Source organism: Nuphar pumila, chromosome 5 (genome assembly GCF_984573655.1).
Source record: "Nuphar pumila chromosome 5, dmNupPumi1.hap1.1, whole genome shotgun sequence".
NCBI classification, from domain to species: Eukaryota; Viridiplantae; Streptophyta; class Magnoliopsida; order Nymphaeales; family Nymphaeaceae; genus Nuphar; species Nuphar pumila.
In genome coordinates, this window is record NC_143253.1 from 37746830 (window position 1) to 37818918 (window position 72089).

General features: G+C 35.3%; 2 protein-coding genes and 1 long non-coding RNA gene across 4 annotated transcripts; 1 reads left to right on the forward strand and 2 right to left on the reverse strand.

Annotated features, from left to right (window-relative positions):
• The first annotated feature begins 11628 nt into the window (after positions 1-11628).
• LOC149837380 (Sas10/Utp3/C1D family) lies at positions 11629-13580 on the forward strand. Its single transcript, XM_090007355.1, has 5 exons — positions 11629-11881; positions 11968-12023; positions 12557-12611; positions 12828-12908; positions 13008-13580. The coding sequence occupies exons 1-5, from the start codon at positions 11689-11691 to the stop codon at positions 13241-13243; spliced, it is 621 nt and encodes a 206-aa protein (XP_089863481.1). The 5' UTR covers positions 11629-11688; the 3' UTR covers positions 13244-13580.
• Positions 13581-27882: 14302 nt separating this feature from the next.
• LOC149837381 (uncharacterized) lies at positions 27883-52193 on the reverse strand. 2 transcript variants are annotated; one of them, XR_016432106.1, is made up of 3 exons: positions 51683-52193; positions 51470-51525; positions 27883-27973 (listed from the first exon to the last, which is right to left on the reverse strand). It is a non-coding gene; the product is annotated as an uncharacterized LOC149837381 (long non-coding RNA). The 2 variants fall into 2 exon arrangements; XR_016432105.1 differs by having other exon boundaries at positions 27891-27984; positions 51474-51525.
• Positions 52194-59797: 7604 nt separating this feature from the next.
• Positions 59798-62551, reverse strand: LOC149837382 (Tetratricopeptide repeat (TPR)-like superfamily protein). The gene is made up of 2 exons (XM_090008025.1): positions 61935-62551; positions 59798-61230 (listed from the first exon to the last, which is right to left on the reverse strand). Exons 1-2 carry the CDS (start codon positions 62549-62551, stop codon positions 60063-60065), a joined length of 1785 nt encoding a protein of 594 aa, XP_089864151.1. The 3' UTR covers positions 59798-60062.
• Positions 62552-72089: the final 9538 nt, after the last annotated feature.

Here is a 72089-nt window from a genome sequence, read left to right on the forward strand (position 1 = left end):
GAATCGACTTCTGGAGTCCATATAGTAGAAGTTTTGTTCAATTCAATAGAAAATCCAAAATTCTACCATGGTAACGCTGTCCAAAATTTTATAAATAAGGTTAGTACTCCAAATTTTTACAAATAAGGTTAGTACTCGTATTCATTATCTAGACCCTAGCATGTGCTCGTAGGACCTCCTATTCCTTTTCTAAACCCTTCAGCTTTTTTTTATTTAAATTGAGGCAATTTTGCCAAAATTTAATCCAACTCCGCCCCTACATAGGGGAGTTTCAGTTAATTTTTTTATAAATATTTTTAAACATTCAGAACTATTATAGCAGTAGTTCTGGCAAAATTTTTATACAGATTTTTTAAAAATAGAACTAATATAGCAATAGTTCTAGAAAAATTTTTATAAAGATTTTTTACAAATAGAACTATTATAGCAGTAGTTTGGGCAAAATATTTATAAATATTTTTAAAATTTTGAATTATTATAACCAAAGTTCTCACAAAAACTTTTACACATATTTTAGAAATTTCAAATTATTTTTGCAGGAATCATGTCAAAAGTTTTATAAATATTTCAAAAACTTTGAATTTCTATAATGGGAATTCTGTAAAAAACATCAGAATCTTTTTTGGATATTTGAATCATTTTTTTAAACCTTGATTAAAATTTTTATGATGCAAAGTCATGTCAGAATTTTTATAACTCGAATTCAAGTTTGAGACAGTTTTCAAATATTTGAGTTATTACAAAGGAAACTCTGTAAAAAATTTATAAAAAAAATCTTAAGATCATTTTAAAATAGCTTTTAGGTTTTTTTGAGGTTCTTAAAAAGGATCTTCTTTAGTTTTTATAGAGTAGATACTGCCCAAAATTTAGTAGAAAAACATAATCTAATATAATAAAAATTTTACCAGAATAAATCGAAGAATGCAATGGTCATTTTGTTCTATTCTGATATACCAGTTACTACATAAAAATCAAAGTAAGTTTTTTTATCAAAGACTTATAATTTTTATATTAGACATGTTTCTGATGCATGCATAATTAGTTAAAATTTTATTCATGCTCATATACATAAATTTTATATCGGTTGGGTTACATCAAGGATCTGCTTTAAGCCCTTTCCTATTTGCTATAGTGATGGATGAGCTTACGAGATCAATTCAAGAAAATGTGTCGTGGTGTATGTTGTTTGCTGATGATATTGTTTTGATTGATGAGTCTAGAGTTGGGTTAGTAAGCAACAAAGTAGTGATGGGAGTGTAGTGAAGCTTGGTGAGCACGAAATACCGGTGGATGATTCTTTCAAATATTTGGGATCTATCATTCAAAAGTATGGAGAAATTGATGGAGATGTAAATCATAGGATAAAGGTTGGGTGGATGAAATGGAAGAGTGCAATTGGAGTGTTATGCGATCGTAGAATGCCATTGCGGTTGAAGGGAAAGTTTTATAGGACGACTATTAGGCCCGCTTTACTATATAGTACGGAATGTTGGGCTGCCAAGAGACATCATATTCAAAAAATTTGTGTAGCTGAGATGCGTATGCTGAGATGGATGTGTGGAAATACAATAAAAGATAAGATTCAGAACGAGGAGATACGTAAGAAGGTAGGCGTTGCACCCATTGAAAATAAGATGAGAGAGAATTGTTTACGGTGGTTTGGACATATTCGACGAAGGCCTAATGATGCTCTAGTTAGAAGGATGGAGAAATGGGAAAATATATTAGTTAAAAGAGGTCGGGGTAGGCCTAGGAAGACATGGATGGAGGTCATAAGAAAGGATATGAATGCTTTGAACCTCACCGAGAACATGGCATTGGATAGAAATGAATGGAGGAGAAGGATTCATGTGGAAGACCCATAATGATTTTCTTTGTTGGTTCATATCGCCGACCCCAATTGTTTTGGGATGAAGGCGTAGTTGTTGTTGTTGTTGTTCATATACATAAATTTTATCATCTGCATAAATAAATGCCTGTTCAAAATAATAAGATTAAAGGTTAGTCGAACCGTGTGGATTTTTAATTAAAACATCCAAAATTTTTATAAAGTGTTATGGCCAAGCAGTGGCCAAGGTTTAAACTATTTTCAAATCTTGTTAAACAAAGAAATTATTGTGTAGCATATTATTTCTTGCAAAATTTTGTTATACGGTTTTCTAAACCCAAGAGGTACAAATAGGTCACCTATTTGCTTCATGAGTTATGTTTATACACAAACTTATATAGTTCCACCTTCATAGACGAGTGCTCATTTTTACAGAGCAACACTGAATGGGTTGGCTACATATAACCTTAGTATTTACCATGAACGAGTATTTGTGTTATTGAGCCCTAGTTTTGTCTATAGATATGGGGCTCAAAAAAATGTTAAATCCTATAAAAGAACCTTTCAGGCCCATTCAGGACTATATCTACCTTGAAAAGGGTGGATGATACAGTCAGGAGTGACATTGTTTTATTGATTGTGGGAGTAATAGATTCTTAGTGGGTTTCTTATCACTCGAGTTAGGAGGCTAAAGCTATCGACATGTCCTAGGTGATAGACCTCGGATTGCCGCAATCAGTGGATGCATTGCTTTGGGGTTCGGTTCAGTCAGATATCCGAATAAAATACACTATAATAATATACCCCTGAAATACTTCGTTTAAATACTAATGTCATCCCCTACGTACCAGAGTGGATGGTAAATATCCAAACAAAGACTTTATCTGTCACATAAATTGATATGAAAATATGCTCTATTAATATATCACATAATCATGGTTTAAGTTGCATAATTGTTTACTGATGCATGCATTTTTATTTGTTACATAAATTTGAATTACTGAATTCATGCTTAATATTTAAATTGTTTGAATTTGATAATACTTACCACGCTGTCATAAGTTTGACCACATTTTATGGAGAATATAGGTTCAGGTATAGAGAACTTTATACAATAGTAGATACTGGACTGGAGCGGCATCAAAGAATTTGGATTTTCAAGGTCCCGGGATTACATTAGAATTTGTAATTTTTAATCTTAAATGTTTGAATGTCTAGACTTTGTGTAAATGACTGTATGTATAATGCATGGTTGAATTTAATTATGTCCTTATTTATATTGTGGTTTATAAAATATAATCTAAAGTTCTGAGGTTGAGGTTTTTTTCATATTCAAATACAAATAGTTGTAGAATAATTTCATCATACCACCAAAATTGGTGAATACCAAGATAAAATTTTGCATGAATCATAGTTGCATGCAATACTCCATATTGAACCAAGTCAAATGTAGTAAAATAAAATATACAAATACAAAAAAAAAGACACTAACAAAAAGTATTTACCAAAAATATTAATATTGCATTATTAACTTGTTAAAATGATAACATTTTTTAGATACAAAAAATTAAAAAATATCATGATTTATTTGGGATTTATCAGATTTGAGAAGATGGATATTGAACGAACGATAATTTCAACATACCGCCCATATTGGTAAGTTATAAATAACTCTAATGTGCAAAAGAGTCATCATTTCCTTGTCCTCTACCTCAATTCTTATAAGATCTAGAATTTTTCAGTAAAATTCTAAATAAAAATAAGATATATTTTTATATAAATTTTTTGCATTAACCTGAAATCCAAAATGAAGAAATTTTGCAGAGCCAATTATACTTATGATGTATATATCCTCAAAGATATACACTCAAATAGTTAGAGAGTCATATCTTACTCACTGGGCAAAATTAGAGAATTTTGTAGAGCCAATCCACTTCGTCTCATCAAGACGAAGAGAATGGCATACTCACTTTTTTCGTAAAAATATTGATGAAACCCTGAAAATACACTAGCCCCACAAAAATATCTGATAGGCCTCACATAAATATCTCACAAAAATATCAGGCCCTACATAAATATCTCACAAAAATATCTTGTGGGCCCCACAAATATATAGATGTCATTATGTTACTTTAACCTTAAGTTTGAATCTCGATCGGATGGTCGGGATGGATCATATCTAGTTCATACCCATATCCAAGATCCAAACTCAAGGCCATAAATAAGAGGAGACCCTCTTTTAAAAAAATGATCTCACTTCCCTTCTCTCTCTACTTTCTCTCTCCCCTCTCTCCTCTTTCTCTCTCTTGGTTCTACATGAGCTTGGACTTGACTGACCTAGCTTGATCCCACGTAGGTCAAGTCCACTTGACCTACTAGGTTATCTTTTCTCTCTCTGTCTTGGTTCTTGGTCGTAGCCTGGGTCAAGCCCACTTACTTAAATCGAGTTCACTTGAGGTGAGCTTGGACCCACCTAACCTAGACTGAACTCAGTTGGGTCAAGACTCCTTGGCCTACTTAAAGTAGGTTCAAACCCAGTTGGACCTAAACTAGGTCCAATATGGTTTTAGCCTATACCTCTTCAGTTCACTGTGCCGACAAGTTCTGCACGAGACACTCTTGATTATGATCGTACCAGATGTAAGAACATGCCAACCACGACTTAGAAGTGCTTCTATATTGCATTGAGCCATTGCTGCCAGATTTTTGATAGGTTTGCATGTTGTTCTCTCTCTTTCAAGTTATTTATTGGATTAACTGTTGTATACAGTAGAAGTTTTCTTACCGTACACCTTTCAAAAATAATATATAGTCCTAGTCCTTGGTTCATGCCTTCTAGAGCACCACAAACTTGCTTCAGTGTTTACACGCGTACCCTTGCGACTATCTCTCAATATTTATGATAAAATATGTGTCATATGGTCTTAGTCTTTGGTTTACGCCCTCTAGGGCACCACAAGCTTGCTTTAGTGTCCACACGTGTATCCTTACGACTATTTTTTTATTTACTATATATATGTAAAAAATATATATATACGTTGCTTTACACATTTTACTTAACCCGATATGTGGTTTTATTCATCGAGTGTTGCTTTATACACTTTTACTTTGTAAGTGTGTTGTTATATATAAGGCTCCTGCTTTATGCAATTTACTTAACCCGATGCATAGTTTCATTCACTGGACATTGCTTACACACTTTACTTAGCCCGATGCATGGTTTTATTCATCGGGCCTTGCTTTACACACTTTACTTTATCGTCACATTGTTATATGAACAAGCTCCTACTTTTACTAAATATAATTATGCTATAATAAGTGTACAAATGGTGATTGATCACTATCGCCCAAAGAGATTCCAAAAGCCTTGTCTCATTCAAAAGATTGTTTGGCAAAGAAAAAGGTTTTGGATTTGTGCAAAACCACTTTTATATAAACATCTAAGTCACCAGCGTAAGGCTTCACTAAGGCCTAGGTTTTTAATAAACTATGAAAGATGCAAAGTACACACAATGGTGAACATCTATTCAAAAATGAACATAGCGATTTCTTTGTTAAATAGGAGAGACGCTACCAAAATTTCTGACAAGATTCTCTCTGAGATAAAAGGAATGTCGCATCTTTTTGTTAAACAGGAGCGATGTTGCCAAAATTTCTAACAAAATACTCACCTAAGCTAGTATGGATGGTACGATGATGCCTTTATTGTGAGAACCCTGCCTGGATGACTCATTTTATTTCTGCCTTCAAAGGCACGGTACTTGTAAGGGCTATTGTGCTAGAGTAGTCATTGTACCTTATTAGGTTAGTGATCGTTATAGCCAAATACACCAAGCAATTGATCTGAAGTGATCCTTGATTATGCATGTCTCTGTAAAACATTGTACACAAATAATACTTGTAAGCGTTGTTGTGCAAAAGATGGTTATATACCTTGAAATAGCAAAACACTCGTGAAGGTCGTATACGCCAAGAGCGATGGTTGCACGCATATAAACAAAACATAAAGGTAGTCCTTGTCCACCCGAGAATTGACCCGTGTTTTGGAAAACTGATTGGAGTTGGGTTCATATTCCCTTTGTATAGAATGCACTGGATTGCCTATGTGACACTTGACGTTCTAATAAGAAAGATTATATCGTCGAACCCCTTTAAAACTTTATGCTCATTAAGGCAGACGATGATGGTACCACCTCGAGTGACATACATTATCTTATGAACCAAAGAGTTCAGACAGTCTCTCGATCACTTGAAGGTTAGGAGGCTAGGTTATCCTTAAGATCTAATGATTCAACCTTTCAACTACAGTAGAAGGATGCATCCTAAACAACCTAGTGGGATTTATCCTGACATGAAAATTATTGGGCCACTATGAATAGGGTCATTCAAACCTCTGAAAATACAAAAATACATAGCATAATAAACACACAGATAACTTTGTTTGACGCCAAAGTTAAGTTCTCCCACATACTAAGGGGTGAACTCATAATTATCGGAATAATGCATTAACTATAGGTACATCGATGAATGAATGAATGTTCGTTAGTGTTACTTATGCATTACCTTATGTAAGATATTGATCTCGATACACTATTGGACCAATCGAGCAAATGATCCAAATTGTATCTGCATGGCTAAGCTAGGTTCAATGAGCTCTTGCTTCAATTCATGGGATAATGATATGCTAAGTCGTGGAGACTTAAGCTATGATGTTTTAACTATGGCCCTGAAGTGGCTTTTTATGTCTTCAATGTATTGTACTTGTTAGAATTGAAATGCTTTTCTACCAGATCATGAATGGTTATGACCCCATTTTATAGGAGATATAGGTACTAAACATGTGATGCGATATGCGGAGTAGGACGACATCAAGATTCATGGTTTATCCAGACTGTGTTGGACATTTCGTTTACAAACCCAGTTTTATCTAGTAATGCTTTATCATATAATATTGTTTGTAATAAATAACTTATTTTTGTTTGCCTAAATGAAATATTTTGGTGGACAATGAGTGATTGGCCATATACCTGTGACTTGCCTGACATCTTCTAAAATCAACGATTAACTATCGTCTATTTCTGCTGCAAAGGAAAAAAAAGAAATCCATGAAATTTGGACAAAGTTTTGTTTTGGAAATCCGGAGTGTTACAGTTCCTCTTTATTGTTTGGTCTATTACAAGTATATATGCAACATCTTTCATGATCTCTATTTGGTCCTTGGGTGATTTTTTCATACTGGCACCTTGAACACATCTGCCTCCTAAAAGTTATCTTTTAAAAAATAAATAAGATACATTGTATCACTCAACTGACTCAAGGTTATGCCTCTAACTTGATTTATGATATGATAAATTTGTAATATATTTAAGGTTCTGAGGTTGAGATTTTTTTCATGTCCAAATATATACTATTTGTTTTAGTTGTCGTATGAGCTCTTCCTATAACCAAAATTGTTGAATGCCAAGATAAAATTTTGCTTGAATCATAGTTGCATACAATACTCCATCTAGGGCAAAGCCAAATGTAGTAAAATAAAATATACAAATAAAAAAAGACATTAATAAAATATTTACCAAAAAATTTAATATTGCATTATTATTGTTAAAACGATAATGTTTTTTAGATAGGTGAAATTAGAAAATATCATCATTTATTTGAGATTGTATCGGATTTGAGAAGATAGATACTGAAATAATGATAATTTCAATGTATCACCAATATTTGTAGTTGTAAATAACTCTAATGAGCAAAAGGGTCTTTATTTTCCTATCCTTTTCCTCAATCCCTCTCTATCTTTGAACCTAAAAAAATGTTGGATCTATTACAAGAATATGTGCAACATGTTTTATGATATATGTTAGGTCATTAGGTGATTTTTTTATATTGGCACCCTGAATAGATCTGCCTCCTAAAGGTTTCATATTTAAAAAAATAAATAAGATACACTCCATCACTCAACTCACTCAAGCTTATGCCTCTAACTTGATTTGTGATGGAACAAATTTGTTGTATATCTAAAGTTTTGAGGCTGAGATTTTTTTCATGTTCAAATAAATACTATTTGTCTCAATTCTCATGTGAGTTCATCCAACAACCAAAATTGGCGAATACCAACATAAAATTTTGCACGAATCATAGTAGCATGCAATAGTTCATCTTGGGCCAAGCCAAATGTAGTAAAATAAAATATACAAATTAAAAAAAAAGACAAATTAATAAAAAGTATTTTCCAAAAATGTGAAAATCACATTATTAACTTGTTCTTCTTTGAAAAAACTTGTTAAAATGGTATAGTTTTTTAGAGAGGCGAAATTAGAAAATATCATGATTTATTTATGATTGTATCAGATTCGAGAAGATGGATAATGAAATAACAATAATTTCAACATATCACCAATATTTGTAAGTTATAAATAACCCTAACGAGCAAAATGGCCCTCCTTTCTCCGTCCTTTGCCTCAGTCCCCCTCTACCTATGAACCTCAAACAATTTTGGGTCTTTTACAAGCATATGTGCAACATGTTTCATGATCTGGGTAAGATCCTTTGGTGATTTTCTCATTCCGGCACCTTGAATAGATCTGCCTCTTAAAGGTTTCATCTTTTAATAAATAAATAAGATACATCTCATTACTTAGCTCACTCAAATTTATGCTTCTAACTTGATTTGTGATACAACAATTTTATATTATCTAAAGTTTTGAGGCTAAGTTTTTTTTTTTTATGTTCAAATAAATACTATTTATCTCAATTATTGTATGAGATCATCCTATAACCAAAATTGGTGAATACCAAGATAAATTTTGAGTGAATCATAGTTGTATGCAATGCTCCATCTTGGGCTTGTATAGTAAAATAAAATATACAAATAAAAAAAGATACATTAATAAAAAGTATTTACCAAAAATGTTAATATTGCATTATTAACTTATTAAAACGATAACGTTTTTTAGATAGGCAAAATTAGAAAATATCGTGATGTTACGGATTGACTTGGATCCCATTCTTTTTGTTTGGATCGATCAAATCCATTTTTTTCTCATTTGGACCCAAGTGTATTTGGGTTATTTGATTTGGCTAGTTTTTGGATTTGTTGCCTTGGTTTGGTTTGTTTGAGATTAGATCAATGTTGCGTCTATACATGATATGATTCACCCTAAGACTATATATTCGGGACTTAGCCCCAAAATGAAGCATCTTGGACATTTTTAATGTCAGCCTCTAAGAGTACTTTTTTTTTCTACATCTTTCATGTTTTTCAAAAGTACAATTATCCAGATTAAGGATCTCATTTTGATTGAAATCACCTCATCTAATCATTGAAAATGATTTTAGCAAGACTTTTGATCTTGTCACGATATTATGAAGTTCCCGAAGTGATTTGAAGGAAGCCCGTAAAACACACATGAACTGCACGATAACTTCTTTGTGTGAGCTAAAAAGATAAAAGGACAATGTGATTCAAGAGCTTGTTTTGATAACGAAGATGGTTGAAAGAATGGTTAAAAGATCTGCTTTGTTAGAAAAAAAAGTTCATGGAGTTTATCTCCATGCAGTGTTCGTATGAAAAATAAGAGGCAAAATCATTCTCTAGTGATACGTGGGGTTCGTTTGAACCAAGCTGGTGGATCCACAACATCCGTGTTCATTGATATGCAGCCACCACCACCTAGCCTCAAATTTGCAACTCCCAGCCTCATTTCAGCGTCAATGCACGAGCATGAGGACAACCCGAAGCAGCCTCGTCTGCCCCCATCAGTGGTACACCCAACCAACAGTCCTTATTTCACAGAGGCTATAGACAATGGTTCCACCAACCATTGGTCATTCGATGACTTACTCCCAGATGGCATAGGACAATGGGTAACCAAGTTGCAGGCGTTTCTGCTAGCTACCATCACAACAAGCAATTCCAACCCACCGCCGATGACTAAGGTAGGGGAGAGGAAAGGTCCTTGCTGTTCCTCCCCTCCCTTATCTCTACTTTTTCGAGCAGGGTAGGGGCCGACCGTCGGCACTGTCCTATCTGCCCACCGGTCATTGGGCGCTACGGATGGGCGGAGGCCAGGCCCACTGGTGGTGAGCCTTGCTCTGGTGTCTCCCACTTTCCCAATTTCTCCATCGCCCTCATCGTTTCCCTGTATCCCTGCCACCCATGGTGGACCGCCAACCGATGGAGAACCGACCAGCTTGTGACTGCCGACTAATTCAAGCCAGCAAAAAACCTTATCACCTGCAGGTGGTGCCACTGGCGGCTCCCCAAAGTGGGCTAGTGAGGGAGGGGGTTTAAACCCTAACCCCTCTCCTCCACTTCCTCCCCTTTCCATCGTGGGTGGTGGTAGGGTTGAACAAATCGGGTTCTTTAAAACCCAGTTTGGTTCATCTCACACACCTCTCATACTCTTTGACCCTCGAAATTCAGAACTGGTTTCATCCCAATCCAAACCCATATAACACTCATTTGGACCTATTTTCGACATACAACCCATTAAATAAGACTCATTTAAGCCCAGTTACCATACTAAACCCTCTTAGGTCCATTCAACCGAAACTATCTATAAAACTGACCCACATTCAAAGTTTAACCTTCCCATTTGACCCAGGTCCTACTTTAAAACCCATTAAAGACTTAGTTCTAATTATAGAAAATTTAGATCTACTTAAACCTAATTGGATCCAAAAGCATTTTTAAATGAAATTTTCTTACTTGACCCAAATATATATCATGTTTGGATCCATTTGATAATTTTTTATACCCAGCAAAAAATAATATGATCCATTTAATTCTCCTATTGGGTTCTCGAGCGGAGTGGATCTTGCCTCTGATCGGTGCCTCCCTTCAAACAGGTGATAGTTCGTCAGACTCAACACCACAAGCTCGCCCACTGGTTCTATGTGCCATACTCACTGCTGGAGCATATCAATCAGGTAGCGTAACGGCTCGACCTGCTAGAGGGGACGCGTGTTCACCTAGTCTTTCACGTTGCTAGGTTGAAGTCGTACCGCAGGATGCCTCTATTACAGATACCAGACCTTCTTGACTTGGAGGTCGCCGGAGGAGACGCAAATGAGTAGACAGATGACTTTTAACGGAAGTATTGATAGAGTGGATCAGGAGCGAATTTGATGAGGTGACCTATGAGGTTGAGGACGAATTGTTGTAGTATTACACATACTTCGTGCCTTGACAAGACATGTTTTCAGGGGTGGAGAATTGTTACTGATCGACATGGATCCCGTTCTTTTTTGTTTGGATCGATCAAATCTATTTTTTCTCTTTTAGACCCATGTGTATTTGGATTGGGTTTTGGATTTTTTGCTTTGGTTTGATTTGTTTGCAATCAGATTCATCTTGAACCAATCCGTATTTATTTAGGTTTGTATCAATTTATACTGGATTGAATTCACACTAGACTCGATCCGTTTGAGGATTATATAATGAGGACTTAGCCCCAAAATAGAGCATTTTGAACTTTTTGGAGAATTCCTCTTCTTGATCACTCTTTACTTTTCTGCATTTTTGCTATTTTTCCATGAGACAATTATCAGGATTAAGGATATTCCTCTGATTGAATCGACTCTCTCTTTTATAATAAAAACTTATTCCTTGATATCAAGCTTCACGAACTCATCAACAAGAGCCCAAGACCTTCACGGTTTTCGAAAAATATGATAGGGCATTGGATCCAAGTTTGAAGCTGTAATGCGTACTAAATAACGATAATTTCAACGTATCGTAAGTTAAAAATAACCCTAATAAGCAAAAGTGCCCTCTTTTTCTCGTCCTCTGCCTCAGTCCCTCTCTATCTCTGCCTCCGAGCCTCTCATCCTGTACATCGAAGGGGAGGAACAACGGAGCGATGGCGGACGCACCCGTGCCCGAATCGGTGATGGAATCGGTCTACAGGGCGCGAACCCACCTGGAGGAGCTGAGGGCGAGCGTGACCCAGTTCTTGGGCACCTGCGAAGCCGACGTTCTCGCCGACCTAACCCCTCTCCAGCGCGCCAACGCCTTCCTTGCGCTCGCCAAGTCCATCACCACCCTCCTATCCCGTATCGATTCCTCCCTTACTCTTCGATTTTACCGTATTTGCTGCTTCCCTTATGCACTCAGTCCCGTTTTTTGGTCTAATTTTCAGTTAATTTGAGGTGCAATGGCGTGAATCCGGACGACCACCCTATGAAAACAGAGCTAGTATGAAGTTTCTGAGCTTTTTGTAGGCATAATTGGGTTTTTTACCTTGTGGGGTTCTCTTTTTTTTTTTCGTTTAGGATGCTCTTAATTGTCTAGAAAGAACGGGATAAGTTGGGAAATTGCATCGTGCTCCATATTTACATGTACCAACTTATCCTGCTTTTCTGGTTTCTAGTAGCATGCAAACACTGCCCTTCTTATATTGGGATTCATGATCTATAATTTCTTGTGATCTTTCCCGTGTTGAGTTTGGTTGGTTATTTTGTTCTTTTAATAAGTGATTTTTTTTTCTAGTCTTGTGGGGTTGTCTTGTTTTGCTTAGGGTGCTCCCAATTATCTATAGAAAACATGTTAAGTTGGGAGATTGCATTGTGTTCCATATTTCCATACCCCAACTTGTCCTGTTTTTCTGGTTTCCCAAGAGAGCTTAGACACTGTCTGTGTTTCTTATATCAGGATTCATGGTCTATAATCTCTTATGATTTTCACGTGTTAAGTTTGGTTGGTTTATTTTCTTCTTTGAATGAGCGTAGGAGAGAGTAAGCCTGTATGAGGATAAACTGGAAAGACTTGTGGAATATAATAAAGGTAAATCGTGCTCACTTTACTTGGTTGAAATATGGGCTAATTTTCATGCCTCTTTTCTAATCCAGTGATTCTTGTGATAAATTTGAAATTTACCATTAATCAAGTGATTCTTGTGTGCTGAATTTGCACCGAAGAATTTAGTATATGATCTTCATGGTACCTTTTTTTTAATAGACCTATTTCTATAAATTTTCACTTGGCTTTGTTCATTTTTAGGACCATCACATCCATCTACTACCATTAATTACCAAGCTGCAACTCGAGTTATTGGGCACTCTCTACCTGATCTTACGCCAGGTTAGCATTCAGCAAGTGGTGTCTTTTGAACTGTCATGTGTTTTCATGTGATTTTAAAAGGTTTACTTGGCTCTTTTCCTTCTTTTTTTAATAAACCAGTCCAGAAGCAAAGCCTACGTGAAATTAGTCGAGCAGAGGGACATAAAAGTAGATATGACGAAAATAGGAGAGCTCATAAGAAGAGGAAGCATCACTCATCTGAAAAGCCCTCAATCAGAGCTGCTGCACAAGAGTTCCTTGAAAAGGCAACCAAGGAACTTCTAGGAGAGGAGCATGGCTGGAAGGGACCCTTGCGAGATTCAAGTTCAGAGGAAGAAGATGGGAAAAAGAGCTGATGCTATTATTTATCAGAATCAATGTAAGACTAATGTTTTCTCAAGGAAATAATCAGATGATGTAGTCATTGCCTAGCCAAAAGCAGATTGCATAATCACTAAAATCGTTTGAGTTGTCCCATTCGTTTATCCTTGAAAAAATATCGATTGTCCTTTCGTAAGGGAGCAGTACATTTCATACCTCATATTAAAAAACAATGCTTGTTAAGGCATTGTAGGCATGGCGATGATATGTATTAGGCTTCATACCAGGAACTCTGATTAATCTTAAGCATAAAGTCAAACTTTTAGATTTGACATTGGCATTTATGTAAAGAAAAGCTTTTTTCCTTCTAAATACATGCTTTCATGGAATTGATCTTGTTACTTATGTTCTAATTCATGTATTAATCACTACATTCAAACATTCACATATATGATCATGGATGAGAGGCACCAGAAGTTAGAGTTATTTGGACCAAGGTTGTCTACAGCGTACTATATCGTATGATACATATCCTTACTATATAGAAAAATACTATAATATGCACCCGTTGTACCATTAAAGAGGTATTCACGCATCCTAGGACTCATGAGAGTGATTTGGTGGCTGATCCATGCGCAAGAAAAAAGGATTTTGTGATTTCATCAATTTAGAGTGCATTTCACTATTTTTTCACTAAAGGAAGTGGGTTGAGGTAAAAAAAGCTATTCTTTGCTTTTTATTGAGCTTTATTGGGAGAAGATGGCATCAAATGTTTGGCATGACAATGCGGTACTCGAATAATGAGTGAAAACTGGTTGAAAATCAAGTGCAACTATTGCCATGTTGTTATTTTGGGTGATCTCTCTCAGTTGAAGCATCATTTAGCTGAGACATATTTTAATGGTGCGACTTGCACGTCAAGAAAATTGTCGGATGTCGTGAAATGACATTGCTAAAAATTAATTACTAGTTTGAGAGAAAAAAAATAAGAAAAAAAGATGAGTAAGGCAAAAATGAAGTATGCAAAGCCATATGGGAGGAAGAAGATGAACTCCCTACTTTTGATCATACAACCCTTAGTTTAGCATCAGAAGTAGAAAGTTCTACAACGAAGAAAAAATATATGGTTGATGCTAATAGTAGTTCCACGGGCACAAAAAGAAAAGGAGAAAGAGTAAGAGAGAGTTCTTCGAGAGGAGGTAGAGCTAGAAGATCTCTTAAAAGTTTTTTCTCTCTCCTAGATGCAATTTGATATTTGTACTGCTATGACTCTTTAGTATTTAGTCTAGCAGGCGAATGTCATAGTTGAAATATAATTTTATGATGCTTGCATTCCTTTTAATGCTACAAATTCATTTCATTTTCAGGCCATGATAGATGTCATAACCAGTTGGGCCTGAATACAAGATGCCTTGATATCATGCTTTGAGAGAAAAATTTTTAGATGCCAACGTGAATGAAGTGAAGGCTTATTGTGATGAGATGAGGCTCTCATGGAGAGAAACTAGGTATAACATCACGGCAAATGAGGGGACAAATAGAAAGTCGAAGACTTTGATAAATTTTTTTGTCTATTGCCCCAAAGAAACTGTATTTTTAAAATCAATTAATTGTTTGATATGCACAAGACAACCTATGTATTGCTTAAGGTTTTTGAACAGGTTGTGAAAGATGTTCAACCTCAAAACATTGTACAATTCATTACTGATAATGCAACGAATTATATGAAAACAGGTAAAAAATATATGTCATTATTTTGGACTCTGTGCGCTGCCTATTGCATAGACCTCATGCTTGAGGACATTGGCAGCATAGATGAGATATAACATACAGTTGAATGCTGCCAAAAAATTATAAAATTTATTTATAATCATGCATGAGTTTTGAATTTAATGAGAAAGTATACTAATGGCGTTGAGTTGATTCGTAGTGCAATTACTAGATTTGCTACGATTTTTTTCACAGTGCAGAGTCTTGTAAAGAATAGAAGTGCACTTAAAAAGATGTTTTCTTTACAACAACAACAACAACTACGCCTTCATCCCAAAACAATTGGGGTCGGCGATATGAACCAACAAAGAAAATCATTCTGGGTCTTCCACATGAATCCTTCTCCTCCATTCATTTCTATCCAATGCCATGTCCTCAGTGAGGTTCAAAGCATTCATATCCTTTCCTATCACCTCCATCCATGTCTTCGTAGGCCTACCCCGACCTCTTTTAACTAATATATTTTCCCATTTCTCCATCCTTCTAACTGGAGCATCATTAGGCCTTCATCGAATATGTCCAAACCATCGTAAACGATTCTCTCTCATCTTATTTTCAATGGGTGCAACGCCTACCTTCTTACGTATCTCCTCATTCTGAAACTTATCTTTTATTGTATTTCCACACATCCATCTCAACATACGCATCTCAGCTACACTCATTTTTTGAATATGATGTCTCTTGGCAGCCCAACATTCCGTACTATATAGTAAAGCGGGCCTAATAGTCGTCCTATAAAATTTTTCCTTCAACCGCAATGGCATTCTACGATTGCACAACACTCCAGTTGCACTCTTCCATTTCATCCACCCAACCTTTATCCTATGATTTACATCTCCATCAATTTCTCTGTACTTTTGAATGATAGATCCCAAATATTTGAAAGAATCATCCACCGGTATTTTTTGCTCACCAAGCTTCACTACACTCTCATCACTACTTCGTTGCTTACTAAATCGACATTCCATGTATTTTGTCTTACTCTTACTCAACTTAAAACCTCTTGCTTCCAATGTCTGTCTCCATAATTCTAACTTAGCATTAACCCCAGCTCTAGACTCATCAATCAAAACAATATCATCAGCAAACAACATACACCACGACACATTTTCTTGAATTGATCTCGTAAGCTCATCCATCACTATAGCAAATAGGAAAGGGCTTAAAGCAGATCCTTGATGTAACCCAACCGTTATAGGAAAATTGGTTGTCACCCCTCCACAAGTGCGGACATTGGTTACTACTCCTTCATACATATCTTTAATTATACTAATGTACTTGAGAGAAACACCTTTCTTCATCATTGTCCACCAGAGAACGTCCCTAGGTACTCTATCGTAAGCCTTCTCCAAATCAATAAAAACCATATGCAAATCTTTGTTCCTCCTTCTATTTCTCTCAATAAGTTGTCTAAGAAGATGTATAGCTTCCATAGTTGATCTTTCAGGCATAAAACCAAATTGATTCTCCGATATCATGACAACCTTCCTCAACCTAGACTCAATCACCCTCTCTCAAAGTTTCATAGTATGACTCATGAGTTTTATACCACGATAGTTTGTGCAATCTTGTATATCACCCTTATTCTTATATAGAGGCACCAAAGTACTCTTCCTCCACTCATTAGGCATCTTATTTGTCCGCCAAATCTTGTTAAAAAGATTTGTCAACCATTCTAAACCTTTCTCTCCCAAGCATTTCCAAGCCTCGATAGGTATACCATATGGGCCAACTGCCCTTCTTGATTTCATTTTCTTCAAAGACTCTGTAATTTCTTTATTTTAAATCATACGCATGAAGTCACGATTCATCTCATGAAAAGGAATGGAAAAGTCTCCAAGATCTTGAGCATGACTTTCATTAAATAGCTTATCAAAATAATATTTTCATCTCTCCTTAATCTCCTCATCTTTGACTAAAACCCTTTCTGTTTCATCTTTGATACATCTAACCATACCCAGATCCCTCGATTTCCTATCTCTCATCTTTGCAAGCCTATAAATATCCTTCTCGCCCTCTTTGGTATCCAACTTGTCATAAACCTCCCTCGCGTTCCGAACTACTTTTTTAGCTTCCTTTTTTGCTATCATATACTTCTCCAAATTCTCATTATCACGACTTTTACTTAGATTTCTATAACACTCTCTTTTAACCTTAATAGCTAATTTGACATCCTTGTTCCACCACGATGTATCCTTACCTAGCGGTGCACCACCTTTAGACTCACCCAATACCTCCTTAGCTACCTTTCTCATGCCACCCGCTATCTTATTCCACATAGATTTTGAATCCTCCTCGAGACACCAATCAACTTCCTTAACTACCCGCTCTACAAACATTCATTGTTTAGCTCCTTTTAGTGCCCACCACTTAATTCTAGGATCTATTTTATGTCTATCTCTTTTGAGGCATTGTCTAATTCTAAGATCTAAAATTAAGACTCTATGTTGTGTAGCTACACTTTCTCCCGGTATAACCTTACAATCGATGCAACAACCCCTATCTCTCTTTCTAAGTAGGAAAAAATCTATCTGACTCGTATTAGCCCCACTTTTAAATGTTACTAGGTGAGACTCCCTCTTCCTAAACCAAGTGTTTGCTAAGATCATATCATAGGACAAACAAAAATCTAAAATCCTTTTTCCACTTTCGTTTCTTTCTCCTATACCATAGCCTCCATGGATACTCTCAAATCCATCCCTACTAATGCCTACATGCCCATTAAGGTCACCGCCGATGAAAAGCCTTTCTCCATAAGATATCCCTTGTACTACTCCATCTAAATCTTTCCAAAATTGACGCTTAATGGAATCATCTAAACCTACTTGAGGTGCATAAACACTAATAATATTAATAATATCCATACCTAATACTAATTTAATAAGTAAAATCCTATCACCCTTCCTACGGACCTCAACTACATTATTTATAAACTCATGTCTCATAACAATCCCTACTCCATTCTTATTCCTATTTATTCTTGTATACCAAATCTTATATCCCCAAGGTTCTATCACTTTTGCTTTCTCACCTATCCATTTGGTCTCTTGTAGACATAAAATATCAATCTTTCTCCTACACATAACATCTACTAACTCTACCAACTTACTAGTTAAAGATCCTATGTTCCAAGTGGCTAACCTAATTTTATGGTCTTGGACTAACTTCTTTACCCCCACCCGTCCAACAAAGTGAGGGAACCCTTGCATATTTATCACTGCCTTGACACCACACCCGGGCGCCGGTGTGACGCGTCGCTTCCGGGCGACGACCTAGCAACCCTTGCCCATTTATCACTGCCTCCGGGCCTATAGAGTACAGCGCGTCGCTTAGTAGGGAACGCCCCAACGAAATTCTCATATTGGTTCATATTCATAGGGTATGACTAAGTTTTTATGTTGGTTGTCACAGGCCTACCGCAACCCTCCTCCTTTATCCAGGCTTGGGACCGGTAGCGTATAACTAAACAGTTATACACAGGCGGAGTTTTCTTTAGATGAGTAAAATGCATACGTCTATTCCCAAAAAAGAAAGCCAAAATAAATTATAGATATTGTATTCAGAAGTAAATTCTGATATTCATGTATGAAGTTGTTGAGAATCACTATATCTTTGGTAAATGAGCTTCAATTGGTTGATACCAAAGACATACCAGCTATGAGTTATCTCTATGAGGTCATGAATAAGGCAACAGAGGTCATTAAAGATAATTTAAATATATATATATATATATATATATATATATATATATATATATATATATATTTGCTTATATGGAACATCATTAACCATAGGTGGACCGGGTAAGTCCATCAATCTCTTCATGTTGCAGCATATTATTAAATCTTGCATTTAGATACTTCTTTACATTTAAGATGGACATGGAAGTCAACAAGTGTCTCTTAGATTGCATTGAAAGGTTAAACCCTGATTATTACATTCAAGAGCATATTTATAAGGAAATAAAAATTGATGACAATACATCGTATGATATGGGAAGACATGTAGCAATGCAAAACCATACTACGATACGCCAAGATAATTTATTTGTCTATTTTAATTTTAATTTCATATTGCTATTTAGTTATGATGTTTTGTATTATTGTATGATTTATATCTGTTATTATCTTATATTGATTTTTCATTTTCTTGTTTTTTTATACATGTGGTGGGTTAGATTTATAAGTGATATTTCAAACCTAAGCGCTTTTGCTATTCACATCCTAAGTCAAACATGCATGCAAGTGGATGCAAAAGAAATTGGTGTGTCTTTGAGCATATTCATTTAAAGCGAAGATATAGATTAGAGCAAAAAATGCTCAATGACCTCGTATACCTTCGCTACAACCTATGACTGAGACCAATGTAATTTTAAAATTATAAAGTTTATTTATCATATTCATGTGTTATTTAATATTTTGTATATATACAAAACTCAATTAATTTTAAATTTTCATGTTATCTTTTTAGGCAAATACAAAAGTTGTCATGAAAGAGACACAAATAACAATTTGATCCCATTAGTTTAGAGAACTTCGAATGTATTAAATGAATGAGTTCAAGAAGAAGCAAACCTCTTGAATGAAGATGACATTCAATGGATAAACGCGAAGGGAGCTTTGGACTTAAATGACGAAGACCCATGTATATTGAAGATGATTTGAATATTGAAGGAGGAGAAGATGAAGATGAAGATGAAGATGAAGATGAAAATGAAGATGAAGATGAAGAACAAGAAGAAAATGGTGATAATGATTATTGATTGTATACTTCTTAAAAACTTGGTTATGTGTTATAATTTGTAACTGTTACTTATTCACAAACTTGTTTTTTTTTCTTTTTGATGAATCTTATGGCTTAATTAAAGATATTACTATTTTGCATTGTTTGATGTGTTATGTTACATGTAGCTCATAGAAACATAAATGCTTCACATGTGATTTTATGGTTGCATTTTATGCATTTCATCAATGTTTTGTGTTACTAATTTTTTAGAATTTTTGCTATTTTTTTATTTTTTATGAGTTTTTAGAATTTTCAAGTTTTTTTTTCAAAATTTATGATTTTTTAGGATATGATATATATCTTATTTTGGACCCAAACGATACGGGTTATGATATGATACATACAATCTTGATTTGGACATGGTATGCACTGGAAGTTTAAAGCACTTAGTTAAGTCCCTGAGTTTAGCATTTTATATGGAGTGTTGAGCAATATAACATGGAGATGTGCCATTTTCTGAAGGATCATTAAAGACTTACCATGAAGCATACTAATACATGGCAAGAACCCATTCCTCACCTCATTGATTTTGTAACCTTATGTTGTGCTAATTAGGTAACAAAGCACTGTCCATGCCACAATAAGAGTTGAAGCAAATAACTAATTTGTAACATTCTTGCATCATTTGCAGTTAGCTTTCTTTTGTTCTTTTGTTTAAAATATTTGGGTATCTTATTGGTTTCTGTTGTTGTTGTTTATGTCCATCAGTTTGGTTTTTAACTCTCTCTCTCTCTCTCTCTCTCTCTCTCTCTCTCTCTCTCTCTCTCTCTCTCATATTTATGATCTCTGTTCTGAAATCACCAAATCTGTTTCATTTTTCTTTTCTGGCATGAAAGTGCCAAGCTATGTCACATGGGTGCGGGTGCGGGTGCGGGTGCGGGGATTCGGCACTTCCAAAAAACCCGAGTGCGGGGGTGCGGCAGGGGCAAAAATGTAAATATATATATATATATATATATATATATATATATATATATATATATATATATATATATATATATATATATATATATGATTTTGAAGTTTTAACAGTTTAACATTTAACAGTAAACATTGTCATAAACTCATAATATGATTCATCATGCATGCAATATATCAACCTAAATATCAAATTATCAATCAAATAAGTAAAGCAATTACATAAATCGACCTAAATATCAATCAAATAAGTATTGCATAAAAGAACTAAATTACATACCAAAGTATATCCTGATGAAGTAATGGATGCTAATAATTTTCTTCTTCATCATCAAATGCATCATTAGAAGGAATACTGGGCTCAGCTAAATCCATGTTTGTTACGTTGAATTCATGTTCTCCCTCGAAGTCACACTCTTCTGGGTTTACATCCCAAAATTTGGATATTTTTTGTCTGCATTATAAACCCAATTTGAAAATGATAAATACAATACAAGTATATTTAAATGAAAACTAAGAAATAATCAAATAACTAAGAGAGCAAATTAGTACCTGTATTCATCATTGCTTCGCGAAAGTAATCGAAGATTTGAATGAACATATACTAAATCCTCTACACGCTTGCTGGTGAGTTTGTTTCTCTTCATGTTGTGGATTTGAGAATATGTGCTCCAATTTCTTTCACAACAAGATGAACTAGCAGGCTGCGATAGCAATCTTAATGCAAGACGTTGCAGAAGAGGTGTTTCTGATCCAAATGTTGACCACCATGTGATAGGATCTATATTATCTTCTTCTCTCGCGAATAATGCTGGTGCATATAATCTCGAAGATGAAAATTTTCCAAACTCTTGTGTGATTTGATGTAGAAGATATGCTTCTGGAAAAAGTCTTGTCATACACATATTTCTATGTCTTGATAGCTCTGGGTCTAAATTTGGAGGGACACGACCAATACCACCAGCCCACCACTTATTTGCATAATATTTTGGATTAAGAGAATGTGCCATGCAATGCAAAGGAGTGTTGCTCTTATCCCATCTTCTGACTAAAATTGAATGAATATGATTAAAAAAATCTGAATCATCCAATGCAGGATTTTTTCCTTCATGCATGAAAACTATAGCTTGTATTTTTTCAATCATATTATCCCACATTTCATGAACTCTGTGAAGCATGGGCTCATCCTTATCAACTTCTCTTAACATTTCCCAAATAGGTTGCGTAAATTGAAGGAAGTATACCGCTCTGTCCCAAAACTCATCATCAAGAATGAATTTCTTAATTTCTTGAGCCTTCATATCATCATCAACACGATAGAATGTCCAATTTTCATCAGTCACCATGTTAATCAAAGCATTCTTCACTCTTTTAATCCTCTTCATCATCACAATGATGGACGCAAAACGTGTTTCAGCGACCTTCAACAATTTCAAATCAGAATGCCTATTAAATATAGCATTAGCACGATGGTGGTTAACAACAAAATTCCTAATGCTTTTGACATTTCTTTCTAAATCTTCAATCCATGAACATAAAGCATATGCTTGTGAATTTTCTTCTTCTTTGGGGTTGCATATGCTCTTTATGGCTAGATTTAAGCTGTGTGCTACACAGGGAGTCCAAAAAATATGAGGGTACTCACTCTCCAAACTCAACGCTGCACTTTTACAAACTGGAGCGTTGTCTGTAATGATTTGTACCACTTTCTGATCACCCACTTCTTTTATCACTTCTATAAACAATCCCTTCAAATACTCTGCATTTTTATATTCCCCAGATGCATCAACTGCTTTCAAGAATATTGGGCCACTAAGTGAACAAGCAATGAAATTGATTAATGGACGCCTTTGAATATCTGTTCATCCATCAGACACAATGGAAACTCCATTTTGCTCCCATGAATATTTTTTAATTTCTAGCAACCTCTCCACATTTGCCCTCTCTTCTGCAAGAAGTGTGGTTCGTATTTTTTCTGAACTTGGAGGCACATAACCACTCAAATTATAATTTGCCAAGGATGTTACTAAATCCTTCCAATAAGGATTTCTAGCCGCATTAAATGGGAGTGAACCAGAATAAAAATACCTCCCAACTTTTCTATCCAATTCTCTTCCATATGTATTGAATGTTGCTTGTATCGTTCATCTACCTCCTACATTGACTTTTCTTTTTTTTTCAGCATCTTTTTGGTGGCTTGCAAATGGCACACTGACTGCAAAAGAATCGGCCATTGCCTTTCTCTTCTCATATTCTTCTTGTATTTTCTTGTATTGTCTTCGCATTGCCTCATCAACTTTTCTGCAAGCTGAAATGCCATGTCCTGGTATCTTCAACAAATGAGCATTCACTCTTGTGTAAGACCCAACAAAATCTCTTTCGCAGAGCTTGCATCGAAATCTCTTGTTTTCACCACCTCCTTCTCCAGTTTTTGCGAGTTTATCTAAATGTACCCATAGTGGCCCCACATCATCAATCTCACTGCAACTATCAGCAAAACTAGCAGCAGAACTCGCATGTTGGGATGAGGATGACGCAAGTCCTTTCCCTTTGTCCGTCATTTTTATCCTGAAAACACAAAAAAAAAATACATTACAATTTTCAAATCAATTCGAAAACACAGGGAGAAGGGGGGGCTCAGCCCCTCCCCTGCCAACCCAACAAGAGAGCGAGAGCGAGGGGGGCGCGGCCCCTCCCCTGCCAACCCAACAAGAGAGCGAGAGCGAGGGGGGCTCGGCCCCTCCCCTGCTAAAAACAGAGGGAGCAGGGGGGGGGGGGCTCAGCCCCTACCCTGCCGACCCAAAAAAAAAAACAGTTGGGGGAGGGGCTCGGCCCCTCCCCTGTCGACCCAAAAAAAAAAACATATGGGGGAGGGGCTCGGCCCCTTCCCTGTCGACCCAAAAAAAAAAACAGATGGAGGAGGGGCTCGGCCCCTCCCCTGTCGACCCAAAAAAAACAACAGATGGGGGAGGGGCTCGGCCCCTCCCCTGTCGACCCAAAAAAAACAACACATGGGGGAGGGGCTCGGCCCCTCCCCTGTCGACCAAAAAAAAACAACACATGGGGGAGGGGCTCGGCCCCTCCCCTATCGACCCAAAAAAAACAACACATGGGGGAGGGGCTGAGCCCCTCCCTGTCGACCCAAAATAAACAACACATGGGGGAGGGGCTCGGCCCCTCCCCTGTCGACCCAAAAAAAACAACACATGGGTTGAGGGGCCGAGCCCCTCCCCTGTCGACCCAAAAAAAACAACACATGGGGGAGGGGCCGAGCCCCTCCCCTGTCGACCCAAAATAAACAACACATGGGGGAGGGGCTCGGCCCCTCCCCTGTCGACCCAAAAAAAAACCCTCCTGTGCCGAAAAATGAGGGAGCAGGGGGTGCTTGGCCCCTCCCCTGCCGACCCAAGAAGAGAGTGAGAGAGGGTACCTGCGAAAGGAGAGGATGAGCCGAGACGATGAGCCGAGAGGAGGAGCTGGGGCGGCGGAGCTGGGGCGGCGGAGCTGGGAGAGAGCTCGAGCTCAGGGGGAGAGAGAGGAGAGATTAGGGCAAAAAAAAAATTTTGCCCTGATCCTCCTTTTCATCGGGGATTTTTTTTTTATGCCTAAATCATGGACAAAAATGACCCTGGGTGCGTTGACCGCACCCAGGGTCGTGTTGACCGCACCCGGTGCCGCACCCGCGTCGCGTCGCGTCAACGCGGGTGCGGCATATGTTTTGTCGAGTCCCTGTGACATAGGTGCCAAGAATTTCCAGTTGGTGTTTCTACCTCTTTATACTTGCTCTTTATATTTATACTTGCTCATCTCCAATAATGCATAGGTCATTCATGCTGAAATTGTATTTCATGATAATTGAGCATTTTATCAATCTAAGATAATCCGTCACCTTCATTTTATCATTCTAAGATAATTTGTCACCTCTTGTAATTATTGTTTGTCTGCACAAGCCAGTGTTAGAAAAGAATCATGAAAACTTACAGTATATGGTTTACCAACTTGATTCTGTCGTGGACAGTTCAATTTTTTGGTTCAGGAATGTAAACCTAGCTTGCAGTATGTGGCATTATGGTGGTTTATTTGAACTGAGGATCTTCCATCCCACACAAAGTTTTTAAAGTTTTTCTAATGGTCATGATGGGTGAAGCATTACGAGAGCCCAGATATTTCGTTATCATGTCTTTTTTTTTTTCTTATTCCCTTTATTCTTTTTATCTTTTATTGCTATTTCAATTCAAGTATGTTTATTTGTTATGAACTTATAAACATGTTTATGTTATGTGAAATTTAAATGTTGGTTTTAAAATTGTAGACGCACATATTCTACAAGTCAGTTTTCTTTGGAGGAACTTTATGTTCTTGTCAAGCAGATATGTCTAGGAGTTCGTAGGCTATTCTTTGGCCTTTGTTTGTTTTCATATATTGGACCTCATCTTCTTCCTCTTATTCTTCTTCTTGATCCTCAGATTTTGTTTCTTGTCTAATTAACTAATCCAATTCCTCATTTGTTAGATGATCGAAGGATCCGAGTGGAAGGGTCTCTCCCAGTCTTTGAAATGCATCTTCTTCAATCAAGGATTGCAATTCCCAAGAGCCTCTAGTCGGATTTCTCAAATTTTGAGTCACATTCTTAAGTCAGTTAGAGTTATGGGAACCTTGACCCATCTCAGTATTTGGGTTCATATTCAGATTCGAAAAATTCTTTTGCAGAACTAAGACTTAGGATTTACGAACAAATAAGAATTCAAATCAATCAAACAATACACAAATCAAGATTTCAAAAATAAGGTTCCTAAATCTCTTCGAAAGCTTCACAAATTTATGAAGTCACTCTAAATAGGATTTAATAGGACAAACTTTCTCTATACCAGACCTTTCACGATATACCCGAACTAAGGTTCCTTTTACTGCGAGCAGGCTCACGATCTCCTTGGTCCACCACCGATATACCCAGTGGAAGGATCCGTAGATCCAAATAATAGGACGAGATTTGAGTTTTAAAATTTAAATAATAAAACAATGGTCCTATAATCAAAATCTGAAGAGATATGATAAAAATAGGAGCATTCACAAAATAGTCAATGTCTCATATAAAATTAAGTTTTCTAACTTGTCGAGGGTTGAAATATTTCTAAAAAACAGAAACTAGGTGACATGCGATTTTTCTGACAATGGTTTCTAAATTAGATACTTAAATTCTAAGAAAGAAAAGAAAACACCAAATCTACTTAAGATTTCTACTTAAAATAGAAAATGAAAAAAATTACACAACAAAATGTTATAATTTTGTATCCAAAAGGGTTCTTCTTGTGCAAAAGAAAAGTGGATTGAGTTTAGGATCTGGATATGAATCTTACCCAAAAGATATGCCCGAATTCAAACGACATGAAGAGCAAGACAAATCAGGATGCAAACATGGATTTTGGAATTGGGGTCTTGAAATCCAGATAAAAATCCAATTTGATTTGTAAAATAGAAACTTTTCTAAAAAAAATTCTAATTTGGGAAACAAAAACCGGGATTGCTACTTATTTTTTACTAAAAAAATGGTAGAATCAGAAAAGTTTCATGGAGAAAAGACAGAGAATGAAAATATATTTTCAACAGCATATGATATGCCCAAATTCAAATGACACAAAGAGCAAGGCAAATCAGGATGCAAACATGGATTTTGGAACTAGGGTGCTGAAATCTAGAAAAAAATTCAATCTGACATGTAAAAGAGAAACTTTCCTAAAAAAAATTCTAAGTTGGAAAATAACAATAGGGTTTATTACTTATTTTTTATTAAGAAAACAGTAGAATCAAAAGAAAGTTCCAACAGAGAAAAGACAGAGGATGAAAATATCTTTTCAATGACATATGACACACTAGATTTTGAGAGGCAGGTTATGAGGTACGGTGCCGAAATTGCTCCTAAAATAGGTGTCAAATATAGGCATAGCTGCCCTTGTTTTGGCTAAAAACACCTATTTTTGGGGAAATTTCACTAGAAATTGGAAAAAATAGTATAAATAATAGAAAAATAAAATTTTGTTATCTTTCCAACGCCATTGAAATCACAGTGATTCAATGAACGATTGGGGAGATACGTTTCTAAGAATGCATACTGGTGTACTATTTTCTAAAACAAAAAGTTCTGCCACCTGATTTTAACCAGAAAAATGGCAGCCCAGGGGGACTCTTGGTTCTGACTCAAAACTAAAAAATGCATATCTAACTCAGCTTTCTAACGAGTCAGAAAACATAGATTTTCAATAGAAGAATGCTATTGCCAAAAATGCATAACTTTTTAGTGAAAAATAGTCGCCAAATTGACTATTTTCTGCTGTTCACCGCTATTTTTGGATACCGTAGAGGGAAGATCTAGCAACAGTTTGAACATGACAAATACATCCACACTCATCTGCTTTCCAACGAGTCTAAGAATGTGGAAAATGAACTAAAAATGAGAAAAATATGCCCTTATCATTGTGATAGGGTCTGACAAGAAAAAAGGCAAAAAATGGAATTTGGATCTGAGGTGGATCCAAATCTGAAAATCACAAAAAAAGAGAGTACAAATCTAGTAACTTTTCAGTGTCGATTTTCCAAAACTTTGATCTTGGATTGAGTGAGCGGTCTCATCGTGATTGACATTCTATGGACACTTCCTCGTGGGTTTTTGAAAAATGCAAACATGGTTTTTCACTGAAAAATATATTTTTAAAATGGATACAAAATGGATCCAGATTTTGAGAGGGTGTGGAAATTGTTCTTCAAGGTAAAAAGCCTTTTCTCCTTCGACGAGCAAGGGATCAATCGAACCAGGAATCGTCAATCTTTGTTTTGGGGTGATGGCGTGGGAGTGTAACACCCTAGAACTTCAAATTTGAAATATGTGAAAGTTTGCAGCCAATTTTTTTTTGAAAAGCAATCTGTAACACCCCAAAAATTCTAACTACGAAAATGTAAAATTGTAACCATTTTTTTTAAATAGCACAACATATATAATTGGGTTTTAAAAAGTTAAATAATTCTGGCGGGTTACAAAAATGAAATAATTGCTTGAGGTTGAACCTGATTCCTTTTAGAATTAGGTCCACCCTTAACTCACAAATTGAAAGAAATGATTTTCATTCTATATTTCTCACATAGTTTGGAATATTAAAATTACAAGTTTCCAAACAACATCAAAACATCTCATTTAAAATGAGATACCCAAAAGTTTGTCCAAGAATCACCAAGATTATTAGGAATGGATGGTTCATGGCCTCGTCGCACACCGCACTCTCGCATTGTATCTTTATTCACTACCTGCGCCCTATGAAATGGGGTCAAAACTCTTGCAAACTGGTAAGCAAATTCATATAATATGCATCATGATAATTAATCAAACATCTATCATGAATACCATAACATGCTTTATAACAATCATATAATTGCAGATAATTCATCATGTAAATCAAAACATCATGGCATGAAATCTCAAATAAATAGACATGATGGATAATATAAAGAAGCTATAACTATGTTAGTCAGTTAACAATGTTAGTAACTTTAGTTTTGATTGGCTTACACCTTTGAGTATGCATAGGTAATTGCCATCTTGCCAACTAGAGTATACTATGGTGTTCATTATGTAAATTATATATTTTCCATAGTACCTATTGACCAGATAAACATACCCAAGCCTGCGGTCCATAATCGAGAGATCTTCAACACAAGGGAAAACCGGATTACAATCCCCTACTACTGTAGTAGCTGAGGTATACCGCTTTTGGGCAACCTCGACCTCCCTAACTCTGAGCGATTGGAGGTCTAGAATGCTTTTGCTCCTTAATTCAAGTTGGTATGACATATAGTTCAAACCTACATGCGACATTGTCACTCAGGGTTATATTGTTCTACTCTCTCTAAGATGAACCATGGTGTGAATGAGTTACATAGGCAATTTCATCTTTATTAGGGTAGTTAGTATTCCATACTCATATTTCACGAGGCAAATAGGCTCAATAACCTTTATACTCTCCTCAGGGTAGTATACATGTCATGTCATGATTTTGCCCAACCCAATTCACGTGCTCTGACTCCTTTAGCCCATATGAGCACCTCGCCGGTGAAGGCTACAACAAGGATTTTTAATGTGTAGATTTTTGCATGCGAAGTGAGACTTCCTCTCACAATTGTGGGGTCACAACCCACCCAAGCTCACAAGAGAGCCTCATCCAACAATGCATTTCAACAGTTAGTTCATTTTTCAGACAATATTCACACATAAGTCCAATGATGTTTATACATGCCTCAATGTGTCATAACATAGCATAGCAAAGCATATCATTCAAATGCATATAGATGTATCTGTACAACATGCTATGTACTTCATTTATGTGTAGGCATCATAGCAAATTCGTGAGGCAACTATTTATGTCAGAAATAAGAGCATCATTATTACATGCTTTTATGCATCATATGCTCCTTACGTGAGTTTATGCAAATTCTTTGAAACAAGTATAACCTTTATGTCATATGCATCTTTTTCTTGTATTTTTCGTATGGCCTTAGAATTTTATAGGCAATTTGCATTTAGCATAAACATGAACAATTGATGTCATATGGCACTTAACACAAGCATAAATACTTTCTATGCATTTTTGACATATTGCATTCATGTCAACATAAGCATAAGTTAAACTTAATTATTCCATGTACAATGTCATATTGCATTTATCACAAGCATAAACATAGGCAAATATGATTATTCCATATGCAATGTCATCTTGCAATTATCATACACATGCATAGGCAAACATATTGATTCCATGTGTAATGTCATATTGCATTGACCATAAACATATGCATAAGCAAAACATGTTGATTCTGCGTGCAATGTCATATTGCATTGATCATAAACGTATGCATTGGCAAAACATGTTGATTCCATGTGCAATGTCATATTGCATGGATCATAAGCATATGCAAAGACATAGTAATTGTCATAAGACATTCAAATTATCATTTTCAGACATTCACGTGTATGAGCATTTAGTAGCCTAGCTTACTACGCACTCAATCATGATGATATTTCAATATTTCATGTGTGAAAATTTAAATCTATGCATAAATTTCTCCACTATGTGCATAAGAGTATCTTCACTAAATTGTTTGCTTAGGCTAGCGTATTTAATACTTAGACAAACAGGTAGGTATTTGCAGCTATAGGAATTCATCCCATCCGTTGTAACAAAACTTATTTTGAAATAATTTGAATTTTCTTCTTCTCTCTTTTTTTTCACTGTTTTCTTCATTTTTTTCTTTTTCTGTCGTTATGACTGACGACTGGTTTGCCTAGCTAGCTTGGACTGGGTCTGGGTCAGACCTGTCGATCAGACCTTGGCTGGATCAAGCCACTCAGTCCAGCCAGTCTGAATTGGCCCGACACAAACCGCCCAAACTGACCAGCTCAGTTCAGGGTTTGTTTAGGGCGACCCACCTGAACCAGGTTGGTTCTGACCTGATCAGGTCTAAGGCATGGTCCAGACCTAGTTTGGATCATGACTGGGGTTGTTCAGCTGATTGCTATGATCACGATTTTTTTTTGTTTCTTTCGATAAGGCATCTCACATGTGGTTGTGGCATTTGAGACTAAAAAAAAGAATTGTGTTTCAAGCTTTCAAAAGAACTAAGTCTCAAGAATTAAAAAGGATTGAAGAGACTATATGATGTATATTTTTTTGAAATAAAAACCTCTTTCCGACCACTAATATGTGAGACCAAATTTGCATACTTTTTCATTTCTTTATTCCTCACAAATTGAATATTACGTATGAAATACCTTAGGACCATGTATGGGTTTGCAAAATAGCTAACACCTGAGGTTTTTATGTTCTCTATCCATAAGACATTTCAAACTATATGAACTAACCATAACGATCTTTTTCTCTTTGTGAAATACAAATCTTAAATGTGAACTTTATCATCTTCACATGGGTTTTTCTAAAATGCTACAATGTGGAAAAATTTGCATATTTACTTTGTAAAAATTTCATCAAACATGAGAATCTCATTCTCAAACATGAATGTGTTAGAGGAAGAAAATATAATTCATGAGATATATAATTATTACTTCAAGAATGATAAATAACTCAACAATGAAAATGCAAATTACTTAACTTGATTAAAGCATGGTTTGAAGTGATAAAACATCATTAGAGTTGGTGAACTTCATTTTTTACCATGGGTTTTTATCAAATTCGTGTGTGAGTGAAGAGAGTGTACACATATATGCAAAATCATGGTTCAAACTATGAGAATTCCTTCTCGAGAGAGAGAGAGAGTTTGAACAAAAATCAAAATACACAAAATGAAGATCAACTTACTTTTCTTGTTTTTGCAAAGAAGCTTGAATCAATTCAGACTTTGTTCTTCAACCAACTAGTGTTATAGAATAGAATTTTACAAGGGCACCCTATACTACACTCAAGTAAAATAAAAGAGAAAAACATCAAATTCATGGGAGAGGGAGAGAGAAGAGACAAAGGAGAGAGAAAAGGCTCTTGAATGTCTCTCTTCTACTTTTTGAGTGATATTTGTAGGCAAAAATTCATGAGTAGATAAGATGTATGGTTTAGATTACATGTAAGAATATAGAGGGTTGAGATTGGTCTAACCCTCTTCTTAAAAAAAATCTCAAATATGACCCTTGACTTTTCATCTTTTCATGTGAAGACTTTTACTAATTTGGTAATCTACAAGAATGTTATAGTTTCTATCTTTTTCCAAATTTATTTTTCCTAAGATTTGTAGAGATTCCACCTTGAGATCCATGTGGAATCCTATTAGCTATAAGTACTAAGGTAGTAACTAGGCCAAAACCACACCCCCTTGGTTAGCTTCTAATTGGTTTCATTCCAACTAGTTTTAACTACTTTGTTACCTTTTTGACATATTTTATTATTTGTTTGTTTCACTATTTCTTGATATTACTTTTAGAAACCTCAATTTATAAAATTTTTATATTAATCCTTGTTTTATTTTTAGAAATTTTAAATCATAAAATTTTTATTTTGGATCTTCTAGTTGGATCTGATCCAATTGGATCCAATCCAAACTCTACAATATCACTTTAATAATTTTTTTCTTAATTTAAATTCATAGCCTAATGAAAATTTCAAATGTAATTATTCATTTAAGGTTAATTGTAATTAATTAAAAAATAAACACTAGTTTAATTATTCAGGCTAATTAATACATTAATTTCTAGTTCTAAAAAAAATATGAATAATCTTAATTAGCTAAGATAAAAATTAAATCAATATTTTCACAACTTAAATTTTTCACATTAAAATTCCGCTTTATTTTGATTAAGATCTCAAAATTTTTATGGGTCTTACACAATTCAACTCGAATGAGAGGATCGATGTAAAGTGAAAATAGTTTTAGTTTCCAAATGGGACAACCCTACGTGAGTTAAAGAAACTAATGACAATAATATCTGACTGGGTCCAATTTTAATTTGGACTTGGATCCAAGTCCACACACTATACGATTTCATCAGCAAGTCCACACACAGGAGTTTTCAAGATTTCTTCCCTTCTTTTTATAATTTGAGTGCACGAGCTCTCAGATTCGCACACTTCCCTGTGTTCCCCACTGTCCCGTCATAGATAGTACCATTTCGGTTCGAGGTCGAGCCACCAATCTTTCTCCGTAAAAGGCAATTTTCAAAAGTTATTTAGTCTCAGAAATGAGACGCCCAAGATCAATCCCCTTTCAAGCTTTAGGGACCCCTTTTCCTTCCTTTTGTAAAACCCCTATCGGATTTATTATGCGAAATTCGAAGGTTCCATCATGGTCTCTTCTTGTGAGGATTTCATTATTTTACCTGATCAGGTTAAGGGTTTAAACCTGAGCCTTATTTTGATGAGGTATTTCACTTTCCGATCAGGTTAAGGGTCAAACCTGAGCTTCGTTCCATGCGAGGTATTTTTGTTCCATCCAGGTTAAAGGCAAAACCTGAACTTCACTCTCGTAGAGTGAATCTTTCTTCTTCATTCTCCATTCCATAACTACCAACTTCATCAGGGTCAATTTCCTCATACTCAGTCAGATCCTTCTAACTGGGGCATTTCATATAGCCCAAATTTGGTGTATTTTCTTTACTATTAAGCTCGATCATAAACCGTCTTAGTAGAAAAGAGGGACATCTATAAACACCCCAAATTTTCACTCACCTCCCTGACTCTTCCACACAGTCATTGCAACTAGTCCTTTGAGATCTTCAGAAAGCAAAATGGTCAATTTTTTAGCCTGGACCCTTCAAAAGTCCAAATTTCATCTACAATTCTCAAAATTTTCATATTCTGACTCAAATATTCACTTTCAATCACGAATTTTCAAAGTCTTACTCTTAACAGGAGACTGGAATCTCCGATCTCTGGGTCAGAATTGCGTTTCCTAAGACATGTCATTGCATATCATTACACCGCATTTAATTGCATAACATGTCATTTTGAGGTCCAAAACTCATGATTTTAAAATTCTCAATCTAGATTTGAATTTCAAACTCTTTCGAAATCAATTTCCAACCCCTGGGTCTTTAAAATTGCCATCTTTTCTCATTTTAACCCCCAAGACCCTGAATTTTAAAATGTTTTCTCCGAAAAACAATTTGGATAATTTTCAATATTGATTTTCAAATTTTGTCAGCTGAACCGGCTCTGCCTGAAGAAGGGGACAAGGCTCTGAACCTAGAATTTTTATTCCAAATTTGCAAAAGGACTTTGAATTTTGTAAAATCTTCTTATTTTAGCCTCTTTATCAGCAATTTCAAAATCATTTTTATAAATTTGCCCTGAAGGGCCACCTTCTTTCAAAAATTCTTGTAGTTAGGTCAAGTATTAGTTTATAATTGCTAATTAGTTTAGAGTTTTATGAAAATTTTAAAAAGAAACTTCAAATTTTACCTTTTCCCTTTTAGTCTTTGAATTCCAACCAATAAAAAACAATGTGGGGTCCACCCTGAGGTGGTGCCACATTAGCCTTTCTTCAGAATTAGGTTTTTATTTTTAGCTTTTGAAAAAAGCCTAAAAAGAAGGAGCTCCCTCACCCTAAGGTGGCGCCACCCTGAGGCACCTTCTCAAAATTTGAATTCCATGGGGCCCACTCTGAAGTGGCGCCACCTTGGCTCTCCTTTTAAAAATCTAGTTTTTGTTTCAGCTTTTTAAAAGCCAAAAAAAAAAGAGGCACCATCCCCCTCTGAGGTGGCACCCCTAAAAAAAAGAGAGATTTTTTTATTATTTGAATAAAAATTGCCCCCACTCTGAGGTGGCACCATAATGGAAGTCCCTTGAGGTTTAGCTAGGACATGAAAAAGCTTTCAAAAAGTAAAAATCGCCACTTTTGAAAAGTCCTTAAAGATAGGTGCTTTAGCTAGGTTTTAGGTAAAAGCAAAACAAAAATTTTCAAAAGTTCAAATGTCTTCCCCTAAGGTGGCGCCTCTCTAGAGCCCTCTATCTATTTTATTTTGCTTTTCTCCTTTTATTAAATAACCAAAGTGTGGCCCCACCTTGAGGTGGTGCCACATTGAGAACCTCTTTAGGGAAAAGCAAAACAAGATTTCAAAATTTTTGAAAAGAGCCAAAATCGCTCCCTTTGCTTTTCCTAAAAGATAGGAAAAGCAAACTTGCTTTTTGGCTTTTCCTAACTTGTAGCCCATGCCTTCTTAAACCCCCTAGCCGACCCCTTAGGGGAGAAAGAAAGAACCCATCCATCCAATCCATCACTGGCCACCCTTTCTGAAGACCTCCTCTTTCTCTCTCCTGCCACACACCCTTCCCACCTTTCTCTACCTTCCATCAAGCCTCCAAGTAGCAGCCAAATCTCCAAGTTGCATCCCAGCTTTGCAGAGGTGATCTCCATCCCTCCTCTTTCAATTCGACATCCCAGTGATAGTCGAAATCAAGGATCGAAGTCCACCACCATTGTTGACACCAAGGTAAGGAATATCCTATTTTTGGTCTTATGTGCTCCCTGTCAAAATGAGAATATCTCGTGGACAATGGCTATGAACATGAGGAAAAATCCAGGTTGAAACTGGATTCGTGAAGAACATGGATTCACCTTGTGATGATTCTTTTCTAAAAATCAAACGAAAAAGGTGGTTCGCCCAAACCGATGGACCAAACCTCTTTTCCAATGGTGAATATCAAACAATCAGATCCCTTGATCTGTTTTCTGCTTCATATCATCATTACCATCATGATTTTTGTATTAGATGCATTTTACTAATATTTTCATCATTTACTTTAGCATAGCATGCACATATTATGGTTTCATCCATATTCATATTAATTTCTGTAGAGTTCTGGTTTTAGCAGTCAATCCTCATGTTATTTCATGTTTGTATTTTATTCTAAAAAGCCCAAAAAAATTATATAATGCGCGTATAGATGTACCTGACATCCTGCAAAAAAATTGGAAGCATTTGAAATTATATGCTTTATTCAAAGTTTGAAACATCGAACTGGGTTTTAGAGTCAAGAAAACACTGGACAGATCCATACCTGAATTGTAAAATCGAGATCTCCCTCATGGGAGATCCAATTATTGATCCAAAAAATGCAACAGTCTTGGGATTCAGTGTAATATTTAATCTGATTTTATCAGATTTTTTGGAAATACTTTACTACCTGTCAAAAATCCGAGACCACAGAACATGTGTTAGAATCTGATATGAGCTTCTCGGACTCTAGATCGGCTTGAGTGGACTGTTGCTCTCTGGGTACAACTCAAAATTTGGGGCTGCAAAATGGGAAGTTCATGTTCGAGATGTCCACTATTTGGGTCTAAAATTTCACAATTTTTGGAATAGATTTGATCCCTTTTCAGTAATTTTTAGAACAAATCAGTAGTTTTGGTGCTCGTTAGTGTTTTTCTGAATCACGAAGTAGTCATCGTATTTAAATTTCTTTGTCAGTGGGTGGAAAGTCAAATCTGTAAAAATGAAAGTCGTTTATTCACGTGTCAGCAATATCCTTTTAAAATTTCGCAAATTTTGGTGGCATATTACTATTTTTTTATCTATTTTTATGGATAATTCTGTTAAATTCGTGCGTATCAGAATTGGATCCATGCTACCGAAGTCACTGTAGATCAAATCATGGGGCTCTAAAAACCAAAGTTAATTATTTTTATGCCTGTCAGCAGCCTGCAAAGTCTCAGATATTTCTATGGTAAATTACTCTGTTATCGCATTAAATACCATGTTTGGTTCGCGCCTGTAGGCGAAATTTGCATATTTTAGGACTTTATTCGAATTTTTGCACTTAGATGATACCATTTCATGCATTTTTGTTATTCCATTCCGTTCTCAAGAATAATAGAATGTTTCATGTTGAATTTGGCATGATTTTGAAGTCGTTGGATATTCGGTTTAGCCGTATCATCAAAACAGGGTTCCCGTAGGACCCTGATCCGTGCAAAAAATATATGAAATTGAATATTTTGGCCAAAATTCTCAAAATTTCTTTCTGATTTTATAGTCCCATCATGTTTAGCAGCATGTTATCATATTCCATCTTCAATTTCATCATCATTCAAATTTCAAAACTCCAAATTTTATCAAAATTCCTTCAAAAACACTCATTTCAAAGGTATAACCTTGTTATTAGAGGTATTTTGGTTATTTTGACCACAATTTTGAATTTCAAATCTTTATTATCCTATTTTCTGACATTTCCATGATTTCAAATTATATTCGTATCAGGGAGGCATCAGATTGGGGTTCATATCCAGATAAATCTGATAATTTCTTGATATTATCGGAAAATCTGGAAAAACCTACATATTTGCACTAACCTAATTTCAAGTTTTGCAGGAGCATTCAAATGGAGAACCTTAGTCTGTTAGCTTGCCTTTTTTTATTTTTATGTCATTGATGTAAAATTTTAAATGTAAATTTGGAATAAGAGTTATTTTCCTGCTTAGATTAGGATGCATATCATACAGTTTAAATTCTCATATTATCCTGATGTTGACTCATGCATTCTTCTTTGAAAATCACCATGGATGAACACGAATGACATGTGCACCAACTCTTAGGGAGTTGACAAACTTGGTGGAGTCCGTATTTATGGCCATAGTCAGAATACGGACAAGACCCAGATTTGCCATCTTCCTATTAGCCACACTGAGCCTACACTCTTAGGCTATTTTTCAAAAAAAAAATATCATAGCATATTTTCATTTTAAAAATATGTTAGAGTTAACTAAGTTAAATTTCAAGCATATTTACGGCCATAGTCGAAATATGTAGTGAATTTACCTTGATTGAATTCTAAAATGCATATATTTTCTCAAAATTTCCCTAAAATTTCTTCATAAAATGACATTCATTCATCTAGGATAGCTTGCATCACTTCTTTTTGATAAAAATCAAGAAAATCTTATTTCAAGAAAAATTGATTTCCAATTCCTCAAGATTTGATTTCCCAGAATTTCGATTTTCTAAGGTTTGAATTTTCTTTTTAAAAGAGTTTTCCTATGAATTTCCAGCGATTTTCCAAAAGCAATTTTTAAGGTTGGAGTTTTTCAACCAATAGTCTCTCTCCAAGTGTTTATTTTCTTCTAAAATTCTTTCCATTTTCTGAGAATTTTCACTCATTTTCCAAACTCCTTCACGATTTTCTCAAGGTTCTCAAAAACATTTCATCAAGGTTTCTTTGAGAAATCGATTCCCATTTTTTCAGCAATATTTTCCATTCCAAGATATTTTCAAAGCATGCATCATGTTTTTCAATGTGCATTTTACAAAAGTTTCATAGCACATGTCTGAATTCCCTATGCATTTAGGATAGAACACAAATTTTGATAATTTAGCTAAGTCAAGCACACTTTTGATCCTTGGTTCGATTACCCCTGATAAAGGTGCCAGAAACGATCGAACCTTGTACTGATAGGCGAGCCCCATCCTACGGATTTTCCCGCTATTTTCAAAACGGAGGCGAGTATTTTCAAAACCATTTTCAAACTTTGGTCGAGTTTGAATCGCGGAATGGTTTCCCTCTCTCCCGCAGGGGAGAAAAAATTTTTGCGACGATAACAGCAACATAGCGCTAAAACACACTAGATTAATACCAAACAACAAGAAAGTATATTCTACAAACTTAGTTTAATAATTCTACCTTTGTAAATTGATGAAAGTTTGTAGTGAAACCTGAAAAGTAAAAGGCTCCATGAAACTGCAATGAATTTGCCGCTTAGGCAAATCACTGAATACTTGGTGCGCAACACACAACACTATGAACAATGCAATTTTTTTTCTCTTGGTTCCCTCTTTTTCCTTCTCTTTGCCTTTCTAGCCTTTATTCCCTTTTTGAAGGGGAATAAAAGATAGAAAAGAAGAGAGAAGAGAAAAGAAAAGAAAGAGAGAGAAACTCTTTTGCAAAGGTCTCACTTGACCTTAATTTTGAAAATATTTTGAAATTACTCACCTCCGTATTTTGAAAAATTGCAGGAAAATGGAGAGACAGGATTCGGTCGTCGATACAAGGTTCGACCGTTCTTTGCGCCTTTACCAAAAGTACTCGAACCAAGGATCGAACTTATGCATTTTGCTTTGCCTAAATATTGTCTAAGAATTTATTCTAAGTCTAAAATACACAAAGAATCATGCTTGTGCAATGCAAATGCAAAGATGTATGCTTTTGAGAAAATAATTTAGAAATTTTGGATTTTTCAAGTGATTCTAAAATAAATCTGATAATGTAGTGAAGAAATGATTTAAAGGGTTGAAATTGATTTGAAAAAAAAATAGATTTTGAATCTAACTTAGAACTTCAAACAATGGATATGGAAGAAGAGACTTGAATTTCCAAGTCTTATAATAATCAGAGTTTAGAAAATGGATTTTGAATTTAAAGAAAAGAAAAGGGGATTTTGGAATTTGAGATAGAATTTTAAGAAAAATGGAGTTTCAAAGTCAAAAAATGGATTTTGAATTTGAATGGATTGATTCTGAAAAAGAAATTCTTAATTTCAGAACTTAAAAGAGGAAATGAATTTAGACTTGGAAAATAGATTTAAAAATGGTTTTGGAAATTGAAATTGGAATCTTGAAATCCAGATGAGATGGGATTAAATTTTTGAATTGAAAATCAATTTGGAAAATGGAACTGGATTTGAAAAATCTGAATCCAAGATAGAATTGGATTTGGAGTCTGGAATCCTAAATGGAATTGGATCCGAAATCTGGACTTCAAGATGGAATTGGTTTTTGAAATCTGGAATCCTAGATGGAACTAGATTTTAAATCTGAAATCCAATATGGAATTGAATTTAAAAATCTGGAATCCAAGATGGATTTGGATTCGAAATCTGGAATCGTAGATGGAATTGGATCCGAAATCTGGAATCCAAGGAGGAATCAGATTTGGATATCTGGAATCCTAGATGGAATTGGTTTTGAAATCTGGAGTCCAAGATGAATTTTGGATTTTGGATTTTGCAATCTGAAATCTAAGGTAGAATTGGGTTCTAAATCTAGAATCCAAGATGGAATTTAGAAGATAGATCTGGATTCTGAGAACGCAGATAGAATTTTGGATTTGGATTCAAGAAATCTAGATAGAACTTGAAGATGAATTTTCCTGCTGATTGGAGAGCACCAGAAGGAGAGAGGAAATGCATGAGAGGATTTGAGAAAGAAGAGAAGAAGGGTGCAGGGGTGGAATGTGATGGCGATGAAGGGTCTACGGCTCTATTTAAATAACGGAAGGTCGTTAGAGCCCTTTTCAAAATGAATTCCTCAACTCTTGAAATTTTATTAAATGATGGTTGTTTTATAAAAAAAACTTCTCTCAAAGAGGGTTTTATTTACGAAAAGACTTTCAAAAAGAGGGTTTCTAAACTATCTTTTTCTGAATTTTTTTTTCTATTTTTATTTTTATTTTTTTCTTTATATTTTCTATTTTTTTGTGTTTTTGAAATAAAAACTCTAGAAATTATGAAAAAATAAGGGATTTTAAAACTATTTTTGTATTTTTTAGAAATATTTACAAAAGATGGGTTTTCTGAGAATTCGGGTTTGAATTTTGAAAATTTCTTCAAAAAATGGGTTTTGATCCGGGTTTTGAGAAAATATTCAAGTTTTGGATCTCGAATTGAGAAATACAAAGTAGTAGATCCAAATGAATACCGGATGAACTATCTAAGCTTTTCAGAAATTATTTTTGGTATTTTTGGAAATTGGATAGCGAAGCTCAGATTTGGGTTTTGACACTGGATCCGGATCCAAAATCGAGTCAGATATAGAAAATGGATTTGATTCCAATAAAATCCAAGAAATAACTGGAATTTAGATTGAAACTGACTCAATTTATTTAGAAAATGGGGGTCAGGGGCAAAAAAGAAAATATTTATAAAATTTTGAAAAATTTAGGGTGTTCACAGATGCCCCTCTTTGTTGCTAAGTCAATTGAAGGCCAAGCTTAGTGGCAAAGAAAACACTCCAAATTTTGAAAAATGCCCCAGTCAGCAAATCTGAACTGGATGTGGAAGAATTTGTTTTTGAAAAACATTTTTCTCAGGCTTAAAACCTTATCCTGAATGGCTTTGAGGAGACGAAATCCTCAAAAATGATATGACTGGATAACAGAAATGAGAAAATCGTGATGGGACTTTGGGTGAAGATCCCAGAATGGTGAAAAATAAGAATTTTGATCAAGTCTCATGGGTGAAACGAGATCAGTTTTTTTTTTTTTTTTGGAATGTCTCAGGTTTATTCCTTAACCTGGATGGGATGAAGATATATGAAGATGAATTTCAGGTTTTGCCATTACCTGAATGGGAAAGGAATATATGAAGACCTTGATGGGACATTTTTGAGAAAATGCCTCGTGAGATGAAGCTTAGGTACAATCCTTTCCTGGATGGATATGAAGAGCATGGATTCCACGACGGGAAAAACCATGATGGGACTGAGAGAACTACCTCATCGAAACGAGGAACCTTGTCGGAACGAGGCTTAGGTTTAACCCAAACCTGAACGAAAGATACCTCATGAAAAAATGAGGTTCAGGGTTAACCCTTAACCTGAAAGGGGCGATACCTCGAGGAGCGAGGTTTAGGCTTAACCCTTATCCTGAAAGGGTTGACCATATTGAATCTTCGAGTGAAGAAACCATGATGGGACCTCCGGAGTTTGAACGAACAAATCTAAGAGGGGTCTGCAAAAGGACGAAAATGGGGGTTCCCTAAAGCTTGGAAAAGAGATATACTTGGGTGTCTCATTGCTGAGACTAAATCAACTTTTAAAACAGATGACCTTTCGCAGAAAAATTCAGGTTTGACCCTTAACCTGAGCGGGTGGTACCTCGAGGAGCGCGGCAACACTTTTTGAAATCAACGTCAGGTTGTATCAAAATAGATATTGAGCATTTATTTCATTTTTGGATAACTAGAAAGATTTGTCAATAAGATAAAATTGTAGTTGACTCAAATGCTTGAAAATATGCATGTATGTACAAAAGACATTCTCTCTTTTATCTAGAGTATTTGCTCCAACTAGATTAACTCTTTGGTCTTAAGAGTCAAATTCAAATTTTAGCGCTGATGATTTTCTTCAAAGAAGCTATCCATTTCTCTGATATGAGAAGAGAAGAAATATTCTTAATTTCATAAAAACAAGTAATGAAAAGATATTGATAAAAGAATTTCGTATAAGAAAAGATGATTTCTGGCAATTTTGGTAGTTTGATATCTGAGTGTTTTCCCCATGATGATCTTTTTGCACTCTTTTTGAGTCATTGAGCTTTCTTGGGTTTTTGACAAGGAGTTTATTACATCATCCTTCATTTTGGAGATGTCCTAACTTTTCTTTTTTTCTAGGAAGGGTACGTCACAAACTCCTTCATCTTGAAGATGCTCTGATCCTTCTTTTTCTCAGGAATTATACTGATGATATTGGCTCATTGGTCAAAAATCTCTTGATGATAGCAGAAACCAAATATCTTTTAGGGTTTGTCGGGAGGTTCATCGCATTCCTCTTCATCTTGACGGTGATTTGAACTTTCCTTGGAAGGATCCATTGCAAACTCCTTCATCTCGGAGATGATCCAAATCTTCTTTGGCCCCAGAGGTCTAGCTTGCATATTTGTCTTCAACTTGACGACAATTGAGAGATCCATTTTGCAGATATTTGATTGCAGCTTAGATGACTAAGAAGATATGGATTGAGTGGATTCTTTTTATCGCTCAGGATATTTTCACTGCCTCATTGCCAGAAAATCATCTTTAAACATGCGCCATAACTATGATCAATATTGATTCGCTTCTAGCTTTTTAATATCATTAAATATTTCTTTCGCTAATCATACCAAGGATATTTCTTACATCTTTTTGGTTGATCAACAGAGAAAATATTTGAATGTTATTTTTTTTTTGCAAAAAGTTTTACTTTTTTGGAAAGAATACTAGAGGTAATCTGAGGTGATTCTCTTGTGCAGTATAAATATTGGAATCAACAAATATTTTTAGAAAATTGGCAAAGTTTTCGAGAATCCTTTATGATATAATCACTAAATATAGATTTTAATGGGACCTTTAGCTGAAATTTGAAATAAAAATAATGTTTTAGAAATCCTTACCAGTAAAAATTGGATTTTTGTTTTGACGAACCAGCTCGAAAGCACGATTTATTTTGATCGACTAGCTCGAAAGCAGGATTTTGTTTTTGAAAGACCAGCTTGAAAGCAGGATTTTGTTTTTGAAAGACCAACTCGAAAGCAGAATTTTGTTTTAAAAGACCAGCTCAAAAGCAGGGTTTTTATTTTACCAGCTCGAAACAGGATTTTTTATTTGATCGAGCCACTCAAAAGCAGGATTTTGATGAAAAGACCAGCTCGAAAGCAGGATTATTTTGTTCGATCAGAAAACAGGATTTTGATGGAAGGACCAGCTCGAAAGCAGGATTTGATGGAAAGACCAGCCCGAAAGCAGGATTTTAATTGTTTGACCAACTCGAAAGAAGGATTTGTTGTTTGACCAGCTCGAAAGCATGATTTTTTTGTTTGACCAGCTCGAAAGCAGGATTTTTTGTTCGACCAGCTCGAAAGCAGGATTTTTTGTTCGATTAGCTCGAAAGCAGAATTTTGTTGGAAGGACCAGCTCGAAAGCATGATTTGTTTGTTTAACCAGCTCGAAAGCAAGATTTTGTTGGAAGGACCAGCTCAAAAGCAAAGATTTGTTTGACCGACCAGCTTGAAAGCAAAATTTGTTTGACCGACCAACTCGAAAGCAGGATTTTGTTGGACCGATCAGCTCCAAAGCAGGATTTGTTTGACCGACCAGCTCGAAAGCAGGATTTGTTTGACCGACCAGCTCAAAAGCAGGATTTGCTTGACCGACCAGTTCGAAAGCAGGATTTTGATTGTTCGACCAGCTCGAAAGTAGGATTTTTTTTTACCGACCAGCTCGAAAGCAGAATTTTATTGTTCGACCAGCTCGAAAGCAGGATTTTGTTGTTCGACTAGCTCGAAAGCAGGATTTTTTTGTTCGACTAGCTAGAAAGCAGAATTTTTTGTTCGACCAGATCGAAAGCATGATTTTGATTGATCGACCAGCTCGAAAGCATGATTTTTGTTTGTTCGACCAGCTAGAAAGCAAGATTTGATTCACCAACCAGCTCAAAAACAGGATTTTGATTATTCAACTAGCTCAAAAGCAGGATTTTGATTTGACTTACCAGCTCGAAAGCAGGATTTTTTGTTCGACCAGCTCGAAAGCAGGATTTCATTGTTTGACCAACTCAAAAGTAGAATTTTGCTGTTGAAATGGTTAAAATGATTGACATTGATAGAGTTGTGACCCGAAGGCATGAAAATGATATACTTTGATGAAATTGTAACCCGAAGGCTTGAAAATGGTAGACATTGATGGAATTGTAACCCGAAGGCTTGAAAATAATATACTTTAATGAAATTGTAACCCAAAGGCTTAAAAATGATATACTTTGATAAAATTGTAACCCAAAGGCTTGAAAATGATAGACATTGATGGAATTGTAACCTAAAGACTTGAAAATGATATACTTTGATGAAATTGTAACCCAATGGCTTAAAATTGATAGACATTGATGAAGTTGTAACCCGAAGGCTTAAAAATAATTAATGGAATTGTAACCCGAAGACTTGAAAATGATATATTTAGATGAAATTGTAACTCGAAGGCTTGAAATGATAGACATTGATGGAATTGTAACCCGAAGGCTTGAAATTGAGAGACATTGATGGAATTGTAATCCGAAGGCTTGAAATTGAGAATTGGATGACCCAAAGGTCGAAATTGGAATTAAAACTTTGAATTTTGATGAATGGTTAGTACCAAGACTGAACCTAGGGGGTCAACTGATCAATCAACCAAACACTAGCACAAGCGCTAGGCATACCAGTATGAGCACTGGATTTTTTGAAAATACACCAGTACGAGCGCTGGGTTTTTAAATACACCAGTACGAGCACTGGATTTTGAAAATGTTTCAGTATGAGCACTGAATTTTGCAAACATACCAGTACGAGCACTGAATTTTTGAAAATGAACCACTATGAGCACTGGATTTTGAAAATATACTAATACGAGTACTGGATTTTCTAACTGGAGGTTGAAAAGGAGACTGACATTCTCAAGATGTTTGGAAATCGAAGTGGGAATGATTGTTGGGGTTTCAGGATTATCCCTTATCCTGAAGGGGAAGAAGGAAATACCTCAAAGGTCGAGGTTCAGGTTTATCCCTTAACCTGAAAGGGAAAAAGAATACCTCGAAGGCCGAGGTTCAGGTTTATCCCTTGACCTGAAAGGGGATGAATAAAAAAAATGTCAAAATTTGATAAAAAGTTGATAAAGAATTCACAAAATTGATAAAAATTGACAAAGAATAAAAATTGATAAAGATTGACGAAGAATCAATAAAATTGATAAAAATTGATAAAGAATTAATAAAATTTATAAAAATTGACAAAGAATGAAAATTGATAAAGACTGACAAAAGTCTGATGAAAATTGGTAAAAATTAGTGGAAAATTGAAAGATGATAAAAGATTTCAGGATTATCCCTTATCTTGAAGGGGAAAAAGAAATACCTCGTCGAACGAGGTTCAAGTTTATCCCTTAACCTGAAAAGGAAAAATAAAATACCTCGAGGGCCGAGGTTCAGGTTTATCCCTTAACCTGAGAAGGAATTTCAGGTTTGTCCCTTAACCTGAGTGGGAATTTCAGGTTTGTCCCTTAACCTAAGTGGAAATTTCAGGTTTGTCCCTTAACCTGAGTGGGAACGAGAAAATGGGAAAGGAATACCTCATTAGAAAGAGGCATCAAGTTTATCCCTTAACCTGAAAGGGTAATTGAATAAGAATTGACAAAAAAATAATAAAATTGATGAAAAATCAATCAAATTGATAAAGATGAATAAAAATTGATAAGACTGATAAAGATTGACAGAAGATTAATGAAAATTGATCAAAATTGAGGAAAAGAGTTTGTTTGATCCTGCCTGCACGTGGGATCTTTAAAGTGAAATGATAAGGTTCATTTGAGAGATAAGTGAAAATTCATTTTTTGGAAGAGGATCAACTGCGAGATTGATTTTGAAGAATGATCAACACGAGAGCTGATCTTTGAAGAAGAATCAATATGAGGGTTGATTTTGAAGAGAGATCAACATGAGGGTTGGTTTTTGAAGACAATGGTTTGAAACCAATTTTGAAAAAGAAAGATCAACGCGATGGTTGATTTTGAAAAAGTTTGAACCAAAATATTGAACTTTTGGTGATCATGACGAAGATTTTGCAAAAAATTTCAAAAATTCACGATTTTGAAAAACCCTCATAAGTAATTTCATTTCTCTCATGAATGATGTCATTATCGTCCCTCATCTTGAATAGGAATTTAATGTGGCTTAATAGAATCCAATGACAAAGAAGATTCTTGAAATGAAAATATTATTTTTCAAAAATAAATGCCCCAGTGTGGCAAAAGAAAAAAGTATTTAACATCAAAGATACGAAAAAAATTGACATTTTATTGATAAGCAAAGTTGATAACAAAGACTGAAATATTTACGAGTTTCTGACCAAAGGTCACAAAAGACTGGGACTGACTTGCCCCTATAAGATGACTGAAAAGAAAGAAAGCAAAAAAACTTGGGCATCGTTCAAAAAAGCTAGGTCAGGACGGCTGGCTGATCTTCTTTGTCTTCCACCAGAAGTTTTTTATCAATGCAGTCTTGGATGATATTTTTGAAGACAAAGTAGTGCTCGATGTCAGGACCCTTCGCCCGATGAAATTTATAGAACTGATCTTTAAATCTTCCCATAGTCACAGGAGGATCTGCTACCTTGTGGAGTTTAACTATCTCCTTGGTTATCATGTACTCAAGAACTTGCTCAAGTGGTTGCTCTAAGGAGGTAAATTCATTGTCGTGCTTTGGTCTCCCTTGGGGCTTTGATTCTAATTGGATGCTCGAGGGAGGGTCGTCATTCTGCATGTTGATCTCGTTCTTTTGACTAAAGCAATCATTTCTACCTGATCTGCCAGTGTAGTTCTTTTTGTCACCCTTTTTGTTTTTGCCATTGTTGTTGTTGGAGGAACTGGCAGAAAAGGTGAAGTTGGTTTTCTTTTTCATATCCTGACTGTCTCTTGCCAACGTGATGTCGTCATAGGTTCCGTTCTCTAATCCCATTTCGAGTCATTCAAGTCGCTCTATTAGCTTGATGAAGGATTTAGATGAAGAAGTGGAGATCAGACCCTTCAGAGGTTGAGAGAAATTGTTCAAGATTATTGACAGTGCTTGCCCCTCTGATATCGGGTCATTCATCCTGTTGCAGGTGGATCTCCACCTATGAATGAAATATTTTGCCTTCTCATTGTCATTTTGCCTCAGATTGAAAAGATGGTTGAGGGCAGGCGGAGCATCGGTATTGAAAAAGAACCTTCGATGAACAGGTTGATGACTTTGTCAAAGTCTCGCAGTTCAATCGGGTTGATATGGTCGACATACCACTTTGCTGCTATTTCTTTCAGACTGCGGGGAAAGCATAGAAATAGAGCCCTGTTGTTTCTTCTGAATCGGTTGCATTCTACGAAAAATATGGCCGGATGAGCCTTGGGGTTGCTGGTTCCATCAAATTTTATGAATTTGCGAGGAAGATCCTCCCAGTTGTCATTCCCTTGTAACCCGTCATAAAAGTTTGCACCGATGTAGATCTTTTTGCCTTTACCCTGAACTTGTAACTTTTTTACTGCGAGGGTTACCTCCTTTATTTGTTGGTGGAAAGGATCTTCCACTGGGATCTGAAACTTAGTTTTGCTTGATGACTCGTGCCCCTCACTGATTTTCTTGGGCCGATATAAGGGATTTTGGAAAAATGTCGACTGCTCTTCCTCTGCTGACTCTGAAGCACTGTCATACTAAACTTGCTTCTTGCTGACTTTTCCCCTAATTTTGTTTTTGGAAGATATTTTTTCTAGGTTTTCCTTAGCCTGTTTAGATATCATTTTGGACATCATTCTCTGAAACAGCTTGTATGTGGCCGGATTAATATCGCTTTCTGCTTCTTGGCCCCCACTGCCTGGATGATCTAGAGGAATTCATTTTCTCTGCTTCACTGTCGCTTTGTTGTGGAACTATCTCCTTTTCCGTCCTTGTTTGAACCATGATGAAATATCAATGCTTTCTATAGAAAAAGGGATGGTTCAGACTGACAATTTTTTGGGAGAAAATTTTGACAAGATAAGGAATCATGTTAATAGATTTGAAAAATGATATTCCATTACTAGGGATTGAGTCGTCACAGAATTCGTGATAATTGTGTTGTTACTCCGTGGGGAGGAATAAACAACTGAAAAATATGAAGAACGAATACTATCTTAAAAAATGATATCTCTTAACAAAAAGAGACTTTATTGTAAAAAGGCAAAAGAGTTTTGGAATAGAATTAAAAGATACACTGAAAGATATGAAGAAAGAAGAGTTTGAAAAAAAATAGATGGCAAAGATTTAAAATTTGAAGAATTGCAGGCAGGATCAAAAGAATTGAAGAAATTAGAAGAAGAAAAGAAAAATACACCTAAGTTTTGAGAACCAAAAAGGAGATTTTGAATAATATACCCAGGGCCTTTGGAAAAATATAAGAAAATATAATAAATAAACATCACAGAATCACAGTTGTATAAACAAGGATGCGCAAACAGCACTCCCTAAAACTGACTCTAAATGCAATATTTGAAATGGCTTGTAGGATCTTAATTCTAACTCTATGGTTCAGATCATCTGATTTCAATCAAGGTACGCCGATATACTCAAGCTGAAGCTTGAAGTACGTGACATAGAAATATTCTTGTGGTTCTAAGGTAATGACTCCTAACATCCTTGAGCACCTACCGATATACTTCGGACTATGACCCTTAAGTAAGTGGTAAGGGGGTGTTAACCCAAATAAGTGATCCAGTTGTGAGGATCTCTCCCAAACTATAGTTCAGTGAGACAGCCCAGCAACGTGAAGACCGGAACAATATAGGTAAGGATGTTTTTGAAAACATGTTCAACATGCAATAAAAACCAGATGTTTCTAATGCGAGTCCTAAAGACATAGAATTTAAGAGAAGCATACACTTACATACATTGTATGCATTCAATCCCTAGAATTGAGGAGAGTTGTATTTCAGACTTAAGTCTAAGTGAGCACGCATAAATCTCCTTAATATGGTCCTACCAAACCATACTTAAATCTTATATGCATTAATGTCAGCTAGGACAGAGTCTAGGCTCCTAAGGTTTGCATGTAAATGAAGCTGACATTTATAGAATAAAGACTTAGATAGTATCAAAACAAAGCAAAAGGCAACAATTCGATCGGACAAAGACGAGTCCCATCTCGGTCGCCAAATCTGTGAACATTGCAAAAAAATTTCTCTTGGTTACCTCTTTTTCCTTCTCTTTACCTTTCTATCCTCTATTCCCTTTTTTAAGGAGAATAAAAGAAAGAAAAGAAGAGAGAAGAGAAAAGAAAAGAAAGAGAGAGGAACTTTTTTGTAAAGGTCTTACTTGACCTTAATTTTGAAAATATTTTGAAATTACTCGCCTTCATATTTTGAAAATTTGTGAGAAAATGAAGAGACGAGATTCGCTCGTCGGTACGAGGTTCGACCGTTCCTGTCGCCTTTACCAGGGGTAATCAAACCAAGGATCAAACTTATGTTTTTTGCTTTGCCTAAATATTGTCTAAGAATTTATTCTAAGTCTAAAATGCACAAAGAATCATGCTTGTGCAATGCAAATACAAAGATGTATGCTTTTGAGAAAATAATTTAGAAATTTTGGATTTTTCAAGTGATTCTTAAATAAATCTGATAATGTAGTAAAGAAATGATTCAAAGGGTTGAAATTGATTTGAAAAAAAAATAGATTTTAAATCTAACTTAGAACTTCGAACAATGAATCTAGAAGAAGAGACTTGAATTTTTAAGTCTTATAATAATCAGAGTTGAGAAAATGGATTTTGAATTTAAAGAAAAGAAAAGAAAATTTTAGAAATTGAAATAGAATTTTGAGAAAAATAGAGTTTCAAAGTCGAAAAATGGATTTTGAATTTGAATGTATTGATTCTGAAAAAGGAATTCTTAATTTTAGAACCTGAAAAAGAAATTGAATTTGGAATTGAATTTAGACTTGGAAAATAGATTTGAAAATGGTTTTGGAAATAGAAATTGAAATTGGAATCTTGAAATCTGGATGAGATGGGATTGAATTTTTGAATTGAAAATCAATTTAGAAAATGGAACTGGATTTGAAAAATCTGAATCAAAGATGGAATTGGATTTGAAGTCTGGAATCCTAAATGGAATTGGATCCGAAATCTGGACTTCAAGATGGAATTGGTTTTTGAAATCTGGAATCCTAGATGGAATTAGATTTTAAATTTGGAATCCAATATGGAATTGGATTTGAAAATCTAGAATCCAAGATGGAATTGAATTCAAAAGCTGGAATCCTAGATAGAATTGGATCCGAAATCTAAAATCCAAGGTAAAATCGAATTAGGATATCTGGAATCCTAGATGGAATTGGTTTTGAAATCTGGAATCCAAGATGGATTTTGGATTTTGCAATCTGAAATCCAAGGTGGAATTGGGTTCTAAATCTAGAATCCAAGATGGAATTTAGAAGATGGATCTGGATTCTGGGAACCTAGATAGAATTTTGGATTTGGATTATAGAAATTCATATAGAACTTGAAGATGGACTTTTCTGCTGATTGGAGAGCACCAGAAGGAGAGGGGAAATGCAGGAGAGGATTTGAGAAAGAAGAGAAGAAGGGTGCGGGGTGGAATGCGATGGAGATGTAGGGTCTGTGGCTCTGTTTAAATAACGGAAGGCCGTTAGAACCCTTTTCAAAATGAATCCCTCAACTCTTAAAATTTTATGAAATGATGGTTGTTTTATAAAAAAAAACTTCTCTCAAAGGGTTTTATTTATGAAAAGACTTTCAAAAAGAGGGTTTCTAAACTATCTTTTTCTGAATTTCTTTTTCTATTTTTATTTTTATTTTTTTCTTTGTATTTTCTATTTTTTTGTGTTTTTGAAATAAAAACTCTAGAAATTATGGAAAAATAATGAATTTTAAAACTATTTTTGTATTTTTGAGAAATATTTACAAAAGATGGGTTTTTTGAGAATTCGGGTTTGAATTTTGAAAATTTCTTCAGAAAATGGGTTTTGATCCAGATTTTGAGGAAATATTCGAGTTTTGGATCTCGAATTGAGAAATACAGAGCAGTGGATCCAAACGGATACCGGATGAACTGTCTGAGCCTTTCAGAAATTATTTTTGGTATTTTTGTAAATTCAATTTGAAAATTGGATAACGAGGCTTATATTTGGGTTTTGATACTGGATCCGGATCCAAAATCAAGTCAGATATAGAAATTGGATTTGATTCCAGTAAAATCCGAGAAATAACTAGAATTTAGATTGGAACTGACTCAATTTATTCAGAAAATGGGGGTCAGGGGCAAAAAAATAGAATATTTATAAATTTTTGAAAATTTTGAGGTGTTCACAAATACCAAGCAACTTATGGGAAATAGGATCAGTTGAGCATCCTCTCATAGTTGAAAAGTGCTACAGTATTGCACACATAATGATAAATTCATCAGAACATGCTTTCGCACACGAGCGACAAAAAAACAACACAAATTAGTAACTTGATTGTTGAACAAACCACAAAACAATATACTAAAAATCCAAAACAAGGTTAGACAACAAGTTGTACAAAACACACCCACAGGGTTTGCACAAAAATCGAGGATTCCAAGAAAAATATTGAATTCCCTTGGAAATTCGATCTGGAACAAAAATTTTGAAAAAAATAGTGACTAAACAAAAGAGACCCATGTTGTCAAGGCTGACAAGGGTGTCATCAACAGCCATGATTCCCAATGCTGGAAATGAGGCATGCAAAAATAAGAAAATCCAAAATCAATGAAAAATTAGCAATTAAGGCTCCGATTCGAACAAGAAAACCACTATAGTGATGAGGATTACTTACCTTGCATGCTAGTGGGATGGCAATGAGCCTACTCTATTGGGCACACATCCCAATATAGGAAAAGAACATAAGAAAAAATCAAAGAAACCATGTCACAATATATCAGCTAATGTAGAAATACCCAAAACGTAAGAATTTTAGAAATAAGAGATAGGGTAGGAAAATCATAAGAAACAGGAGAAAAAAAATAGGGAAAAATTTGGCCATCACCTACCGAAGTTGTTTGGTCCTTCCAAAACCAAGAAGGGATGACAAATAAAGGTCATCTTCGCAGCACAACGACACCCGAGCATATGCACAGTCATGAAGAAACAAGAACAAATAGAGTAATCGACTATTGAGAATCCATTAAGAAGAGGATAAAATAAAAATAAAAATAAAAATAGGAAAGACGAAGAAGGAAATGGGAAGTAATCGACTCACCTTAGCCTTGATTAGGCAAGGGGGTCGGCTTCACGCTAGATAAAGATGGCCTTTGGCAGTGAAGAATAAGAGGGGAGGAGCGATGGGCAGCTCTGTGCCGCACGATGCTTCCAACTACACCAAGGGCTCGACTATCAATCACCGACTACGTTCACACGAAATGGGAAAAACATAAGGGTGAGAGAAAAATAGGAGGAGAGGGCAACGGTCACAACAGTCACTGGGGCGCCCTTCACACAAGGAAGAAGAAGAAGGTGAAATGGAGGAAAGAAAAATAGGGATCCGGAGATAGCTGGGGCGAGCAACAACCCTAGAAAGGCTTTTCGAGTAAGAAAAAAAAGAAAACAGAAGAAGGTGGTGGCGATGGTGTCGGTGTTGGGGTCGTCCGACGACAAGAGGATGGCCGGTAGTCAAAAGGGGGCTGGTGGCCGTGTAGAAGGCGTCGGGTGGTGGCTTGGCTCCCGATGGTGGGGCGATGTTGGGTGAGTTTCCTGAAGCACAAAAAGGTAGAGAGAAAGGGATGAGATGGGGGTGTGAGTTGGGTGAAATTAGGGAAAGAAAGTGAGGAGGAGTCGAGTGCCCTGGTGGGACCCACCCAACTCGTCTCCTTTCCTCTGTGCACCCAAGCAAAAAAAAAAAAAAAACGGGTCGAGTTTGGGCATGGTTAGGGTTCCAAATCGAGTGGGTCGGTTCCCACACAATCACACAACAAGGACCCAAACAAGATAAAAAAAAAAAATATAACATACTTTTATATTTTCTATTTTGATCTCATAAAAATAATAGAAATATATTTATCTTGTAATATAGGTTCTTTTATCTATTTAAACTTCATAAGTAATAGACCCACACTAGGTTGGATCGATCCATTTGGATCCAACCCATATAGAGTTCGGGTTCATTCTAAATTTCATAATTTTTCTCCAAAATAATTTCTTACATCTTATTCACACTAAATAATTATACTAATTCTAAATAGTTCATGATTTTGGTACTTTCTAAAATAATAATTTATTTGATTAAAAATATGTACCATAAATTATTTTATAACCAAAATGCCCTTTTTAAGAATTTTTTTTGAAAACCATTATAATGCCTCTAGTTAATTTTAAAACACCTCAAAAACACCTAGATGAGTTTGTGACTCACTAAAATAAATAGTTTTCATGATAATTTAAATATTTTAATAGTAGTTTGTCTGAAATAATTCTTAAAATAACTATTTTACCCTTATTAGTCAGAAAAGAATAATTGAGCATGTTAAATACCCATAAATGACATTTAAAAGATAGAATCACATTTATCACTCAAAAATAAAGTTAATCTTTTTATTTATTTATAATCTCAAATTTTTACAGGTTTTACACACCCTCCAAGGTGGACCTATAAATTTTTATTAATATCAAGAATGTCGCTACATGGATCGAGCTTGGGTTGCTGGACCTTGGCTTGAAGGATCCGATTCCACTTGGTCCACTTCATAAATGGATCTTGTTTGGAGTGGGTGAACCTTGATCTAGTGAATACGATCCATGGGGGTGCCTTGGTGGATATGGGTTTGTCATTGTTGATCCACTCTTCTCCTCGCTTTGCTCCAACCAATGCCGAATTGGATCCGATTCTTTTGGATAGGTAGCATTCAGTAGACCGTCTTTTAATGATTGGGGTATGGACTTGGATTTGAGCTTGCAACACTAGGATCCATGTTGAGATCTTTGCACAACATATACAGATCAGTGTCTTCCATAATTGGTTTCGCATAATTTGGATTGAGAGCTAAGTCCATAGAATTTGGGACTGTATCACCTATTGAGGATGTGTGCTAGTGCAATATTATTGTAATAATCTCATAAATGCATTATTTATATTGTATTATGAGACATGATTATTTTTACTTGTTGGCACACGATAAGTATGTTGTTAGAATCAAACAAGGACTGCCCAATCGGATGACACATTACGATGTGCATGTTTGAATTGATGATGCATGGTGATGTACATGGTTGAGCCGATATGGAGCCCATGTAGCATTAGTGCATGCTATGGATGTTATAAATCCAACCTTGTTTTGGAGGTAACAACATATGAAAATTTAAAGAGGTAAACGATATCTAAATAGTGTACTAAATTTTATTTTTGGTTGCCCTCTGACAATTGTGGGATCCTTGGAAGTCTGCTATCGTGGGGGACAACACGGTACTAAATTCCATGGTATTTTTTTCTCAAGAATCCAATATGAAGGTTCATGTTCTCGGCCACGATACTAGAGGATGTTTCAACCATTTTAGCCATATTGGTATACCAAGAAAAGTGAAGGCCTTAGGTGAGGATGCCCTTTATCGTCCCAGCATGAGGTGAGGATGCCCGATGTTCTGGATTAGGGTGAAGATGCCTAATGTCAGACGAAGGACATGTGCAAGACCCAGTTAATAAAATATAATTATATGTTGTTAAGATACACCTAGGAACTGTCATAGACTTTGGTTTTTTGCCTATGACAATACCCATAGAGGGGTCAAGACAAAACTTAAATTAATTACAAGTGAAATGTTCATGTATGCAAAAGTAATTGTGAATAACAGAGATAAAAGTTACCTCAAGTATTGGTTCATGTATCATGTGTACATGGCTGCATGTATCAAGTGAGATTGTAAGCATGTTCAAATTTTGATGCATTGGTTTTTGTATCATGTGTGGTTGCAAACATGTTTAAATGATTTTTATGTTCCTAAATATTTTCTAAGGTTGATGTTTGTTGGATTTATGCTTTATTCTTTACTTTTGGATGATGTGAAATTTCATATGAGAATTATGAGTCCTTACTCGTTATTTAACATTTTTCATATAGTGAGTCAAAATAGATATTTCTAATAAAAATTTGACCAAACACTGTTAGTCAACACGTACATCTATGCTCTTTTCGAGCCAAGACATCTGATACGGACGGGGGTGAGTTCTACAACCCAATTTTAATTTAGTCATAGCCTCAACATATATAACATTCTCACAACAACCAGAGTCTATGATGAACCTGCAAACTTTTCCATTTATGGTGCAGGAAGACTAAAAAATGTGAGTTCTAAGTCAACAATCACTCACTTCTTGATAAAGAGCTAAACATACCCTCCTAGAGATGTGCTTTTTGATGAACTTCAAACACCGTCCAACACTCAAACAAAATTCAACATGTCTTGTAATTGGAAGTTCAAACCCCCAATATACTTGAACACTAGTTGCTATTTACTTTCTTGAATGTCGTTTCGTGCAACTAAGTCATGAAACTCTTCAGTATACTAATCTACGGACTTGGTACCTTGTTTTAAGTTTTGGTACTTTTGATATAGCTCCTGATGGTAGTTAAGTGGAAGGAATTGAGCACGCAATTTTTGCTCCATGTACTCCCACAGTTCAATACGTGAACGTCCCTTGTTTGAGCTGGCGCCACCAAGCTGCAGCTCGACCCTTAAGCTTTAGGAAAATTAATCCCCCACGTCGGTCCTTTGAAACTTCTTTAAACTCCAGGATATCATGCACTTCGCTAATCCAATCCAGGAATTCCTTGGGAGTTCTTGTTCCTTTGAATTCGGGAATGTCAAATCTTAAATCAAAATCCCAATAAGACCTCCTAGGCTGGTGAGTCTCTCTACTATCATGACCCTATCGATACAAATCAAATTCATTATCTGAATCGTATGTATGCACTTCTCGGGATTCGCACAGACTGTGCTCGGATAGTCCTTCCCGATCCCTCGTAAGCTCTTTCATTCTTCGACTCAAGTCCTCTAATCTCCTATTTGTTTCCTCAACTTGACATCGCAAGTCTCGATTTTTATACCTAAGATCGTGATTTTCATTTTTGGGGTTATATTTATTCTGACCTCCACCTCCCATTCGCCCAGCCATGGCGAAAGACTCCTAAATTTTTTTTTATGGCAGCTAAAAATTCTTGAACCATGTCGAATTCTGAAATCCAACAACCAGCTCTGATACCAAAAATGATGCGGAGTCGGCAACAAAGCCGATCCACAATCTGAGATCCAAATGGACCTCCACGCGCAAAAGCTTAAAGTTGTAACAAGGGAATCTGAACAAGACTCAAATGTTCTTTGATTCGAGGCAAGAACACTCTGTTTGGATAGATGATGCGAACACGAAAAAGTTGCGCCACATGCACATCTTTCCAACGAATCTAAGAACACAGAATTCAGGTCTGGGTAGTCGGAGTTATGAATGGATCTCTGGACCAGACTAACTGGTCACGGGTTACACAGACGAGTTGCAGTCAGTCGGCTTTGAAAGGGTCTTTGGACCCTCCACCAAAGAAGTTTGGGAAAACTCCAAACAAAAAACTTATGCGGGATTGTATTATCTTTCCAACAAATCAAAATTTGGGAAATTTGAAGAAATCTACCAAAAGTTATGATTAAAATACACTGTGGTATTTTCAGAGCCATAATATTCAGAAAAATGGTTTGGGGATTAATCATGCAGAAAATAAGCCAATTTTTGAAGCAGTAAATAAACGAACCAGCAAATCCTTATAACATGAAAGTTATTACACTAGGTGTTACCTTCTCAAAACATCAAACAAATCAACAATCAACAAAGTATCAAGGAATTTATGATACGAATACCAAACTCCTTCAGAACATTTCAAATAACATAGCAGAATCCAAATCACAACAGAACCAAAATTGCCAGGAATTTTAGCCGTGTCACAATGCGGATTCAGGCAAAGGCCTAAACATCAAAGTGGTAGATATGGACCTTAGCTTTCGAATGAGATTAAGTTCACACCAAACGGATATGTATTTGGAGAGATATACCCTGAATACCGGGACTGAGTCAGACAATCCAGAATGCAGAAATGCACAATAGTCACCAAACACAAGTAAATCCGATTCTCTCTTTAGAAGAAAGCAAGTTTCATACCAGATGCAAACTCAATCAAACCAAGCTTTGAAAAGATAGAATCAAGTAACACCAATAACAATAACTTGTAAACAAATCAATACAGTTCTGAATATTGCATTTCAACAGAAAATCCACAACATTCATACAATAGCCGAAAATGAAAGAAACAAGTTGCAGAAAGATTTATCTGTTTGCAGCCAACAAAATGAGACCAAACTGCTGCAGCAACACCGATTATTCAAGATGATATTGAGCAGCAGCAAATGATGTGTCCAACATCCAGAGTGAACACCCAAACAACAACACAACTCCAGCCTATGCTCACGCACAACAGCCCAAGCACAAGTTCTTCCTTGGTGAACCCAAAACCACACGTTTAGAACCTCCACCTTCTTTTCCAGCAATATTTTTTTTCACAAAAACATAGCAAGACCCCCCTTGGTTGACCTCCCCTCTTAGACTCTTAAACCTCAAAAAATGTTCATCATAATGGAGAGGAGACCTCCCCAAGGTTGCCGCCCTCCAAGGCCAATGAAATGGCCAGATTTGAAAATGAGCATTAAACTCATTCAACAGCCACTTTGACTTCCAAGTCAAAGTTGGAATTCAAAAGAGGTTTAAACTGGTCCGCTAAAAGTGGCGCCAGATAGGGTCCTATATGGTTTGGATCTTAGGCAAGATCCTAACACTCTATGAACTGTACACAAAATAAAAAGCCTAATATTTTTAATAAGGCAAAAAAAAATACCCAACAACCCCGTACACCCTCTAGTGCCACAAAAAGATCCTACAAGGCACTAGAACTATCCGGATCCGTAGAATCCGGTACCTATAAAAAATAAATAAATAAATATCTAATATGATTCCAGGCTAGACAAAATGGAATCAAAACATCAAATAGAAATATTGATGGACAATGGTTACTCCGAGGATCCACTTAGACCGGAAAAGTCCTTAAAGGAATTGGATCGTCTATGGTAATGTTGCCCTGATCTCGTCTAGAGAGTTGGATTAGAATCCAACTCGTCTTCAATGCTTGAATCTTCTGGATGCTCTGCATCACAGAGGGTGGGGAAGGGGCGTCCGGATGGAGAAAGAGAGAGGGAGAGAGAGAGTGTGAGGAATGGGTATCATGGCATAGAGAGAGAGAAGGTGGGTGTAATTCTCAAGACTTCGTATTGATCATTGATGTGATAGAACAAGGAGGTTTTCAAGGGGCGCGAGATTCAAAATTGTTAGAACATGGTAACCCTAACAAAACGAGGGCCATCTAATCTGAGTTGATCGGAGGATGCTAGAGAGAGAGAGAGAGAAAGAGTGGGGGGTGTCCAACCCATAGTAGCTAGAAACGGGTATGGGTACTGATATTGGTATGTGAACGCGAGGGCTTAAAAAGTTTCAGGCACGTTTTTATTTGAAATGGACATTGAAACAATTTCAAAAAATATTGATACAAGTTTCTAATATATATTGATACGATTTCTAAAAGTATTGGTACCAGTTTCTCAAAAATTGATGTGAAATATATATTGTTATAAAGATACATATAAATTAAAATGGTTAAACATAATATGTAAATAAATCATTGTTGTAGAATATTTTTTCACAAATTATAATATTTATTACTCTTAATAAAAATAGTATATATAAAATGAAATTGTTGTTTATAGGCAAAAATGCTAATAGAAATAAACTTGATACTCGTCTATAATGTAATAAAAATGTGTTTCTATGTAAGATGATACGTGTTTGTCAAGTAGTTGAGACAAGTTTCTTAAACATTTGATACTTCGGTTTATGATTTCAGAAACAAGTTTCGTACTAGTATCTGGTACTGGTACACCTGATACGAGGTACGCTAGGGGTGTATCGAGTACCAATGCAACTATGGTCCATCTAAAGGAATGTCTAAAATCTACAACCGATGATGATCAACGACGTTCTTTTTCTAACAATCAGGTTTTCATCGATCGGACTTCACAGATTAGATTTTTATCATTCATTTAGTGAGCGACATGTTTTGGATTATGAATTTTCGATGTTTAGATGTGTTTTTGAAATTGCTAAAAATCAACGGCCCACAATACTTTATATTATAAAGTTTTAAATGCATTGTGAGCCATCAATTTTTGATATTTCCAAAAACATGCTTATATGTCGTAAAGTTTTTCGTGTAAAACATGTTTCTTACTAAATAAATTATATCTAATCGATGAGATGCTCAAGCATTGGAGAAGGGCAGTCGTCTGATTGTCGTTGGTTGTAGATTTTGGACTTTCCTTTGATTGGATGGTTTATATATATATATATATATATATATATATATATATATAAAGGTGCTCTCGAATCACCTACTCCCACCTAATAGAAGATTCAAATGTTTTAAATTTGAGCTTTTTTCGAGACCCTATAGATATGATCTACAATAATTATTTAGTGAAAAACAAGTTTTGGATCATGTAATTATGGCATAAAACAATCATTATTTAGTGAAAAACAAGTTTTGGATCATGTAATTATGGCATAAATATAGTTTTTTAAGATCTTCAAAAATCTATGGCTCACAATGTATCAAAATTTCATGACTTAAAAAAACCTATTTTTATCTCCAAAAAACATGATTCCTATCAAATAAACTATGTTAAGTACATCTATAAGGCCTAATTTAGAAGATGCAACCTACAACTAGGATTTCTAGTATGTGGGAGTAGGTCCTCCCAGAGCACCATAGCATTACTATATATATATATATATATATAACATTAAAGTGTAGAGTTTAAGCTGATCATCCTAGGAGAATAGATAAATCACCAAATTCAGAGAAAAGAATAAATTACAAAATCAGTCATGAATAATTTGATAAACAGCAATAACTGTTAAAATTTGGTAGGTTCAGCTATGGTTTGTACTTGAGACTGCTCTGCCACATTTCTTTTACAAGTTAAATAAATACTGCAAGTTAACATGCACTTAATTATTTTATTTTCCTTGTGTGCCTGAGAGAGAGAGCGAGAGAGAGGCCATAAAAATCGATAAACAATATCTGGCAAAAGTTTTACCAGAATATACAATAAGGAGAGCAGAAACATGATGAAAACCAATGCATAATCATATATCACTCCGTGCTGCATGCACAAGAAGTACCTTTTTGAAGCCTCTCTTTTCCATTTCTTTTTCTTCTTGCAAAACCAAATATGTACAGGAAGCACTTGATAAACAACAATAGACGTAATAAATGAAAGAAGCATTTTTTCTTTGCTAAGGTTGCATTCCCAGATGCATAAACATGAAAGCAATATCTTCCAATAAACTCAAGTGAGAAAATAGACCATATAACAGAGTATTATCTATGCTCTCAGGAAACTGTTTGCTGTGCGGTTGTCCCACAGCTAACTGGAAGCACTTCATTGGTCTTGATGCTATAGTCAAGTACCCTCAAAGAGAAGAAACTGCCCTTCTCTACCATTCAGACTCCAGCAACTCTCAAGTTTTGCATAGGTCCACGATGACTCTTTTTGTTGCTTTCTGGTGTTAGCCTGCTGTTTCTCACATTTTTCGTTGATGGTTGACTATTATTCAGTTCATTCATTGCAGAGTCTGCCTTCATGCCATACCCTCTTTTCTTTGAGCCCAAAGGCTGTCGCATTTTCTGTCCTAATGCAGAGTCCTTGTCCTTTTTCTCATTCTCCTTCCTTCCCACTGATTCCTGTCTCTTCAACATAATGTCAAGCTTAGGATCACCTGAGAAGCCCCTTGATTTCATTTCTTTGTAAAGCTCCCTAGCCTTAAAATGTCTGCCACATGATAAAAGTCCGTGCACCACAATGTTATAATGCACAGATTCTGGAATAATGTCATACTTTTTCATTTTGGTCCACATGTCCAACAAATTCCAAGGCTGACTAGATAATTTGTCAAAAATGTGAAAAAAGGTTTCAGAAGTAGGACCACAACCATCTGTTTTCATTCTCTTAATCACATCCTTTGTTCCTCTCATATGTTCAACCTTTAAAAATGCATGATATGTTTCAGCAGTTGGCATAACTCCCTTGTGGATCATGTCATCAAGAATCGAGTAAGCTTCCTTGATTTTGTGAGCCTCACATAAAGGACATATTAGTGAATTATAAGTGGCTACATCAGGTTGAAGATTCACCTCTCTAATTTTATTGAGAATATTCAGTGCTTCTTTTATACAATTTTCTTTTGACAAAACATAAATTAAAGAGTTATAGACAGCAATACCTGGAACACAACGTTTCCTTTTCATTTCATCATACAGTCTCAGCGAGTCAAAAAGATTTCCATGCTTAGAAAAGCAGCAAATCATGTGGGTATAAGTTGTAGCATCAGGAACAACACAGCAATCGGACATTTCCCTCCACAATCTCTTTGCTTCAATGATATCAACAACTATATTGCACCAGCCATCAAGCAGAATGTTGAAAGTCTCGGTTTCCAATTGGAAAAACTTCTTATTTAAAAAGACCAACTCTTCTGCCTCTTCGACATTCCTATGCTTGCAGAGCGCACGAAGAAGGGTGTAGAAGGCGCATTGATCTTTGCTTATTTTGAATTTCTCCATAGCATGGAATGTCTTAATGGCTCTCTGAGCATCGTTTGCAGCGCAATACCTTTGCCCCAAGAAAAGTTCAGTCAGCTTCAGTTTCCAATGCACTATTATGAAATAAGCAGTTCATAAGTATCCAAGGGGTTCCTAATAAAGTTTATTTGATACGGCAAAACAACAACATTAACATAGACGAGATATGACAAACCAGACATAACTAACCAAAGTATCAGCCCAACAATGGACATGAAAGAATAGGTAAAACAGAGAACCAAAGAAACTAATGATGTAAAATAAGTTTTCCTTACGCTGTTAGTAAGAATCAATAATGGTGCACCAGAAGATTTATCAACTCACCCATAACATAAATATGCAGCTAAAACCTAACATCTTAAGCATAACAAATTAATATACATAAAATACAGGGTCACCAAAAGAGGGTGTGCACCGTTAATCTGTATGCGTTTTACATGAAGAGCAGTAACTAGAATAACTAGAATTCTTACCAAAACACAACATAGGAACATGACAATAAGCACAAAGTTGCAACTAAAGTTACATATTCTCAGAAGCAAAAAATGGAACACGTAATTAAGAAAATAAAATAGAAAAAGATAGGATTCTTCACAATAGGCATTAACCCCTTTACAATGATGAGTAATAAGTCGAATGACCAACAAAAACAAGAAATTCGCCTACCTAACAACAACTAATAGACTACATATAATTCAGGAAATACCCAATGCAACCATTTTTAAATGTGAGCACCTCTTTATCATGATGAGCAACGTCTGCGACATAACCATCGAATACTGATGCAGGTTCCTGATCAAATTCCACGCAAGGTCAAACCTTCTATGCTTGCCCAGTATCCAAACCATCAGGTGCCTAACTTTGGAACCAAAACCAGAGTGCCCATGTTTAGAAACACCCCACTGGAACACCAAAAGAGCCAACTTCCACTCGTTCTTTAGTCTCGACAGCAACGCAAAGACCAAATTTTCTGTGGGTGTAACACCAGTCTCTTCAAGAATGCACAGGGCTTCCTCCTCAGTGCGTAACTCCTTGACTTCGAACAGAACTTTAAGAAAAGAATCGACATCTCTCGGCTCGAATTCAACTGGATCGCACTCATCAGCCTCAAAATCACTGCTTTCGTAGGCATATTGGTTAGGAAACGAAGGTTGGCAATAATTGTGATGCGGGTAGTTGGGTATTGTAGGAGAGAGAAATAACGGGGAGGAGAGAGAAGCGTGTAAAGGAGAAGATGGTGAGAAGATGGGTTTGTGGGCAATGGAAAACAAGAAACTTTGGGATGACGGCAATGAAGAGAGTGTGTGGCGGAGGAGGAGGGGCGTCGCCCTTCTAGCAAGAGCGGGTGCCATCGCCCCTTTGGGCGCTCGGCAGAGGGAGGCTTTGACGTTAAAATATCGAGATAAATTGAGACGTTTTGTTTCTCCCTAAAAAAGTATGGAGAAGACACGGTGACGCAAAATATAATATTATATTACAAATAATAAAATATAAAAATGGGCTTTTAACAGGTTTATATCGTGATGTTTTGAAAATATCGAGTTATTTTCAGGATGATGCCAAAGGAAAAAATTTTGATAAAGAATTGTCTTTTGCCTGATATTTCATTCATCACATTCATAATATCATAGTTGAGTAATTTATCATGTAATGATATAACCGAAATAAAAAGTAAGCATGAAGCTCAACATTAATGTGAATAGCAACACGTATTTCAACATTCATAAGTTAATGCATATCTTGTTTTTCTTTCTTAACATTCCCCAGTACTCTGGTGTAATTATTGTATCTTATGATATCACGATTAGTATTTATTATGTTATATAAATTCTTTTCTTTGAAGTACCTAACAGACCGGATATTCAAAGTGAGCAATTCATGGTCGAAAGAATTTCTACAAAAGCTAGACATTCAGTAAGAATTGTAATATAGGACCATACGCAATAGTATCAATGTATCACCTAGGATACATGAATAACCCCAGCCTCTCTAACTTTGAGTGAATGCATACTAAAGGAACGTCATCAATCTCATAAAACGTGCAGTACACCACATAGATAATTCTACATGTGTTTGTGTCATGTGAGGTTATAACGTGCAGTACACCACATAGATAATTCTACATGTGTTTGTGTCATGTGAGGTTATACCTCCTACCTTCTCTAAGGTAGATCAAAGTATGAATGAGTTATATGGATTTTCTTAATAGATGCATTTAACATTCCATATACTTTGATCCGTGAGACAAACAAGATTCAGTAGCCCAAGTACCGATCACATGATGTTGTCATGTATCCAATACAATCACATTGCTCTATCGCTTTTAGCTCATATGAGCAATTCGTCGATGAAGGAGAGTGCAACAATTCAAGGTGTGGATATATGCATGTAGTAGAGTATATCCTTGCACATCTCGTGGGTTTTTAATTGACCCAAGCTCATATTCGAGCTATCAAATGAATGACATGGCTCACATGCATACAATATTACAATGCAATAATAAAAACATTTATATGTGTGTCCATTTACACTGCGATGGTTCCTCAAACCATACACTCAAGTATAGGCAAATTATTGTATAAGCATGATTCAAACATACATATTACCTCAAAAATAACATGCTTCACATTCAATCTTATTGCTTACATAAATTATCTATTTAGGTCCTCCAATATTTTTATTGCATGCATTTTACATCATATATCATTTTATTGCATGCACTTGTATCATATTATATACTTAGTTATGTATTTGAATTATACATAAATGCATTTACATCATATTGCATTCTTAGTCATGCATTTGAATCATAGATAGATTCATTGCATGCATTTTCATGATGTTACATACCTAGTCATGTATTTGGATCATACATTGATTCATTTGATGCATTCACATAACAATGCATACTTAATCTTGTAATTGCTTCATACATTACTTCATTGCATGCATTTACATCATGTTCCATACCTAATCATGCATTTGCATTATACATTGTTTTATTGCATGCATTCACATTACAACACATACTTAATCATGCATTTGCTTCATACATTAGTTCATTACATGCATTTACATCACATTGCATTGTTAATCAGGCATACATTAGCTTATTGCATGCATTCATCATACATCATATATATATATATAAACTGTATACATGAATAATTTTTTCTAAAGTTTTTACACATATACACTTTGAACTCTGGTATACACTCACTAGTATACCTCTATTTTTTCTTTTCTGCTTATATTTTGTTTTTCTTTTGGTTAACGGCATGCCCAATAAGGCTTACTGGTTTAGATCAGATCTAGACTCACTTGGGTCCAGATCTGAACCGTCTTTGGTTTAGATCGGTCTGAACCAAAACCGGTTCAGGTCCGATCCTGAACAACTCAACGGTTCAGACCTGACCTGAACCAAATACTTGGTTCAAGTCTGGTCTAAACTGACATGGGTCAGATTTGGCCTGAACCGAACTTTGTTCAGATCTGGTCTGATCTGGGCTAGCAACAAGAATGAAAACATAGTTTTTTTTAAAGCAAGACCAACCCACCCCCTTGTATGCCAGATTTCTAGGACTCTTATGTGGTTTCACATTTGGAACCTGCTTTTGGTCCATCTTTGAATATAGGTATATGTATATTGTATATACACATATACCATGTACATAATTTTTTAAAGTTCCTACATGCGTACAAATGATGATTAACTTGTATCAACATGCATCTACACGAAAAAGTCATCATTAAAATGCAAGATACATTAAACCCAACTATAAGCATGTATTAAAATAAAAAACCACTAATAAAATCGAAATACATGATATTTAACTATGAACATGTATTAAAAATGGAAAACCACCATTAAAAAATTGAAATACATGAAGTCTAACTATGAATATGTATTAAAAACAAAAATCTATCATGAAATATCAAAATGCATGAGATCTAATTATGACCATATATTAAAAATGAAAAACCACCATTTAAAAATTGAAATACATAAAGTCTAACTATGAATATGTATTAAAAAGAGATTTAGCTATAAACATGTATTAAAAATTAAAATCTACCATCAAAAATTGAAATACATGAGATTTAACTATGAACATGTATTAAAAATGAAAATTCACTATTAAAAATTGAAATACATAAGATCTAACCATAAACATGAGTTAATAGAATACTACCATAAAAAAAATAAAATACATGAGATCTAACCATAAACATGAGTTAAAAATAGAAAACAATCATTAAAACTCAAGATACATAATATCTAACCATAATCATGAGTTAAAAATGGAAAACTACCATTGAAAAATCGAAGTACATGATATATAACTATGAACATGTATTAAAAATAAAAATCCATTATTAAAATCAAAATACATAAGATCTAACCATGAACAAGAGTTAAAAATAAAAAAATTACCATTAAAATTTGAAATACATGAGATTTAACTATAAACATGAGTTAAAAATGAAAAACAACCATTAAAAATTAAAATACATGAGATCTAACTATTTGAAATTAAAAATAGTCTGTAAAATGACTAAAGAGAGCACCTAGAAGTATGTACATGGGTTTTTTTCATGCTTATCCATACTCATACCTACATGTATTATCACATAAATACATGTATGTATGTCGATGAGAGTTAAAACATGAAAAGGTAGTTATTGGTAGATTCACTTACTTCTATGAAGAATACTCCACAAGATCGCAGGAGAAACCTCCTCCTCAAAATCGTGTAGAATGAAGTTCTTTAATGATACCTCACATTATACTCTAGAGAAGGAGATTGAAACAAGCTAACTTAAAAGAAATGCTCCAAGAAAAAAATTATGGAAGAAGGGGAGAGAGGAATGTGAGAGAGGTTTTTTAAAATGAAGAGAGAATGACTCCTCTTCACCTTTTTGGCTTATATTATAGAGTTAGCCTAGGGTTTGAGGTAGATGTGTGGTCAAGATTAAAAGTGTGAGATGAAGGGCTGAGATGAGGTCAAGTCTGCCTCTCAAAAACATTTTTCAATATAGGGGTTGAGTAAAAAAGAACATGTAAATATTTCACAAAAAAAAAAGAAAATGTTTTGTTTTTTAGGAAAAGGCTTTATCCACTTTGGGATAAGCCTTGGGATCTTCTTACTAGGACCCTTGGAATATGCATGAGAGGAAGATCCTCTCATGCATTTCTCATTGCAACTCCCCTCCCCATGTGCACATAGCATAGGGGAGGGCTCCACATGGGAGGTCGAACCCCACCTTGGGTTTGGGTTTGGATCTAATTTGATCCAACTCTAAAGCCAATTCCACTTATTTTTAAATATGTATTTTTTTGTTTCTTTATATATATATATATATATATATATATATATATATATATATATATATATATAGTTTAATGGATCTCCACATCCTTTTTCATTGGATAACCAATTGGACCTAAATCTAATTGGTTTGAATCTAACCCCGTAAGGATTAAAATAATCAATACATAGGATTTTCACTGCATGTATATTTTTTATTTGAATAAATTTTATATCTAATTATGTCCTGATAGAATGACTAGTCATCTTAACCAATTTAATTTGACCATACAATTAATAATTTGATTTATTAGATAATTAAATCAATTATTCATAATTTATTTGTCAGTTGACCCATAATTGCCAATTGTTCTGAAAACAAGGCAGATAACTTAAAATTGAATCCCTAATCACTCATATAGGTCAATCAAACCAGAAATCAAAATTCCCATTGATCAAGAATTTTTATTAACAATTCTAGAAATTTTGTGGGTCTTACATCTTGCCCCTTTTAAAAAGGATTTTGTCTGCAAAATATTATTATAATATCTAAACAAAAATGCTAGGATATTTTTCTTTCATGTTGGCTTCCGGTTCCCATGTGCATTCCGTGATGCCATGGTGTTGCCAACACACTTTAACCAAATGAATCGTCTTTGATCGCAACACTGTGTCTCAACGGTCGACGATAGCTATCAATTTCTCTGACACTGTCAAGTCCTCCTGCACTTCCACGTCCTCATATTGAATGATATGCAAAGGGTTATGAACATACTTTCGCAACATTGATATATGAAAGACGTTATAAATATGGGCATAATGTGGTAGTAGTTCCACACGATATGTCGCTTCACCGATCTGCTCTATCCAAATATGGTCAAAACACTCAGTTCATCAAGTTCATGAAAGTTGTTGGTGCATTAGTGAGTCTAAAATGCATCGCTACGAACTCATAATGTCCATACCTCGTCTGAAACACAATCTTGAAAATAGTTTTGTCCTTAATTCTTAGTTGATGGTACCTAGATCTAAGGTCAATCTTCAAAAATACTTTAGACTTCTGAAACTGGTCAAATAGATCCTTAATACGTGGTAACAAATATTTGTTCTTGATAGTGGCTTAATTGAGCATTTTGTAGTCAATACACAATCTTATCGAACCATCTTTCTTCTTCACATAGAATATTGGTGCACTCCATAGTGATACACTAAAATGTACTCTTCGAAATATTTTTGTTCTTAATTCTAAGTTGACGGTACTCAGATCTAAGGTCAATCTTCGAAAATTCTTTGGCCTTCTACGATTGGTCAAATAGATCCTCAATATGTGGTAACAAATATTTGTTCTTGATGATGGCCTGATTGAGTATTTTTTAGTTAATGCACAATCTCCTCGAACCATCTTTCGTCTTCATAAACAACATCGGTGCACTCCGTGGTGACATACTCGATCGAACAAAACCTTATTTCATTCTTGTAACTACTTCAGCTCTTCAAGCTCCGTTGGCGCCACAACATACGATGCCTTGAAAATAGGTGTAGTTGCAGGTAACAACTCAATGTAAAATTTCACATATCGATGCAGAGGAAGTCTAGACAACTCCTCCGAAAACACATCTGAAAAATCTCGTACAATGTCTAGCTCCTCAATCGGCATAAACTTTGGCTTCTCCAAATAGACACTGACCGGAAAGGCAATGCACTCTTTTTGCATGTTGTAAACACCCCAAATTTTTCTCGTCCATCCTCAGACACCCCTCCTCTCATAGATGCCAACTCTATAGACTAGTGTAGGAGTCTAACCCTAGATTTGTCCCATTTTACATTTCACCACTTTTCACCAGTAAAATTACTATTTTACCCCTGAGTCACCTTAGACTCTAGTCAGTCAGAGTTGACCCATCTCATTTTTTAAGTTTAAAACAGTTAGAATGCCAGTCATTTCTAGCTCACCATGAGCAAATCCTATTCATTTCTGACGATTTCAGTTAAAATCGGTTTATTTTCCCAGAAATGAGCATAATTCTAGCTTGATTCTTAGTCAGCTATACCCAGTTAATCATGTTCCCTTGAGTCTAACTTAAGCTCACCAGGAGTTTAAGTGTCTTGGTTTCAGTTCAAATCCATTTTTTATAGTGTCGGAGTCCATTTTGGCCCATTTCAGCTCGATTCAGCTGAAATTGAGTTAAATCTAGCCAGTTGAGCTGGTGTTCGAGCTTCAGATGTAGTTCATCTCAGTATTACTAACCTTCATTTCAGCTCAAACTCAGTGTAATTTTGTGGTCTGTTTCACTCCAATGGTCATTTCTCACCATTTCTCTAAGAATTGTATCATAGCCTGATCATCCAACATAGGAGTTCTGTCGAGTTAGTGTCTTGTTAGTTCACCTGAGTTCATAAACCCTAGGATTTAGTGTAAACCAGTTGAAACCCATTCAAACCTCATTTTCAGTATCACTCTATGCCCTGCAGGGGAAAAAATCATTTCTCGGTCATTTCTATTCAAAATATTATTTTATCATTCTCCAAGCTAGTACAACTCCTAGTCTGGGCTCAGATCAGTTCCCTTCCTGAAAATTTTAGTTATATTCGAGACTCAATTCGCATTTGGATCGGATCCAATGTTGGGTCTGATGTTCAACCCTCAATTTTCATCTATAAACAAGAATTTTTAGATCTTTGGCTCTGCCAAGGGTCCGGGACTTCAAATTCCTCGCCCAGGGTTTACATTTTGTAATCATTTTGTATCATTTCATATTATTTCATATCATTTATTGCCATTTCATATCATTTTATCGCATTGCATGACATTGCATGTCATTTTTGAGATCTAACACTCTGTTTTTTCGAAATCTCTAATCCAAATTCGATTTTTAAAACTTTTCTTTCGAAATCAATTTCAAAAACCTGAGTTTTAGATTGATATTTGTCATTTGTCAACCCCCATCATCTTATATTCCTTTATTTCAAAATGTTTTCCTTAGAGAGTGATCTGGATTTGTTTTAAACTCAATTTTTAATTGATCTCAATTCTCGAATGGGACCCATCTAGGTGGTGTTGCTGCTGGACCACTTCTTTCATTTAGATTTCTCAAATGTTAGTTATTTCGAAGTTTTAGTCGATTTAGGACTCTATTTTTTTTACCTTTTAAACCTTTTCAAAATTTCAGTTTGGTTTTAAATCAGAGGTGGCCTTATCCCTTGCCTATTTCTTTTATTTGGCCTTTTTTTAGAGTTTCAGTCGGGTTAGGACTCTATCACGGAGTTTCAGTCGATTTAGGACTGTATCTTTTATTTCTACTTTTACCTATTTTCAAGAAAATCTTTTAAAAGCTTTCAAAAGAAGCCAAAATTTTAGAGTTTTAGTCAGATTAGGACTCTGTTTCAGAGTTTTAGTTGGTTTAGGACTCTAACTTCGATTTCATTTTTGAGAAAATCTTTCAAAAACTACTTCATTTGTCTTTCAAAAAACCAAATTTTAAAGTTTTAAGTCTTTATCCCAGAGTTTCAGTCGGTTTAGGACTCTAGTCTATAGTTTTAGTTAGTTTAGGACTCTGTTTAAACCTTCAATTTTTATCTGGTGATTTTAACCTTGTTTTAAAATCCCCTTTTTAATCTTTATTTTAACCTTTTCAAAATCCAAATGTGGGGCCCATACAACTGACACCACATTTGAGAGATTTTCAACTCATTTAGGACTCTAGTTGATTTAAAAACTTTTATTTTCAAAATCTAGCTTTCATTTTAACTTCTTTCAAAATCATTATTTTTAAATTTTCAAAATCGTTTTCTGAAAAATCAAATGGGGCCCACAGTAGGTGGCGCCACATTTGAAGAAGTTTAGGTTAGTTCAAGTTTAATAAGTGTTCTAATTTAATTAGGAATTTGAAAAGCCAAAAGTGATTTTAAAATTTAACCTTTATTTTGACATTTTAAAACTTTATTTTTAATCTTGTAATTAGGGCTTTAAAACCAAATGTGGGGCCACATTTGTGATTGCTTTAAGTTAATTAGGAGTCTTAATTAGGGTTGACTAATTAGATTTTTAGTTAGGTTAGAAGTCCCAAGCAAAACCACCCCCCTTAATTGGATTAAGTAGGAAGAGTTTCGAGAAAATAAAACCCTCTAAATTAAACCTAAAAAAATCTATAAATAGAGGGCTATAGGGGGTCGACTAGCATGCTCTCTCTTCTCCTCTCTCTCTCAAAATTGGGTGGATTTGTCTCTCCTCTCTCTCAGCCTTCCTCCTCTTCCATTGGTGCAACCAAGGTAAGTTCTTCTTTCTTTTCTTTTCTTTTCTTTTCTTTTCTTTTTTATTTCCACCATTGTTGCCCCCTATGTGTTGCTTCTTTTTCATTTTTTTCGTTCAAACCTCATACTCCATGATTCAAGATGATGATCTACTAATCATCCATGATTATTTTTATGTTTTTTATCCGTTGGATTTGTTGGCAAATCGATTATTATGCTAAATGCCTGAAAAAGATCAAGATTTGACCTTTCTATAGGTCGAATCCCTCTTTTAATAGCTAAATCAAAACTTCTAACCGTACTTCCTTGATTTTTTTTTCATTTATTTCATCATATACATATTTATTTTAATTGTTTAAGCTTCAAATCATGATTCATTGTATTATTTACATATTTTTCCATGTTTTTAGCATGAATAATCCATGTTATTTCACTTTAAGGGTTTAGATTCGTTATTCACAAATCTGGCCATCTGTTAATGTATTTATTTTGCCAGTTCATATTCATTAATAAAATCTGAATTTTTTATGGTAAAATCATGCATATGCCTACAATTTTTAAAATAAAAATAGGGATTTTTAGACGTCTGTAACTCTGTGTTCAAAACTCAAAGACGAAATCTGTTTTCTGAGTTGGGAAAATGCTATGGAAATTCAAGAGCATGTTTACGAGGTCATGTCTACTTTGTCCAAGATCCGATCGATGATCCGTAAAAATCAGAGTACTCCTCGTAATGTCTACTTCAATCTGTAAAAGTTTCATAAATTTTTGTGGTCGATTTCTATTTTTCTTTAAATCAAAATTAGAATCTATGTCTCAGGAATCGATAAGCTTGTTTAAACGCTATGCATATTGTCAGAGCTATATCTCCCTAACCAAAGATGATCTTTCTAATCCGTAAAAAGGAATATCTTTTTCTAAATCTCTAGTCTATTCTTTGAATTGTTTATAAATTTTTATGGTGAATTGCTATTTTATTTCAGTTAAGAATCAGATATGTATTTCTGCAACTGTCAATCATTATTTAGAATCAAGGCCAACTTGCGGGAACAATTTCTCCCTAACCGGAGATCGTATCGATAATCTGTAAAAAGAGTTGTTTCTCTCAGAATCTCTAGTATGTCTTTATAGAATTTTATAAATTTTAAAGACTGTATGCTATATTTCTCTGCACCCAAAATCGGATCTATCTGTTTCACATCTTTACGTATAGGTCAGAATCAAGTACATATTGCCGGAATCATATCTCCCTAACCGGAGATGTTTTTTCTGATCTGTAAATGGAATTATTTTTGTTCATATGTCTAGTTTCTTTCTGTGAAAATTCATA

Coding starts and splice junctions, on each gene's coding strand:
- LOC149837380 (XM_090007355.1), top strand. CDS start 11,689: ATGGCGGACGCACCCGTGCCCGAATCGGTGATGGAATCGGTCTACAGG. Junction 12,024..12,556: donor ACCCTATGAAAACAGAGCTA/GTATGAAGTTTC, acceptor GAATGAGCGTAG/GAGAGAGTAAGCCTGTATGA. Junction 12,612..12,827: donor ACTTGTGGAATATAATAAAG/GTAAATCGTGCT, acceptor GTTCATTTTTAG/GACCATCACATCCATCTACT.
- LOC149837382 (XM_090008025.1), bottom strand. CDS start 62,551: ATGGCACCCGCTCTTGCTAGAAGGGCGACGCCCCTCCTCCTCCGCCAC. Junction 61,231..61,934: donor TTGCTCATCATGATAAAGAG/GTGCTCACATTT, acceptor CTTGGGGCAAAG/GTATTGCGCTGCAAACGATG.